Source organism: Pollicipes pollicipes, unplaced genomic scaffold, assembly GCF_011947565.3.
Source record: "Pollicipes pollicipes isolate AB1234 unplaced genomic scaffold, Ppol_2.1 Scaffold_4219;HRSCAF=4965_pilon_pilon_pilon, whole genome shotgun sequence".
NCBI lineage: Eukaryota > Metazoa > Arthropoda > Thecostraca > Pollicipedomorpha > Pollicipedidae > Pollicipes > Pollicipes pollicipes.
In genome coordinates, this window is record NW_023596448.1 from 12,412,804 (window position 1) to 12,484,892 (window position 72,089).

At 48.6% G+C, this 72,089-nt stretch overlaps 1 protein-coding gene across 1 annotated transcript; it reads right to left on the reverse strand.

The window, feature by feature from the left end:
• Positions 1-34,223: 34,223 nt before the first annotated feature.
• Ccn (cellular communication network factor protein Ccn) lies at positions 34,224-48,547 on the reverse strand. The gene is made up of 7 exons (XM_037218911.1): positions 48,177-48,547; positions 46,101-46,172; positions 44,101-44,287; positions 40,452-40,543; positions 37,762-37,885; positions 36,209-36,426; positions 34,224-34,956 (listed from the first exon to the last, which is right to left on the reverse strand). The coding sequence occupies exons 2-7, from the start codon at positions 46,170-46,172 to the stop codon at positions 34,519-34,521; spliced, it is 1,131 nt and encodes a 376-aa protein (XP_037074806.1). The 5' UTR covers positions 48,177-48,547; the 3' UTR covers positions 34,224-34,518.
• Positions 48,548-72,089: the final 23,542 nt, after the last annotated feature.

A 72,089-nucleotide genomic window follows, 5' to 3' on the forward strand; every position in this document is an offset into this window, starting at 1 on the left:
CTCAAAGGCTGGGAAACCCGCGGTCGTTGCTTTCTAGACGGCTAATGAATGCATCCACAGATAAATGGAACGGCAGTGAAAGGATGCGAGTGTTCTGTCACTGGCAAAGTTTACTCATTGGTATGAAGCGTTCAACAACACCGTCCCTCCGCCATTCTAGCTTGGGGACATTTCAAGGTAGCGTTTCGACTCAAACATTATTTTGCGCATACGTACCTGGGATGCTGGCGTTTTGCACTACAAACCCAGTGTTTCCAACAGCCCTCAAGTGCTCCGCTTGAGCTGGCGGGTTTCGCGAAACGCTCACGTCGGACGTCCTGCAGTAAGCAGCGATGCCTCTCTCAGGAGTCACTGTCGTTTGCAGGAGTGAAAAGCTTCTTTTTTGTCACCGACGAAATCGAGAAGCGTCTGGATTGTCACCTGGAACTAGATCTTTCAAAAAACAATGGCAATACAACTCCAATTGCGATTAACTACAAAACAAATACACATCCAATGAAATGTGGCATAGCCATCAAACATTTTCGTAGGGCAGTTTATTTACACCAAAGCAACATTTGCTGGCCGCAAAAACTGAATGATGGTTGAGACGTAACTAATAAGATCATCAGATGGAGGCATTTTGATCAGTTTAAATAAAAAAATCCAGGGTAGAGATGCTGAACTAAGAGTTCAACGGACTACCCTTTCCACATTTGTCACCAGTTGATTCACACCATGCGAGGGGAGACGCCCTGCGAGGACAGTAGATAACTGCAATGTAAGCTGGCCGCGTTCGCACCAAGTTTTCAATTCCTCTGCAGCGTTGCTAATCCACCGAGGCTCGGATCTGCCGTGACAATCATCTGTGAATTCATCTCGCTTTTCGAAGCGCCTCAGCGATGCCCTGAGCGCCAATGCGCGACGACGCTGGGTTCGTCCGGCTCCATCCCAGCCCGATTCTCCGGCCGGGTAGACCATAATTGACCTGTCAAGGAGCGCCGAGCAAACAGGGGCGGCGCTACCCCTCCACCGCGCCGGCACTGCGTCCGTGCCTAACCGGACCAGAGACACAGCGACAGAGATCTGCCGTCCAGACAGCAGCGTGGGCACGACCACCGCTCTCGACGCTTACTTATTTTAACGTGCAGACAGGATTTCTCCGTGCCATTTAACTACTCCCGGTGTTTGTGGTTTGTTTCGGACACAGCGCCAGAAAATTATCGGCAGAGATCCTGAGCTAAGATTCATCGGCAGTCGTTGAACTGAACTGTTCGAAGTTGCTGTTCAGTTCGTTCATTTCTGGGGTTTCAAGAACTTGAACGGCATGGAAGTTTGCCTGGGTGGCGATTCAAGCGTTTTGAAGATTTCCAAGCCGCCGATTTGACCCGACTCTGCGGCATGAAAGACCAGTATGAACTTCCCTCAAAGGAGCGCCATATTTGTTTTTCGCTTTCCTCCTCCGAAGCGTTCAGCTCACAAACACAGGGTCGGGTAACATGAGGGTTATTATTTCCAGGGTTTCGCTATAATAGCCCTTTCTTTAATGCTGGACAAAATCCGTACTCTGCTGGCTTGTGGCACTTAGCACTAAACGATGACGGTTTTAGACCCGCAGGTTATTGCTGGTCGATTATTATTATTACGTGTGTTACTATTCAATCATTTTCTTCGGCATGTGCTGAACTCCTGGGAATGATGTGAAAAACAGGAACCAGGCAGGGAGTGAGGTGCAATCACATGGCGGTGGCGAGTAGTTCAAACAAAGCCGTCATACATGGCGGTGCCGCGTGACAAATCTACGCTGGGCACTCCCGACTTTGGCTCTCTTCACAGCCCCGCGACCGATGGAGGCGGCGCATCAGAATGATTTTATTGAAGGGCAGGTTGGAAACCAAGGGGTCATTCTTGTACAGGTCTTACGAGAGTGAAGTACCAAGATTTATTTGCCTATGAGGCAGACGTTTCGCTTTGAATGCCAGGATGGGAGTTAAAATCAAGATGCTCGCCGAATGACAGCCAGAAGCCGTGATGTGAATCTGCGATTTTCTGCAGGCAGAAAGCATCAGTAGGGTGCTTTCTTTACCGGCTGCTGCCGGCTACATTAGCCCTGGACGTGTATGTTCTGATTGCCACCAACTAAGCCTTAGTGCCGCTTCCCCCGCCAAAAAAATGTGCCACGTGTGAGATTTGAACCCGGGCCACTGCTCAAGTATCGCATCCTATTCGGTCATCCTGACAGGCTGTCACAATGCACGGTATTGGGGCGGCAGAATAGATCGAAAACGCCCGTTCTCTTTGAAGAACAGTACCCCGTTATTGCATGCACTTTGTGTTTGCTCGCGGATCACTACCATCGTTACCTGGCGCCGGCTCCATGTATTCCCTCCGCGTTCCGTCGGTGCCGATGTCGTGCAGGGCCATGCCAGTGGCACGGTAGGCGGCGACCGCAGGCCGGTCCCGCCCCACGCGCCGCCGCCCCACCGCTGTATCGATCACACCGTGTTTGTCGACGGCCGAAAGCATAGTGCAAGGCCTGTTACGCTTGCGTTACGACTTAATGGGTCCTGGTCAATGGTGCTGACCTTCGTACTGTTAGGAGAGGCAGAGATGGCAGCGTGTGATTGCCGCCCATTAGTACCGAATGCGTGTATTTTCTGTTGAAATTTCGCGGCGATTAAGTTGACCACACTTGGTTGCAGGCCAAACATGGCGAATCAGGTCTGTGTACCTACTTGTCGCACCTTTCCCTCGTTTCCGTCCACTGTCCTTGCTGTCCTGGTCCTGGTGCTGGAACCATCCGAAGCGCTTTACGACATGGATCAAACGCTGTACTCCCAAACAAGGCTTAACCACCATATATCTTACGATTCTACTAAGTCATTCACAACACAGCTTAACAGAAGACCAATTGCGGGCTCAAAAGCTACGGCTCTCTGTGCATGCGCCAACTACGTCGGGTAGTGGGCTGCCTACAAACCACCACATCGCGATGTGGAAAACACGGCTCGCCGCATAGCGATGTGATCGTTTGAAAGTCGATCATACTCGAAAAGATGCCTACGTCGCCTTTTGGCAACCAAGAAATGGCCAGATCACGATGTGGCTGCTTCATAACGGCCACAAGCCAAAATGTGACGTCACGCCGGGGATTGGCATTGAGGAGTTCGCCACACCTCGATGTGAGCGCTTGAAGCTGCCAGCGGCCGTTTTCAGGATCAGAGTCTAACAGATGCATACATGACGTGCGCAACCACCATCAATATAAAACAGGTGCGCGCACTAGCGGGTTATTACAGTGCGCATTTGTCGGAGGTTCTTGGCTGAGGCTCTTCACATGTCCAGCGCGGCTTAGTGCAGCGAAGTTCAAGTGACTTTTGGCATACTGTCTGTGCTGTCAAGACCTGAGTCTGAACAGCCTCAGAAAACTTTGCACAGGTTGCAAGGCTGCACCGCATCGGAAACTGCACGTAGTCCCCTTGTTCTCCTTGAGAGCACCGCGGTATTGGAATACAAGTGAAACTACAGTGCTTCCAGCTGTCGGCCTACCGCATGATGACGTCACCGCAGTGAGTGAACGACAGTGCGGAGCCCGAATCTTCTTTTCCGTGGTGTTAATCATGCAAATATTTTTGGTGCTTTTAATGTCATCGACATAAACATGAACCTGATACAACGTCCATTCCTATTATCGAGAGGGTAACTCGGTGGTCGTGTGGGAAAGTCGTGGGTATGGGTATGGGGTAAGTCGAAAACTGCTGCCCTGCGAGGGGCGCGTGCCTTACCTCTCAAGCGTTACCTGAAACGCAGTGGAGGGGCCTCGTTAGCCGATGCTGTTCTGACCAGTCCTCGACGAGCAGCTTTAATGTGCCTTTGTGGGTTTGCTCAGCAGCCAGCGGACACGCAGAGCCATCGTCGGTATGGCGGTCGTGACCGATGACGATTTTACAGGCTCGTCTTTGCAAGCGCCCGATTTCATTCGATTTTGCTGCTCCAGACCAGGGTGCAGCAGTTCAAGACCAAACCAAATGAAACTGGCGAGGATGGCGCGAAGACGGCCCAGACCTGTTCGAACATGACGCCAAGTAGCGAGGATAGAAAACGCTCATCATGCGCTACAGGTGATTGTTTAAGATGAGTGATCCATTCTTCCGTATGATTCAGCAGAGGCCACGCATCCTCTCCTGTGCCATGGCGTTCTCCAAACACGGAGCCCAAATGAAAGCCCATCACAGATATTACCGGCAAACCCACCTTCGCGACTTCCGCTCCCCTTGGACGATAGAGCTACTGGGGTGACGAGCAGCGCAGGCTATCGTATGGTCGGGAGCTCATCCCCAGGTCTTGGGCCGGGGACCCTGGGGACGGGGCCGGCCGCGGGCAGGCGGCGCTTGTGATTGACCCGGACCGAATGACGGGCACTGGGGAGAAGGACCGGCCTGGCGTGGCGTCACACGTTGGTGGTGCTTAATGGCGACGGTGGAGACGACGATGACGGAGCCCCTCGTGTTATGACTGCAACGGCGAAAATTACGTGCGTGGTCGTGACGAAAATGGTAAATAGCATGACTAAGAGTTTAGAACGCGACTGAGCGTTGCAATCCGCACGATTTCAATCTCTGTCTTATTTCAATTAATGACATGACATGCTTTATTTGTTTCTCCGTACTAAAATATTTCTTCCAATAGAAATGCACAATTTTTATCGTTTAAAACCCAAAACTTATGCATTGTGTCATTCAGTATGCTCCGAAGAACAGATAGGATCTCTAAACATAAGAATGTAAAGAGTGACGAATAGATGGGTGATTTTGTGCAAACTATATTTAATCTAAACGATAATGCCAAGTCAAAAGCCCGGAAACTAAAAGCGATGCATCAAAAAGCTCGTCAATGCTGAGTCAACAGTCATTTTTAATAAAATAAATGTATGCATACATGTATATAACATATGATATACATGACTACCCTTTTGAAAGAGCCCCAACATTCCATTCTCGTGGTATTCGCCGCGTCACTGAGAGGCTACAGTTTTCGTATAAAACTGCTGAGCGAAGCAGCTTATCTGGGAAAATGATCATTTTGTTGCTGTCAGCTTCATCGTAAATTGATTATTCAGCTTCTTGTACGGAAAAATACCCGCATACCACATTGGTCGGAGCAAAAGCGCATTCAATTTGTCCGCGGTCTATTTGAGCTCATTGGTACACAAACTTGGAATGGCTTTAAAGTACGGTATGATTTTTTGAACCGTGATTTTTTGGACTTATAATGCAAATGCATTATTTGGAATTCAACAACGCACTGTTTCAGTGCTGAACATCAAGTGTGCAGCAATAAACACAGCCTGTTTACTAGTCGAACGACCCGGTTGTTCTCTTCGTTTACACGTTCCGCTCCAAGGGAATATAAGTAAAAAACGCTGACTGGTTCCGATTGACACAGTAAAAAGCAAATTCATGCTGATGTCGATAGTGAGGGAAGACAAGAATGAGACATAAACTGTCATTTTGTATCTTTGTCTCAGATATGTGAATTGTGTGCGCACCACACTTATTTTGTTAGCTTTCTGCATAAACTCGTTATGAAAATCCACAGCAAACACTACTTAGAATTGGCCGCAATGATGATAGGTGATTTTGGTGAGCTTCCGGAAACATCGTATAGCCTGTTTGTAACATATTGCTTAGTGTACGTGCTTGGTTTGAGTTTGGTATCTCTTGTTTGATATCTTTTGTCTTATTACAATTGGGCTCTAAATGAATAATATCCCGTTTTCACTGACCAAAACGGCGTCTTCTCAACATAAGTTGTAAATTTCTCAAAACATGCTACCTGTAGCGCCATACACTACGGGCAGCTCCAGCCATTCATTAATTGGTGGCGATGTTAGAGCGCGATTTGAAGTCAGCAAGTTCTCACCAGCACTAGGTCATAAAGAGTTAGCTTTATCCTAACACGGCCGCGAATGTCAAGGATTCTCACAAAACAATAAACTTGGAGCAACCGTCGTGATGGGATGTTAATGAAAAATGTATATAATTGATCTATATCAGGTCTGAAAAGGAGAAAAGCCAAAATTGCGTTGCATAATGTCATGTTTCTCACACGCGGTCTACAATAACAACCAGTGGGCAAAGCCACAACTCTTGAGGTTGATTCGCCGCTATCTTAACACCTGCTGTCTTGGCGAGACCCCCATCACCATCGCCGTGCGCCTGTCAAGCTGTTGCCGTGAAAAAATCTTTTTGGGCGATGTTTTTCTCATATTGACACCACAGAGTCGTCAGAAGCCGCTATAGCTCCTGTGGGAGCGCACCGCTGCGGTCTGCGTTGGGCCATATAGCCACGCGGCCGTGGTTTAATGAAGCAGTTTAGTTTACAGCTTTGTTGTTGTGAGCTATACGCAATGTCTAGGGAACGGCGCGTGGATTTGTGCCGTCGCAACAATCCCTTTCATGCTCCAAGATGGCAAGATTTGCTGCGGTTAGTATATCAAAGGACGGATGTTTTGCGGTAATCATGCAAGGAAATTGTTCTATTATGGGTGGGTACCTGCGATGCGGTAGAAGTGAACACAAATTCAGCAGGGCCTTTGATGATATATATTCCTTGCTGCTTTGGCCGACATCTTTGTTTGCCGGTGTCGCTGTTCTCATCTTGTTGCCTTTTGATCATCTGTTTATGGTGAATAAAGCAATAACGCGGCGTTACATATTTAGTGAATACATACGGCGCCTCTTCATGTGTGAAGCAAACAGGAGTCTCCCTACCCGTCCAGTAGCTCATTTGATCAGGGGCATGCATTCAGATTCATTCACCCGTGACAGGGTGCGTTCGAGCTGCTTTATGCTTTCCTTATTTGTGTTCGATCGAGGGAGCCCTCGGCAACTGGCAGCGACCGTACTTTAGGTCCGGTGACGTCATGGATTTGGATGGACTGTGACAAGCGTTACGGCACGTCATGCTTTCGCCGCAAAATTCTGCCGATGGCCCGAGTTTTCACGATCGTGTGGTGGGGCGCGTCCTTACGCAACAAGCACTGCTTACAGGAAATGTTCCACATTTGAAGATATTGAGGTAGGCATCAGATGTGATGGGAAAAGCTTACTTGTAACTAATGGTAGGCTTTCAAGGTTAAAAAACGGCGCCAAGTAGCAAAATTTCCAAGTTTGTCAAAATACGCACCATTGCGTCATTGCATGATGGCGTCATGGAATGGTTCTGTGACGACGGCAACACCTGGCAGCATCTGGCAGCTTGACCTAAAGAATACCTCGAAACACACGAAAGCTGACGCCAGCTGACAATTCTCGTCGCGGGGCTGTGTCGAGTGGCGGATTGGTGGGTGATTTCTTTGTGGACTTTTTTATCTTGGTGCTGACCGTAAGAATAGCTTTGGTGGACTGTCTGACATTCGCAACGTAGATATCGCCAGCGTTTAGGGCAGATTGTTATTATCAAACCACGATATGCTGTGCTGTGCTGTTACTGCCGTGCCCGTGCTTATTGTCGACCCATCGTTGCCTACAGTGCTGTAGTCCTGACAATGATATGTGATGTACACGGTAGTTACATTTCTTATTGTTTGCACCTGGAAATGTGGTGCCGTGCAAAAATTGAAAAAAAAAACATTGCAACGTTGCTATGAATTGATTGCCAAAGCACTGCTATTGCTATGGTAAAGATGGTAAGGTTCGGCTACCAATAATGTGGTTTTGCTTAATTATTGCTGTTGATAGTCCCTTGGCATTCTTGAATCAGTTGTCACCAGTCATTCATAAATTATGAACTGCTGTTTCATAGGCTCGACAGAGTAGTCAACCAATGAGGTACATTGTGTAATGGCACGGGTCAACAGCTGTGGCACTACCTCAGTGCTGTACCGTGCCATAACATAACGAACAATGATATGGTCTTTTTGCTCTGCAATCCATGCTGCTTTCATAATAAATTCCATCATGAAAAGATGGGTCAAGTGTCCTCTCTTGTACTGCCACCCGATCTGACTTATGGCTGTCCAGAAACACATAATACAACAAACAAATCACTTTCAGCAAAGCAGACAGCCAATAAGTGGCACCACTTGCTCAGCATGTTTTGGGAATCCACAAAACGTAGGTGAGAAATATAAAACATCTTCCACTTCCACAGTCATGCAACATGCTGCAGGCATCAGGCTGCTTTACTAAAAGTAACAAGAAAATTTTACGTGCGCCGAAATAGCACTGCAAACATGCTGACCTTGCACAAGGCTGGAAACATGACAAGTGCATGTAGTTATGGTACGATGGGCAAAACGCAAGGAAATAATGAAGCTGCCAGTGCACACAAGGCCCATGATAAAAATAGTATGAAGTGCTATCCAAGACACCAACAGCAATACTTATCCACCTTTCTCAGCACCCAACATCTGACACCAGCTGCAGTGACTATGACATTGATGACTCATGAGCGATGCTCGTCTGCATACAAAATTTGTGAAGACAGTACAATGTGCATCAGTAATAGTACGGCTCTATATTTTCAGAATTCTTTAAGGAAAGGCAATTTTGCAAGGCCATATATTGTGAGCTTATACTGAGCGTGTGCATTAATGAGCTGTGCGCACCAGCCCCTGCTGCCAAAATGAATTGCTGATATAATGACGCACAATGGATTGCTTACAGGCTGTAATATCTCAAAAGGCTCAGAATGTTGGCAAGATCATAATGAAGTACCAGCTTGCCTTTGTACACCCCTGCAACATAAGTGCTAGTGGTTCTCTTAGCTTGCAGGGTTCGTTTATCATGTTGAAACACAAAAATAAAGGTAGAGACGGTATCAATATATCACATTTGATTGGGAGTCAGTAGAATTAAAGAATACCAAAACAATGTTCTCTTAGAAGTACAAACCTCGCGCGCATTCTCCCCATCACATCAAAATCAATACAAGCCACTGGCACACACCAGCAGTGCTCACACACATTCCATGCCCCCGATTTACACTCTTTTGTCAAATAAGTGTGATCTCACACTTGCACGGCTCGCGGAACAATCAAATTGCAGGTTTTCTCGTAGTTTCCGCAAGGATTTTCAGTCATAACACAGCATTTCGCCATTTCGCCACAGCATTGTCCCTTCAAAACAAAGCGCCAACGGGGGTTCATGGTAATGCGGCCCAAGAGGTTTCTTTAGAAAAAGGAAAAAAGCTAGCACAGGAAAAAACAGCTTTCCTGTAACGTTTTCTTTTTTATAACTTTGGGGTGAGTGCCCGTTTTTTGGGTGCCGTATTTTTATTGCACACAGTGGCGCTCTTTTTTATAACACTGATCTGTGGCCTAGAGATAAGGAAAATGACCCGTTCACGAGTGCCGCACAGCCTGAAAGTGCTCACGCTTACGTTCGCGACACGCATTCAGTAGTAAAATATTGCTAACAGCCAATCATCTTCCGGGCAGTTTATCATACGTGCCGCATCATCGTTTTTGCGAATGTACCAGCGGCCATGCTGTTTTGACCATAAGCAGAGGGGATCAACAAGGGACAACAAGGGGATCTTGTTTTGACTGGGAAAGCATGTAAACAACCACGCCATGTTTCGGTTGGCTGATCGGAAAGTTGGCCTGCAACATTCACCACAGCGACTACTACGAACGTGAATAGCCAGCTTTTTTGTAGAACATGTCATCACAACTGCATCAGCTTGATTCGGACACGTTGCGCAAACACAATTTGGTAATGCTCACTGGTAGTGAAGACGAGAAGTCGGTACAGGATGCTAGAGCACCAGCTGTACAGCGGTACACTTCGGAGAGACGTCACCCACTGGTACTATCGGGCGGTGCGCTAACTTTCGAGCAAAACTTTGCAAACATACACACTTCAGCAATATTAATAAAACGGCGGTAAGGAGAACGACACCACAGAAACCATGACCGAATGCGGCATTTTCTGCAGGAAACCCACCAGGGCCACAGTTTTCTAGTATTCCCCGTGTTAAGCCAGCAGGCTGGCCTAGCGTGCACCTGAGGAGCGCGGCGATATGTTGGCGGGTTTGCCGACACTTCTGCCGTTTTGCGGGCTTTCAAAACTAAAAATCCGTCCAAATGAATGGCTATCAATGTCTAGATCTTACATGCCCAAGAAAAGACACTTAAGCCGTTCCTTTAATTGACACTCGCAATATCAAAACCTTCCAAGTTTGCTTTCAGAAAAACATGAAACACATGTTCAGGCAACATAATCATTGTGTCGTACAGATTTTGGCTGAGCCCTGAGGAACTGGCATTCTTGCTGTCGGTGTGATAACGTCAAACAATTGATATTTGCCAAAACCGCAAGATCTTTGGCTGATCCATTTCTCTTTTTACTTTTAGCCTTTGGGTCACATGTTCGCCAGAAAGTGGGCAGCCAGTGAACTGTCTAATGTGACTGAGGATGTCACGCATGTGCTTCGGCAACTTGGGCTGTTATGGGTTGTTATGTTTGTTATGGCCAACAACGCTAAGTATGACGCCATCTAGGACCACATGTTTTTACATCCATCGCCGTTTTTTGCTCGCATGATTAATGGTGGTGCGTGTCACTTTCTATAACTTTTTCAATATGATCACCAAAACTCCTAAACGCTCTTCAAGTGAAGAATGTGAAATACCTGGCTGCGATTGCTGGCATACAGGTCGGTAGCGTCGCATGCAGAGGTAAACGCAGAAACATCTTGGCATTGCCCATAAGTCGTTTGTAGCTAAAATAGCTAACTAGTTATCTGGCTCGCTGTAAATTGTCGGATGTCCTAGGAGTTCGATGGCTGGACATTGGAAAACCTGATTAACTGCGTCGTTGTTCTCGAGCTGAAAGAATTACCATTTTGGGTGAATGCTTATAGCAGCGTAAGGCATTGCCTCCACTTGGGCTAATGACAAGACCCAGAACTTCTGCAGATTGGACCCGACCAATTTCACACCAGCCAATCAACAACTCCGGCCATACTTCGTGACCTCAATGACGTGATCAAGACCTCCACCGTCATAGCGTCTACACAGCCACAACATATGGGGTCTTTTGGCTTCATCACTGTGCTACGAAGCCAAAGCAGCCCCCAACTCACGCTAACCGAGCGCGCCCCGGCGGCCATAACACGGCGGACGCTGCGCCCACCCCATTCCCGGCGGCCCATGACCGCGGCCTCTTAAAGCGTTCGGACACTTCCAGTTAATAACCGGCGTCATCACCATCAAGCGTCCCCTGCCCCGCCTGGAAATGGCCCCGACCAAGTGGAACCGACCCTGAGCGGGCGTCGCCCGGGGCGTAGCCGGGGGCCGCCACCGACTCGCCCACACCACCAGCCGTCGAGAAGTCCGCTGATCCGTCTCCACAGCGCAGGATTTCGGGCTGCTCGTGTTCGATCCGAACAGCGCAAAGGCGTGTTATACGCCCTGGCAGGCGCCAACTCGCGCCGCGTGGCCGGGCGCTGGGGATGCTCCCCTCGGCTGGAGGTGGCACTCGGACGCCGTTACTCAAGACAGCGACACGTAATCATGGCGGGGTGTGCACCAGGTGACCCGCCCCGCTGGCTGGGCCCGGGCGTGCTCCGAGCTGGGGCGTGGCGGGCACCGGGGCTGAGGTGAGCAAGCAGGAGGGAGCGGGCTGGGGGAGGATGATGCATGGCTATGGAAGTGACGGCCGCATATGTAACGGCCTGGTATTGGGGCCAGAATGGACGGCCCGGCAGGCGCGTGAGCTCCAGCCCAAGAACAAACGAGGACACAGGGTTTTAATGATGTATTAAATGAATGTCTGCGGGTATGAAACACATGTCTGCGTTTTCACGTGAACCCAGTTGCTCCAATTAGTCGCGTCCAGCGTGCCGCATGTCTGCTGTTGTTCGGGAGGGAGAACTCATACACCCATGCTGCCATTTGGCCCCGCCAAGAGAGCCCGTGCGTTCGCCAATACGCCATGGCTAGAGAATACGGTATGGCAGGTGCGGGTGACCACATAAGATTTTACTGCAGTCGTCATGATTGTGTTGATTTCTCCTGGGAGAATGTCCGCTCTGGGTTCTTCATTACACCAGTTATTCATTTGCTATTCTCAACAGCGCTAGAATCACAACCTTCCGACAAAACGTGTTTCCAGGCTTTAGCGTGGTGCTCAGCTTTTTGGTTCGCGTGCGGTTGCCTGAGGCGAATCTCCGCTCAATCTCCCATGGCGACTTTATCGGAGCTGGTCCTTTCTTTCCGTCGACGCTGGCGAAATGAATCGCCGCGGGCCATAATCCGGATGGTTCTTCTGGCCGGCGCTATTACGACTCGCGCTCAGGAAATTCCAGAGGTGAATGGAAATGCTTTAGAAATGCGTTCCTCCGCTCGTGCGGCTGGAGACGGCGCTAAAAGGAGACATATGGAGCGGTTGTGTGCTGGTGAAGGTCACGATGCGATCACCAAGCTTTCAATGCTACTAGTTATGCTGGTGCTGCCCACTGGTGACTGATGAGTGAGAACAACACGTCAAATTGTGCGTGTTCGTTAACATCCCCACCTGCTATGCACTGGCCATATTCCACGGAGATGCCATGAACAGTGATAGTACACCTTGCAGTAATAATATATTTAAACTATTTTTGACAGTAGGTTTCGTCCTTTTCTGCTCTTTTCGGAAGCTCATGCAGGCAAGACCCATCTTGAAGTGCCCACTGATTTGCAAAATGGACGGTTTACAAATGAAAGCCTAATTTTGGGCTCCCCGATGTCCTCGATACATACAAGACACACACACACACACACACACACACACACACACACACACACACACACACACACATATATATATATATATATATATATATATATATATATATATATATATATATATATATATGTGTGTGTGTGTGTGTGCATGTGTGTGTGTATATGTATATATATATATATATATATATATATATATACACACATATACGTACACTTTTTGCACCAGCAAGGCTTCTCTTGTGGCGAATAGTTTGAAATATCGGCGTGCGCGCCGCTTGTGAATGTTCTGACATTCCACAAGGCGACCAATAAATGGGCTGGGAGTTGTGTTCAATTGCATGAGCAGTTCAAGAAATATGTATAAGAGCCATGAGCGTAACGTCGGTCACGTCTCTCCCTCGTCCGTCGCGTGTCTGCGCATTGGTCGAAGCTAGAACCACGAGTGGTGGCAAGTTTTACACCCTTGCGTTCCCTGAGACTTCACAACTGTTTTCCTCCTCCTCAGTAATAGCACCGTAAATGGCGTATATCGAACACATGCGTGCCTGGAGCCGGCCCGAAAACCACGAAGTAGACCAACACTCAACAAAAAGGTAAGCGTCCATGACCGACACAAAATGTTCTAAACATGCCAATCGTCCGAAAACGTGATCTTAACTAATTCATCAATGCAACATTGTCGTAGCTTGAAAGCCTTTCATCTTAGCTTCAGTTCAGGAAAGACTAAATACCGTTTACACTGATGCTCCCTGTTCTAGGAAAGACGCAGGGACGGCGTTCATAAATGGACCATTTAGGACGACCTACAAAATTAACTGTGGTTCAGATTTTGGGAGATAACATCAATAGATGCTCCGTAAACAAAAAGCTGCTTGCTGTGCTCATAACGTGGGTTTCGATCTCTGTTGAACCTGACCGACCCTGGCTTACATAGGGGCGGCGCCGTCAACATCATCCGTTGCAAGCGTCGAACAGAAGCCCCAAAGCGTTTCACTCAGACGAAGCGCACCGATCAGATCTGGAGGAGCTGCGTCGTCGGGCGATCGTCGCCGCGCGCTACTGCCGACGTCGCCAGTTCCCCAGCAGCGGCTGCGTGGGTGACGGCTGGGCCGCTGACGCACTCCTTCCTTGGCGCCAGCGGCTGACGCGGCAGCACTGGCCGCTCGCCTTCCAGCCGCGAAATGGCACCTCTGCTGCGCCCCAGGGCAGGCCTGGTATGGAGCCCAGAGGCGCGTCCAGGGAATGTTCAGGGGAAGGAGGGGGGAGGGGAGGGGGGAGGGGGAGAGGTGCTCAGTCGCCAGGTATCGGTGCCAGTGATGTCGTCGGCCGGCTTCGCAGCCGCCGGCTGGAAACTTTATAGTGTGCAGTCGTGTTGTGTATCCAGTCATAGCAGCTCATGTTGAACATGAATCGTCGAATTAAGCCAATGTCTGCACCCTGGGATGGACTGGGGCATTCAGCCATTATGCACCAGCCAGTTACTGGGTAGAACATTGGTTGGCTCCTCCTATTCTTTCCCTCTTTCCGTAGCAAGCTGCTTGAACTGGCCAGTTTATTTTCAATCAATAATCATGGATTTTCACAAATCTTCTTTTTTTGGTGACGTGGAGGCTGCTGAGGGCGTCGTAGATCAGGCCACGTTGACATATTTCGAGAGAAAACTTGCCATTGCTTTCTTTGCATTTAGAGACCTCCTTGAAAGCCAACAATTGAGCCTGTAATTATGCTTCCTTTTTTGCGGACCTTTGTTTCAGCATAGATGAGCGTCCCATGATTAAAAAAGGCTTTTGTGGGGTATATTTATGCTCGGTGTGGAGTAAACTCACCCATCCATTGATGAGGATCCCCATATGCATCCATGCTCATCCCCCTGTGATCATAAGAAAAATGGTATGACACCACCTCTGCTTTGTTCAACCACATGATTGGTAGCTTTTTGTTACGAAATTACTGTTTCAACCAATTTTAGAATGTCCAATGATTAATGCCCAATGATACTATTATACTAAGACGCATAGTGCACTGCATAGCACTTCGTGGATCGAATTTTCAGAATCTGGCCCAGTCCAGCCCGAAAAGTCCAAATCCAATCCGACAGTCGATCCGCTTTTTCCAGATTTCGCAATCCGGTCCGGTCCGCCTTACCAAACAAATTTAGTCAATTATTCCGCTCGAACCCGCTTCCACGTTAAGGACTGTTTAAAATTACAACAGTTAATTTGGTTCATGTGAGTATCTTAAATTTGGAAATTTGTTGATCTCAAGCGGAGAAAATATGCAATAAGCTGTCATAATCAGTGACTGCTAAGATAACTAACACAGCTCGTAGCCCATCAGGAATGTAATTTTGCATGACGAATCAAACAAACAGGGCCCATCATATCATTTATCATATCGTAATTATTTTGGCCAATAATTGATAAAAACCATCACATCGCAGGGGCCAAAATCGCTTCTGGCTTCAACAACCTGAAGGCATGAATGCCTCATCCAACATTTTCAAACTCCAGGTCAGCTGCAACATACCTACATAAGTCACTAGACAGTTTCAGCTGCGCCCAGTGCAGAAGCTCAGGGCGAAGCTCATCTAGTGCGTCTCCTAAATAGTTAGGACGACCATCTCACCCCATGTATAAATGTTTTGTGTAGATGTTTCCACGGCAACCCAGACATTCATAACGCCGTAATAATATCTTTCAAACTCTGCCATATGTTCGAGGTATGCATGCCATATCAAGAATGCATTACCACAGATGTTTGCATAATACATGCTGTTGCATAATTAAAGCGTGTTTTCCCATCTGAGGAACGAACACGCAAGGCGATTAGGGAAACTGCCAGCTCATCTCCCGGCAGTGCTCTGTTGCGTAATTAAACAAGGAGTAGGAGCAGCGTCGCAGCGTGCGCACAGGGTAATCATGAATACTGCAAGCGCTTCCACTTCCGCGTGCACTGACGTGCACGGACGCGGACAGCTGAGAGAATATGAGCGAGATTATTGACGCCATACCAGGACGAGACGGCACGGCGCGAGGCCAAAGGACATCTGTTCCGCCTTTTGTTCGTGTTAAGCAAAGCGCGTGTTGTTTGTATTGAGCTCGGACCTTAGACATAGCCGAAATCAGACCACACCTTGAGTGGAAATGCCGCGTGCCGCACACTTGCTGTAGTGGTGGTGTAGTGCCATTAGGTTTCAACGACTTGACTGAATGAGGAAACTAATCACAAAGGATGTTCACTTTAACGTGATACAAGTATCGTCAGCCAAAGAGAAGAATGTGCAATAAAGTGGTTGTCCCAGTATGTCTATGATGGATGAGTTGCATGCCAAAACAATTCCGTCGATTGTACGGGGCTTGGAAAAGTTTTGGAATGCTGTGCCCGGTCTTTTTGGGTCTTCTGGACGTGACCTAGATTGCAAAAGACCCAATAACCGGTGCGCCGTATGACGCATATCTAGACCTAGGGAGGAATGGTCTTGGTTAAAGGGATCCTCGCATTTGAAATCACGAGCTCCAATAGCTTACCGGGTAAGCTGTACACTTATGGCTGGTTTTGTGATTGAAAGCAGAATGCGTGGTTTGAAACGGACGGAGTTTGGAGGCAAACCTCCGTCCACCGGTGCAAGATAGAACGACGTCGACTTGGTTTCATAGTCTGAAACTTGTACCCTGCCAAATCGTCGACACAAAACCATATCCTAACAACATAACCATGCTCAAGCTCAACTAGTTGCGGTTTAAGTGTCTGAACCATCCTTATCGTACTCTATTAAACGTTCAAATCGAGAAGTTTGCTTTGCTGTGCTGGAAACTTCCAGACAATAACGGCTAAATGGGCACTAGCCGACAGAAAGCAGCTGTTATGCATGCTGCCTCGACTACATTAAACACTTAACAACCCGCCGGCCAGTTCAAAATTTCCCAGTGCTCCATAGACTCCCCTCCTCCCCCGCTGCGACACTGATCATCCCAAAATGCGTCTAGAGCGCTTGCCACATAATTGCTGCGTTAAATTGGTCTCATAACTCATTCGATGTTCTGATGCCCATGCTCATACTTGCATTTTGCAAAACGTATACCTGTCCCCATATTCGTACTGGTACTCCATCGAGATATTTGCCTCAAGCATCCCAGTATCCCAATGCGTGGGATATCATGGGTGATTATTACTATATTAACAAACTAAGGCGGGCCCGATCAGGACATGAAATATCCCAACGCATTTTCGAGCAACATGCAAATTTAGACAGAAGCCCACGGAATTCAAGACGTCGTCTAGCAGCGATATCAGTGGAAGCTTTCATGTGTCTTCCAAACTGGCGCGTGTACCCAAACCAACTCGATACATCTGCAGAGCGTGCAAAATATATGAGACGATTTTGGGCACGCATATGGCACGGATACCAGAGTTGCCAAATGCTGATATGATTGTGAGTACCAGCACATGAAATGCTGCCAATATGCTAGTTTTATGGCAACGACGCTACTGCGACGCTACTCCCACACCTTGTTTAATTACGCATGCCATCGGCTCCAACTTATGAAAAACAAGCCTGCACAGCAAACATGATAGCCCTGCTCTTATTATCCTGCAATGTGCTAGCCATTCGTATCTAATGTGCACACACCAAACATTAGTCCTTTTCCGCCCGCCAAACTCATAAAAGGAAGATGTGCAAATGCAGTAATAACTCCTATGCATATAGGATCTCAAAGACGAGGGGCCCCTCCTCTTGTGTCTAAGCATCCTCGACATAATGATAATCATGTCGGCTATCACCTCGCTCATCCATCGCCGACACCTTACTGGCATCGCTGGCTGTTAATTTTTTTCTCGTTTTTTCCGGTGTGAGGGAAATTTCTACTGCTATAAATATGGCGGCATGTTTTAAATGGGACTGTGCCTCGCCAGCTGCTAGGCGCGTTTGCGAAGAACATTATACATATAAGACAGCACTAACAGTCCCATTCCTCATAGAATACCCGGGAGAACAGAGAGGTAGATGGATTGGTATTTTGGTTACATGCCCTTGTCGAGGCAATATCAATAGACAATTTGTCTATCGTTTGAGAAAACACTCTCTTTCACTGTGTAAGTCATGGTGCGCAAGCCGTAAGATAAGACAGAAATGCGTGAATGGACTAGTGTGATGTAGCCGTATTTTGGCCAATGAGCTACATCATGAATCCATCCTATGTAATCAAATTCCTTGCTTTGGATCGTTTCCCCAACCTTTGCCCAGTTACACCGTTCTCTAAATCCCTCCCCCCCCCAAGCCCTTTCTTAGGTACATCCGCCACTCCCGCTCCTTCCAGGTTGAGCTTACAAGCACTGGCTAAGAACCGGTTAGGCCAGAATTTCTTACGGAATATCATACACAATACACCATACACCTTAAGCCTGATGCCAATTTAAATAATCCGGGCAGAGCCCAGCCCGTTCTCGCCACACGGGATCTTCAGCTCTGCTGCTTCTGATTCCATCGAGCATCTCCGGCCGCTGGCTTCTTAAGCAAACAACGGACAGCAGACTCTTTCTTAGGCTACTGCGGTTGCCATTGTCTGAGATATTTCGTCCAAGGTGCGGGCCGCAGCCAAGACACTAAAACGAGCGATGCAAATAAATTTATTTTTCTGTCTCGCCTACCGCACCCGCATTCTCTCTTTCGCACTGGTGTGGTTTCTGGTTAGAACGCATGAAAATAGGACGATAGGCATTTAAATAATGACCGCTCTTTGTTGTCTTTCAACATTGTGCAGTGTAGTGGGCATACCTACTTGTACGTCTGCTGGGTTTTGTCGAGTGTTTTACCGTTTGTCATCCTCTCGGACGTTTTCGGGTCTAAGATGCATACTTTCTTCCTTAATGAAACATCGTATGGTTCTCATCTGCGACTCATATTGTAAAGGCATTTTGGTTTATTTGAGCTTTTAAAGCCTCGGCGTAACGAATTTCACAGGGGTTAAGCTGAACACACATGTTGCTGACGCGAAAAATAAGGTCCCGTAAATGGCACCAGACGTTGTCATATTGGACGAAAATCGTCTTCTGTAGAACCTAAAGGAACACTGCAAAATAATGTAGAACAATTTTGAGTGAAAGGGAAAAGAGCAGAAGGACTATTTAGAAGACAAATTTATCCCCCGAAGCAAAATAAGCGCTGTTGCAGCTAGTTTTCGTTATTAGCTGGCTGCGCCATGTGACTCCTACAACCCTCAGGCTACTCCAGTGGTCTGGACCGGATTTTTACCCGAATGAAAGTATTATGGTGACGTATTCTCATGTTGTTTTGGTAGTCATGCAAATAGTACGTGACATTTTGGGAAGCTAAGCACTCACCAGATGCTGGTATTGCGCAAATGGATATTAAGTGTACGTACATACCTTGAACTTTACTTTGTTATGGTGGTACCCCGTGAGAAATATGCTTCAGCTGTTTAAAAGCTTCCTGATTTTTGTTTTTGGATCATGGCTAAATGGCGCTGTCATGCCGTTTAAATGACGAATTGATTAGACTCCCATGTCTAAGAGGCTGACAGGTCGGTGGTACGTGTCGTCCCCAATTTCTCCGTGTAGCAACATTTATTCGTCGTGCAATGAAACTTATGCAGAAAAAAAATGGAGCATGCTTTCCGGTTGGTACAAGTCACTACATTTTTTGTATCAGCTAGATTTGCTGCTTTTTCTATCAGCATGAACTACTGTTGAGAAGTTTCCGATACTTAAGTGCCATATTCGTTTTGAAAGCTGGAAGCAGACCGTACTCGTTGGTTTGTGTTGCGTGGTGTTAACTGTTCGTGTTGGATAATTTTGAAAAGTCAAAGCTGAGGACAGTAGGCGGAGTAAAAATATGAACTATATGATTTCAACAGGTCCTTGAAACATTTACACACCTTTTATGCACAAATTGCAGGCGCGGCGAGAGCAAGCTGGTATAGATGGCTGGTTAAGACCTGTCCGACATTGGTAGCGAACGCTCAAGGGAATGGAGGTAGAAGGGGGTCACTTGCATCGCAGTCATGCGGGGGTCACTTGCATCGCAGTCATGCGGGGGTCACTTGCATCGCAGTCATGCGGGGGGCACTTGCATCGCAGTCATGCGCGCAAAGGCCTGTAATTGCGATGTCCTATTTCACCAACTCACATAGGCAGGTAAACTACTCTTGGAGAATTAGAACACTGAGCTATGCGCTGACGTACCTAAATTTGCTGTTTACCTTTTGTAGACTGCTCCGACTTCAGTTACAAGGATTGTATGGCATCAGCTATCGTCATACGAGAGCTTTTCAACTCATCAACACGTTAGGAAGGCATCAGAAACGTCCTGAGTTCTGGAAATCTAAACAAGTTAGAGCCATGCGGGAAAGCGATGCTGAAAGCTCTTATCAAACTGTATCATTAAGGCGTGTCCGAATCATGATTGAAGTCAAAAGAGATAAAGGGGTCAAGTGGTCAAATGAAAGATGGAAAAAGCGCTTTGTAATTCTCTCCTATTATGCCAAGAACTAAGCGTGCTAAAACGATGCCGAAGACGGTGTTGAGTAACTCTTTAAAAATTATATCAGACAGACATTAGAAGTCATCGACACATGTGACCTGTGATGTCAGGTTAAGTCAAATGTGTGAAGGCGATTAGAGTCGTCCAACCATGTCAAGAGCTAAACAAACCATATGAACGGGTTGAACATTGCCAGAAATGCTTTCCAAAGCCGCCAAGTTTACGCCATTACGCATGACTTTCGCGATTGGCTTTGTATGACCTTGAAAATATTGACCTCGAGAAGGTTACTAGAGTGACAGAGATGGACTTCAAAGGGACATAGATTAGATGACTCTAGAAAGCCTTTGGAGTGCATTGACACGACTCAGAAAAAACTTCATTGGGTGCGAAACGTCCAGATCAGGAGCTTCAAATTTTCACATATGTCACATAATACTATCAGCTCTGGTATCCTAAATTTCGGTAATGTCTTCAAAGCTCTTTGTAAGTTACGCCAGAAAACCTTCGAGGGGAGGGGGCTTTGGCGCCACCTCTCGAATAATGAGTGTTAAACCCCAATTTAACGTCGTTGCTGACGAGTCCTGGTATATGCGGGTAAAATAAGAGCAAAGAATGTATTAGATGAATACAAAGGAGGCAGACTTTAGAAGTGCAAGGTGAAATTACAACTAAACAAGTTCAGGACGGTACCCAAATATGTAGAACAAGAGGGTAAACGGGCGTAGGGCGCAGTCTTTCAAGCGGATGAGCGAGGCTGAAGCCCGTATGCAGTGAGTGCACGGTGGGCGCCGATATGTTGTTTTTTGGGGGGGAGGGGGGCGAACATGGATTCCCCAGTTTAGCTGCGAAGGGCCACACATGAAAGCAGCCATTAGCAGCTCAACCAGTGCCCACAACAAACGTCATATCTGGCCATGCCACATGATTACACTGTGAAGCAGGTGTAACCAGCCGGGCCCAATATTCATCCCAATTTGGTCGCGGCAGTCTAAACCAGTCTGTGGGCAATGGCTTGCTCCAGTCTGGCAGCTTGGGGTAAGAGACGAGATAGGGCTGGGGTACCACCCAGTGACGAGCGCGTAAAGCTAGGCTGGCGCTTGGGCTACCACCCGGTGATGAACGCGTAAAGCTACACTGGCGTTTGAGCCACCAACCAGTGATGAGCGCGTAAAACTGGGCTGCTGCAGGTTTAGCATCATCAATCATGTCAGTAACTTAATAGGGAGTGAAGGCTGCTAAGCTCCTCGGAGCCTGTTCCAATTCATCAACTGGCTGTGCATAAAGCAGCTAAGCCGGAAGCATCGCATGCGGCTCAATCTGACTCAAGACCATCTATGAGATATGAGTCCACCTATATCACGATGTGAGCTACTTCGGCAAAAGCAGCGCGGCGCAGCGCACGTATACACGCGCGGTAACAGCAAAGGTCTCGCGACCGTCGTTATTGTTCCGGCTATCATCCTCGTCTGGTGTGTTAGTATGTTTGCGTTTGGCCCAATTAACTTTCCGGCGGTCGTCAGGTGATATGGAATCCTCAGCAGGACCGGCCGATATCTGACTCAGCACCGTACGTGTCACAAACCGAACTCTAACCTTGGTATTGCGTGGCAGGGGTTCGGCGTACGGTTGGAAGCAGTAGCCGTTGGAACGGTTAAATAGGAGGTTTTGTGATCACGGATGGCCTACTAATCCCAGCAATTTCAAGAGATAAAGTCAGGTTGTGACGTGTACAGTGAACATCATCCAGCCCTTTTAAAGACTCCATAACATCTGATGATGGCCGGAGAGTTAACTGGTCGAAACGTTGTGAAGAACGGTAGCTACTCTGACGTGTTGTGACAGGCAGATGATGCATCGCCCCGGAAACCTCGCTCTTTCAACATCAGCCACAGCAGACTGCCACCGTCACTATCGGACATGTGTGCCTTCGGGCGAAGAATACCAAGAAAGTCCGATGTGGGAAACCCGAGGAAATGAAAACGCTTCAACGCAATGCGGTAAAACGAGATTGATATCAACAGCAGTCGGAGTGACAGTATGCCGACCTTATCATATTACCTTTTTTATCCATGGTGTCCCCTCCCTCATATCCTGTCCTCATGTCGCTGAAACTACCATAATTTCCTCTCCTCATATCAGATCACCCATGTTTCCTCTCTTCATCTCTGGTCTGGCCCTCTCCTCACATCTCATCTGCTCTGCCCTCTCGTCCTAACTTCCTCTCCATCTGGCGTTTTTCCGTCCGCACGTGTGTCTATCCTCGACAAGCCGGCCCCGCCCTGGCAGCTCCTCATCTCCCATCCGCGCCATTCCCCCCCCCCCCCCCTACCCCGACGGGAGCCGCCTCCGATAGCCCTTCGGCGAGCCGCGCTCATCGATGACGCCGGTAAAAACAGGACCATCGCCGGCGGTAGAGGTGGCCACTCTAGGACGAGCTCGCGCGGCGCCCGGCCCGCGCCGCCGCCGAGCTGCATTCGGCTGCGGCGGGGTTGGGGTGAGCCTGGTGCGGTGGTCAGCGGGCGCCGCTGAGCCGTGATCGGCGGGGGCTGGGGAGAGTCTGGCGCGGTGGTCAGCGGGAGCCGCTGAGCCGTGATCGGCGGGGGCTGAGGAGAGTCTGGCGCGGTGGTCAGCGGGTGCCGCTGAGCCGTGATCGGCGGGGGCTGAGGAGAGTCTGGCGCGGTGGTCAGCGGGAGCCGCTGAGCCGTGATCGGCGGGGGCTGAGGAGAGTTTGGCGCGGTGGTCAGCGGGCGCCGCCGGGCTGTGTTCGGCTGGGACAAGGGGAGAGTCTCGAGCGGTAGGCAGCGGGCGCCGCCGGGCTGTGTTCGGCTGGGACAAGGGGAGAGTCTCGAGCGGTAGGCAGCGGGCGCCGCCGGGCTGTGTTCGGCTGGGGCAAGGGGAGAGTCTCGAGCTGTAGGCAGCGGGCGCCGCCGGGCTGTGTTAGGCTGCAAAGGGGCTGGGGTGAGTCTGGGTGGTGGGCAGCGGGCGTCGCGGGGCCGAAAAGCTGCCGAGTGGGATGTGAATGGAAAGACTTAAGCACGAAACTGCGGGTGTATTTGGTAAAGCTTGCCCGTATTTGTGGCAGAATCAGGTGTGAAATTCTGTCCAAAATTCTGTCCAATTCTGTCCGTAGATGGACACAGCGTACGTGTCTTCAGTGGACAGATCTGACAGCATGTAAGTACATTGCGCTCAGTGATGACATTTACACCTGGTGACTTAATTTATGTCATCTTAGAGATAACATGCACCTGAGGTTTTAACTTCCACCGAGATGAATTCATTCAAGGTTAGGAAAAACCACGTCAGCTACCTACTCCCCTTACCACGTTCAAGCCGGATTCTGACATCCGAAAATCTGCCATTTGTGGGCGGCAAAGCCGTTTATTATGCAAGCATTCAGTGCGTTCACTTAACTGTTCTAAAAGTAACTCGTTAATCATGGTTTACTTCACAACACAAATTCCATCCGTAATTGTGATGTATGCAGGTAGTAACAAAGCCGACGAAAATCGAAGCCAACACAGGCAGTGTCCTGAGTTGGCACTGGTTAGCGAGGCCAACATTTTTAGGTTGCTATGTTTTGCTAAGTCCCCTCCTGACTTTGACCCATCTGACTTGTTGACTTTGACTCATCCGACCCGCCTTGGTTACGTGCCAGTCATATCTGCCGGGCTTAAAGATGCTACTAGGAAGCAAACCACTAGTGAAGAGAAACAAATGTTTCCCGCAGCGCTTAATGGCTTTGAATGCGGTAAATCACGCCAGTGGCATAAGCAGGGGTCCCTTCGAGGACTGAAAATACGGGTCGGCCCGTGCCGCGCTAAAACAGACATAGCAGAAAGGATATCACTCTTCTGGTCCAGGGCTACCTCTGGGAGTAGGTAACGGACGATGGTACATAATTATGATCGAACGGCCGATTTGATAATTAACATAAACACTGAAAGAAGTGTTGAGACGAGAACAGTCGAGAAACCAGAAGGCCTTAAAATAAAAGAATCAAGGACCAGAAGAATCTGTTCACCTTGGGGACAGGGGAGTGTTGATACCTGCGCTTCCCTACAATTTGTATGCAACGTTAAAGCTCGCACACCCTTACCCGCATCCCCCGTACGCATCGTACGATGGCCCCATACCTCACACAACGTAAACAGCGATGCCATACCCTGGATAGCAAAGCTTTCCGGTCATTTTCACAGCTAGCTATCACTCTGCAACAACCAATAACTTTGGCTTCGAAAGAGCGTATCAGCTCGGAGCCAGGTGCGCGATCCCGGTGTTTTTGGCGGCCCAGCCGACCGCGGCCCGTTCCAGGTGAACTCCCGGCTGTTTTGTATGGTTATCTGGCGGCCCAGGCGCGACCACCAGCGGCGCACCACGCACACAGCCTTACCGGGTTTCTCCTACGCCGTCAACACAGCCTCACCGGGTTTCTCCTACACCGTCCGCATAGCATCACCGAGTTTCTCCTACGCCGGCAGCACAGAGCGCTGGGTTTGTCTTACGCTGTCAGCACAGCTTAACCGGGTTTCTCCTGCGCTGTCAGCATAGGGCACTGGGTTGGCCGGGCCCCCTGTTGGTGCTTGGCAGGGGCAATCGGCGCGCTTTAGGCGGCAGATGTGATTGTCTGCGAGAGTGTCTGGGTTAACTGACAGCTGCGTGCGCGTCTTGGGCGAATATGGCCGCTTCATTTTGGATCAAAAGCCCTAACAAGCACGCAAAGTTATCAAAGTCTGGAGAGTGGCGGTTTATGGACACTGCACAGGCCTTAAACCGCTTTGCCAAATTGTGTTCTTGCGGTGTCCACACAGGAACAAGATAGACAGTGCCAAAGGAAGGCACTGACGCTCTGCTAGCAGGAAGTGTCTGATGCAGTATGTCGGCGTGCAGTGCTTCCTCACCCACACAAGTGATGCCGTACAATAGCCTCGGTCATGGTTCGACTTGATCTAACAATCTGCTTGTTTGCAGGCTCTATTCTTAGGCAAACTATATGCCAGCACGACATGGCCATTGCAGCTGATTGTCTCCCTAACATGTGAGCCCGCAATAAAACAAACAGGCAGAGCGCCACTTGTATAATGTACTATATTACGCACGTTATTTAATTTGCTTCCTTCATTGCATCATATTCATGATGCCCATTAGCGAAGGTGACCTCCGTCCAATCAGCGGAGAACGAGCAGAACCGGGACACTTCATGGCACGTGGAAGGTCGGCGGGTTAGCGCCGCCGGGTGACCCGGTCATGTGACCTGACACGTGCTGCAGACCCCACAGATGGGCCGCTGCATCGCCGGCCCACTCAGACCTGCGCCAAAGCTTCTGATGTAGGGGCGGAGTGGACAATTTCGGTGTGGGTAGGGAAAGGGCCATACGGCCTCAGCATTGTAAGCTGGTTTTGTGTAACGTATGCTGTGACGCGTTGGTGAGAACATCTGTTGCGTGGGATATATCGTATCCCCCTAAAAATTTGTTAAAATGTATTTTTGAGAGGGAGGATCTCCCTAAAAAAACCAAGATCATGCTGCAAGGGAAACAATTCATCGAATGACGTCAATGCGGTATGGAATGTGTATTGCGAACATTCCGAAAATTGCGGATGGTCCGAAACCCACCCTTAGGCACCTTTCGATATTGATCCCACAGCCAATGATTTGAATGTGGTCGGTGACAACGGACGCACTGTGACATGCACCACAGCGGCTAATATAAATCTCTCACCTGGACAAGCTCATGAGTCTAAAAGCAGAGCCAAATGCAATGCAAATTAAATGTTGAATATGGTAGATGCCATATGTCCGGCCCGTTGCGGAGCTTGGCCCCTGTGAGCTGTCACGAGCCACATTGCACCCGCCCGTTGCGGAGCTTGGCCCCTGTGAGCTGTCACGAGCCATATTGCACCCGCCCGTTGCGGAGCTTGGTCCCCGCGAGCTGTCGCGAGCCACATGACAACAGCCGACAGCGCCGAGCGGACGTGAAAGGCAACGCCGGAAACGGACACCCTGGCTCAGTACAGATCCCCTCCGACAGCACCACGACGCCCCAAGGGCAATCTGCCGACGACACGAAATGGAGGAGGGCGCGTTGCGTAGGCAGCTGCGAGCAGAAATTGAACGTGACGCGCTTGAAAAAGTTCAGTGTGGTGTCTCCCAAGGGAGGGGGTCCCCAGAAGCAGAAGCAAACACATCGAGTTAGCGCATCCGGCATTACAAACGGTCATCGGTGGCCACAGTGTTCTAGTTGTGTTCGACTCGGCCGTCCGTTGCGGAACATATATGTGGAGGTTTCTCTTGGACATCAAGGCTTGTATTCTATGTGGGAAGCCGAAGAGCGAGGTGATACTGCCGAGAGGGGTGTGAGAACGGCCCGACGTGTGAAAGTCAAGCCATTTTATGTCCCCTCTTTGCCTGCATCCCCATAAGGTTACGCCTAGATTTAATTGCGTGTAAAATCGTCCTTCGCTTCCCCCCCCCCCCCCCCCCCCTCCTCCCCGTGTTCCCATCCCAATCTGTGTGTGGCGGCTAAGCAATGTCCGTGTGTTAAGCAATGTCCGATTGCATTAACGCTTGTTTGCTAAATTATGCTGGACAAGAGAGCCTCAGAATCCACCTTAAACTCCCTTAAGCCACCTAAGTAACACGAAACACATAACATTCAAAGTTTAATTGCGCCATTCTTCAGCATTTCTCAGGCTCTGTCAAAACGGGAAGGTCAGATCTAAGATGATAAGCTCATTGTCGGGTCATTTCGGTTTTATTTTGGTTCAGGTGCCCAAATTCTACATTTCTTGTGTTGTGCTTTCAAATTACTGCCTTCAAGGCCTCAAACTGCGTAAATTATAAGTTCCAAAGGTTCTTGTTGCGATAGGCAGTGCAAGACTGGCCAAGTAAACTCGATGTTATCTCCCTGCCACAGAGACGTAGTTGTTTGGTCAATACAAGTTGTATATGCAGTCATTGAGAATGTCTCGGCTAAGCAACGCAATCTAGCATTGTTTGCTTCGCAGTGCTTGAACCACGGCGCGTTCTTGAGATACCGCAGTAGGGCCCATCGACACGGCACATGATCCGCGTGGCCTCCTTTGACCTGTCACGGGTCACGCCCGCTGATGGCTGCTATCGATGCATACTTCAGTGTGTCAAGTTCTGGACCACCCCACTGTTCGCACCGTGTTAATACACATCCGCTGTTGCAACCACATAGGCATGAGTAACTTTACCACGTTTGAGCCACCACTGATCTGGTTTAAGGGTTAAGGGGGGGGGGAGCGGGAAATTCTACACCGAGGGTCATGCTTACTGGCGTTCAATGACAGCAGTTTGTGCGATGATATGTCAGCTATCAAGGCCATTTTCACTTGGTTCTACTGTGTTTAGTGCTTGAGATAGCATGTGCGAGCGATGCCTTCACCCTTTTAACCAATACTGCATTCCCCTTAATCATGCGACGCACCTATGTGCTGTTGCTCATCCACCAACATGTACAAATGGTCGTAAGACTCCTAGCACGGCAGGGAAAACCCAGCCGGCTCTATTCCCGTGCTCCCCGCAGGACAGACGTATTTTAACTGCTTCCCTCGTTTGGCAGTGCCTCTGTGGGCCTGACAGCGCGGACAATTCAATATCTTCTTTCGACAGCGGGCAGTCTGGAACCAATCATTTCCGATTGCGCCACCATGACCCAAACCCAATCGGCGGGCGACACAATGCCCGCTCGCCAATCCTCTGCCCATTAACCGCGCGAATTCGGGGCGAGCGCCATCGACTTTCCGTCGCGGCTGTGGCTTCGGGTGACGCGTCAAAGCTGCCGACGGCTTTATCTGTTCGCGCCGCCGCGTCCGTGAAAGATTTAACGACGCATTTCCTGTTTACGGGCGACGAGAGGTCAGAGGTCAGGTCCGAAATCACCGGCGACGAGGATGTTGAGGTGCCAGCAGACGTCAGTGTCAAAGCGCAACAGCCGTACACAGCCGAGGGACAGTCGCAGAAGCCATCTCAGGGGGGCAGAGCTCGCAGCAACGCAGCCCGGGGAAGACGAGATGCACGACTGGCTGTTGGTCAAGGTGCGACGTAAGACTGGCTGCTCGTCAAGAACCTTCGTGTTGGGTAATGCACATGCATCAGCTGAACGACTTCATCAGGAGTAATAATGTGCGGTCCCATAACATCGTATGGAATCTGAAGATCGATTTACATTCCTGTGAGTGCCTCTGGAACCGCACGCAATCATATACGATGTTCGCTTTATCGTGCACAACGGCTGACTCTCGAGAACATCGAGGCCGTATCATCGCACACTAAACGGGCAATTGCCGAGCGTATGAGTTTCATATTATCCAATATGCTGGACGAGGCAATAGCTGCGAGGCCAAGCGGGATATGGCGAAAAGATACCATCATAAAACGTGTTCATCATGCTCGGCGCAGTGAATGATAGCAGCATAAACACCCTCTCAGCTCCGCGCTGATGGGGTGCTCAGAATCTCACAAGCAAAGTATGCTCTTTGATCATGTCCCTGCACGATCTAAAGAACATAAAACGTGGAACAGAGCGGACTTCTTTGATTGGGAGCACGCCAAAGCGCCGCATTTAAATTGCTTTCCCGTTAGTCGAGTACGTAAGCTATCAAATCCCAAGCGTGGGGAAATAAAGCGCGCCAGCCCTGAAACAGATCACGTTTGAATCAAACCGCATACCACCGCAGGAAAACTAGTCGACTTGCCTGCCACCAGAAGCCACACAAGGCGCCCTGTCGAGAGCGGGTTTTCTCTTCAGCGCACCCATCTTTCTGCCTGTCGCCTGCGGCCGCGCCACACTCCCACGCGATATGGCGCTGCGCCGTTCCCATTGTTTGTAAGCGGCGATGGGTGGGTCCGGGGTGCGTGACCCGGCCCGTGGCAGGCTGTCGGCACGTGCTGACAGGAGGCGGGAGGGCCGTGCTGTGCCGTGCCCACCCGTCTTTCCGTCTCACAATGAATTACGAGTGCGGATCAAAGGCGAGGCAATGATGAGCGGCAGGCTGCGGGAGCGTGTGAAGTGCTCACGCTGGTCGCATATTTACCGTTAGTATCGTGCTCAGAGGCACTATTTCGGGCAAAAAGTAGAGAATCGCGCAAGTGCTTTTGTATTTCGTAAATTCTTTCGTGTAAATAGACGTTTCATCGCCTCGGATCCGATCCATAGATGAATCTGAATTCAACGACTTTCTTCGATTAACTATGAATGTGCACCCTTTTGTCAGGGTGAATTTTCGCGCAGAAAGTCGGGCACCTGCGAAACATAGGCTACTGAAATAGCTGTGCAGGGTGATCCCCTTGTCGTAACATGGACATCTCCGTTCACCTTTTATTAGGGAAAATCGTATCTCGTAGCCAAATGGTTACGTGCTTATCGAATCGCTCAGTTGTCTCTTCAGGCGCGAGACTGCCGATTGAAATTCCATGATTATCGGTCTCGCAGGGCGTCCGTCTTTAAATACCCTCGAACGGTTTAAAATGAAGCGATTTTACGAAATGCAATTTAAGAAATGATTGTAGGAACTGTCCAGTTAACTTGCATGGACTGATACGGGACGAAGCTGAATGTCTGACGTCTGTCCTGAAGTTTCGTGCATTGGAAGATAGGGAAAGTGGACTGACTGAGAGATTGAGAGATAGTTGTGGTTTAGGGAGCTTGGCCAGGCCCCCCCCCCCCTCCCCTCCCTCCCACCTCCCAACTTTTGGCGACCTCCCGACGGACTGCCTGGAACAAGGGCTGATCATATTCAGCGATCCGTCAACACAGTTTATGTTAGACCGCGCTTTGACCATCAGCATGCAGGGAAGTAGTTCTGAAAAATCGGTTCCAGGTCCAAAATCACCCTGGGCCCGCCAACCTGGGCTATCCCAAGTGTTGTTTTCTCTGCAGATTTGAACTGCATATTTTGCCATTAACAGGCAATCGGGCTATAACGTTATTTTTCGAGATTCTGTCCTCAACCGGTTATCTTTTCCGTAAGCACGGTATCTACTGTGTATGATTGGGAGAGCTTCCTGTCAAAATCGGCTTGTAAAGGGCGAAACCTCAAGCTCCTCGTACTGGATGCGATCCTACAACAGCTGACCGTGCAGAGTTTGCACGAACTAGAGGCATGTTGGTGTGGTGGCCAGAAAGGCCCGGGCTAAAAAAGGCTAGCTAAACATCCAGTGGTAGATTCGGGGCGAAGTGCAAACAGTACACGACCCCACCCCCCGAGCTGGCCAAAGTCGGACGACCAATGACACTTTTCTGGACTTGGAAGGTAATCTGAGCAGCTCTAACCATGAAAATTTGTTTTAGAACACTCCTTGAGGTTAAGAGAAGCGAGGCTTGATATCGATGCGTTTTGCTTAATCGGACACCTATTTGGACTTTGCCCCCAAGCCAGCGCTGCTGATCCTGGAGACGGCATTCTAGATCCGCCCGTATCAACATCCAGCATGCTTTTGTCAGTATTTCGTCCGTCTCTTAGGTCTTTGAGTGGGTTTCAAACCGCACTGCCTACCCAATGACAGCCGAAGCCCTCATGGCGCCTGAGAACTGAGAGAACTCCATTAGGGCCAGAAGCAAATGCGATGTAGCTGAACATCTCGCGGTTCTTTAACACGCGTCCGCATGGCCGGCTGGGCACCATTTGCTCGGGTGTGGGGTCAAGTTGATGACTATGAGATCTCAAACACTAACGGAGCTATAGACACAAAATTCACAGAGTATGTTGGCCTGTACGTGAACTCACTTGTGTTCAAGTTTGAGATTCCTAGGTTATGACGTTCGGGTTAAACAATGTCAAACAAGGTCAATTTCCGGGTTGGCCCCCAAAGTGCCCTAGAACCTAGCTAACTGTTTCTAAGCATAAGGCCACGCGCTCATTTGAGATCAGTGACCTTTTATGACCTTTTGAAGGTCATGGTGACCAAAATCATACAAGACTGCTCTGAGTTTTGCATATAAATGAGCGGTAAAGATTACGCTAGGCAGTATGCTCATAAAACAAAATGTTGACCCAGTTCATCTTGGTCAATTACTTTTTCTGACCTCTAAGAAGCCAATGAAAGATGCATTATTCGGTTCCTGCTACCACAAGATTCGAAATGGGCACCAGAAACTACCTCATACAGCAAGCCCCAGAGTAATAAAACAGGTTGGTTTTGACCTTGGTCTGACCTTCATATCTAAACTTAGGTAATCGTTATTGGCTCATTCAATATTGTTGTTGCCTACGAAAGTATCTCAGAGATGTATGGCTTCGTTAAACACGCCATTGTTGCATCAGATTGAACGATTCCCTAGAAATTGGCTTCGCTGAAACCATGGCCTGAACTTGACCTGCCTTAGGTCAGCGACCTTACAAGGTACATCTAAATTTTTGATGCCAAAAGATCCACCATTTAATTGTCTACAGCTATGCCAATATTTGGCGGGGCTGCACCGCGCCGTTCGGAAACCATTCTGGAAAAACCTTTGGTGGGCCGAGTTGACCCCCCACACCCAAGCACGTGTAAGGCTGTACCTCACCTCTTGAACTTCTCTGAGATGAGCGCAGTTTTTCTTTTTAGCTTAGACTGTTCCTGATGTCTGTTTCAGCAGTTCTCATCACATTGCTTCCTCGGGAGCATCAGATTAGGTTATTAACATCAATCTCAACAGTCGTGTCAGTTGGATAAGGCAGTAGTTATTATCTCATTGACCTGAGAAAACCAGAAGACTGGAGATGTAGATGCGTGGACTTTTCGGCAACATACCTCAATCGAAACAACAGCAAAAGGGAATTCACTTCTGCTATGGTTTCGATGAAAGCATACTGCCGAAGTATCAATGCGTCTATATCTCCATTCCCCTGGTTTGCTTCTGACGAACGAGGGTATTACTACTGTCTTATCCATGTGGATAATGTTCCTCGCAAATGTACTTAACAGCCTACATAGTTCTGTCAGTTTGCATTAACAGATGAGGCCGCATTTGTAACACACATGAAATGACAGAAGCGATTGAGAGGATCCAAATGTTCATTCCAAAATTAGCGTAGTCTTCGGTATGAACGAAACATTTGGCGTGTGGGTGGCTCAAAAGTCAGGCATGGTACCATCTTTTAATTCAAGTTTTATTTTGATGCATCTTTTTAATTACATCCACTTAATTTTATCAACCCGCGACACATCTTCTGCAGCGCAGGACACGTGAAATGACACCATACGTAATTATTTTTGCCATGTAACTGACCCCAAAATATAGGTGAATTGACCCGGTCGCCTTTGATACACCACTCGTATGGACAGGGGCACTTTATATACTTTCGGAGGCCTAAGCCTCTCTCCCAACGCCAACTTTAGCTCCCCCCCCCAGCCAATGCGCCTTTAAGTCCTTTAAAAACACATCAGCTCTGGTATCATTATCATTATTTGCTTTAGACTTTATTGTTTCTTATTATCATATTATTTTGTTGCTTGTTTTTTCATCGAGGACGTAATTTGAGCTGCCACAATTCGGAAAAATACCAGGTTTGGGGTTTGTAGACCAGCTTTTTCGGCTGGGTCCACTCACCAACTTTAGAAAGTGACACCCCTGCGCGTGTGCATTACCAGTGTGTTGGAATAGCACGTTTCATTACCTTTAAGAGAGTGGTGCACTACCATTTGCGTTAAATATCGACTGGCCTTTTGACCCTAGCGAAGAATGACAATCTTCGCCGACGACATGAAACGAGATTGTTAGCTGTTATATCCTGCATGACTGGCCGAGATATTGCGAAGTACGCGAATCTTTTGAGAGGGTATTGGCGACAGGAACTGGCGACCCCACTCATGGAGTTTTCGTTGTCCGACCTCTCTCAGTTCACACCGCAGGGTGTTTTGTTCCATACCAATTCCGCAAAATATTGTGTTGGTACCTTCCCTGCCCACGTCTGGTTCAGCCATGGACTAAGCAGCGCTAGATTCGCGTAATATTTGCAGATGATATATTTATCTGCGCCACGCGCCCAGTTTCATGCTGTTGCAGGCTCCAGTTACCGAGATTTGATGCAATTTTTTAAAAGATGTCCCGGGCCGTAAGCTGAATCGATCAAAGGATCGTGCAAGATAGCGTATGACAATCTGCGTGTATCCACCCAGACTCGCTTCTCCAGTTGTTGACGTTTTCCCCCGTCGAAGTGTGCTGTAGTCATGTAACCGCAACGCCTAAGCGTTGAAATTTGGACTTGATTTTGACCCACGTCCTGCAGGTTTTCTCACTCCACTGGCAAGACTGTGTTGAGACGGACTTCATTATCATGGAGGACCGGATTTAAGCTTCAAGTAAATGTGACTTGACGATTCCATTACTGAAGCAATTTGCGACAAAGAGTCTGGAACAAAAGGGCATTGTTCGGGCCCACACGCTCCTTGAATGCCAGAGGTTTCCCAAACTGGCAAACCGGATGGTTCAGAAAATAAATCCAGAACCTCTAAATTTATATCCACTGAAGCAACCTGAGTCCCGCTGTGTCTGCGCACAGTCTGCTGACATTTCCGGGCTCATTTTCTGAGCTCTCCATCAGCCACTTCGTGCTAACGGTTTCGGTACCGCAGTGGGGTCGCTCAAGGATTGACAACCTCCGATATGTGCCATATATCGCCGTGCAGTGCCTGGCTTGTCGCATCGTGACAGTAACTTTGACTGGCAGCACCGTAACTCTAATTGGCGGCACATTTACTCTGCTCAGCCGTGAAATACCTGCTGGTTTACGCAGCGACTCTGTTGCTTCACAGGCCTAATTCATGTACTCATTCAGGACTCTTGCAGTCCCCGCACGGACGCAGTTTTTCATTACGAGACCTAATGGTAAAGTCAGAGAAGGTGGATCAACGTCAGGCTGTCCGCATGCCAAAAAAGGCGTATAATATCACCGAAACGTTTTCAGTACTGTATGCACTTCAATGCCGCTATAACGGCCGTTGGCGTAGTCAAGGATTATCAAACTTGTTCGATACAAAACGATTATAATGCTAGTTTATTAAAATGGCGGGCATTTTCTCCAGAGTCCATTACGAGCTTGCAATACTTGAAGAACAGTGACGGGTTTTCACGCATCTCATGAATTCACTGTATACGTTTTCATGCAGAAACACCCACCGCGCCGCATGCTGTCGCATGCAATGGCAGGGACCGCGGACTAACAGACAGCAGTTCTCTCACAGTCGACTTTTAATGGTGACAACAGCTTCAGGTGAGATATAGCATGATTATAAACAGTGAGACTCTTTCCAAGGTCAAGTGCGGGCAAGATAACCGGTGGCGTTTCCGCACTACAAAGGCTCATCTCCATGAATGCCCCCAGCCGCCAAATGAGACGCCTTCACGCCCTCCCGCTGACTAAACCAGCCATCCTGCTCTTCGCCGCCGTTGCTCTCGCTCCCATTCCCGTTATCTCCTATTTGCTCTTTCTCGCATGGATCGCAAACGCATTCCTTCACCCACATTACCGGCTGGACGGCGACCTCGTGATGAGCACTGCGGGTCGCCGGCGCCGTCGCCCCACCCCCAAGGCGCCACAGGTGATCGCTGACCCCAGCTGGCCGGTCAAGGTCGCAGCGGAACGGCAGTGGCGTCGTGGAGGTCGCCATCGGGCGGCAGCACCGGCGCCGGCAGGCGGTGCAGAAGCGCGGTCGGTAGCGGTGCACGGAGGTACAGTTGGACCAGCGGAGGTGGACCGGCATGGGGGCTCGCTGGGTCGGGTGGCACACCTGTGAGATTGGCAGGGATGCTGGTCATCGGCAGCCGTCACTCACGTTAGCGTTCAGGAGGTATACAGTTTGGTCACACTTGGCGGAAGGACAGAGTACGGATAAGAGTATCATATGCGTAATGTAGATGAGAAAGTAATTGTCGCCGTATTCCTCGTCAAATGATGAGGAGAAACGACAGAGAGAGAGAAAGAGAGAGAGAGAGAGAGAGAGAGAGAAGAGCAGAGAGAGAGAGAGAGAGGAGCGAGAGGAGAGAGGAGAGGAGAGAGAGAGAGAGAGAGAGAGCGGAAGAGAGAGAGTAGAGAGAGAGAGAGGAGAGAGAGAGAGAGAGAGAGAGGATGAAGAGAAGAGAGAGAGAGAGAGAGAGAGAGAGAGAGAGAGAGAGAGCACGTCTACTCGAGCGTGTGCTGTCGCTAGGCAGCCGACACTCTCACGTTTAAGGCATCTTTCTCCTGTTTCTCCTAATTATTCCACCAGGAAGAATGCTAACAGACCCGTCTTATCGATATGTCCTATGTTCCTCACAATTACACGTAAAGCCTTACGTAACTTTGGCCCCGTGTCTCCGAGATTAACAGCAATGCACCTTCGTACTTCGATGTTTCATTACAGCAACTTCCCTGTCTGGATACGCTCAAGGTTACTTAGAACACCCATTTCTCACATTGGCATATCCGACAGTGATCCGAGTACAGCGAGCAAATTTACGACGTTTGTTTGATATGCATGACTTTAAGCGTCATGTCATGCTAATTTTCACAAAGTGACATACAGCTTGTTCCATGTATGGATTTTGAACTGAAATAGTAATCTTAGAAATCATTTAGCGCACTTAACAGGCCTGTTCAGATGTGCAGATTATCCCTGGTAGAATATTTCTAGGTTACCCAAGCATCCATAACGCTATAATAACGTCCCTCAAGTCTAGCCATTCCATTAGCCATGTGGTGGCCAGAACCAAGAAAGCATGATTGCCACGTCGTTCATATCTGGCGTTCTTGCGCACGATTTCCAGATGTAAAGTCCCTCAGTTGGTTCGCAATCAATGATATGCAAGGTGCGATGACATAATCGAACAATGACGCATTGAAGACTATATTTACTAAACAGAAACATGGTTTTGTCTAAGGCAGCTTTTCCGCTGAAAAGAGCACCAGTAGCTGTAAATGAGCTTTTTTGAACACACCTCATGCTTGTTTCAATATCTTTAACTGTTCAGCATGCCCCTTAAGAAGCGGTTGGCTCGGCTCACCCTGTCGTCTTGCTGCATCATGCGGTACAGGGGCTGGCTCCACGAGGTGTCGTCTGGCAGTGGACACTCTCTGATCTGGCACAGGCGGGTCTCCTTCACCAATGTGCAGTCCGTGTTCTTGTTGGAGATCCGCGTGGACACTCCCCCTCCGCACGTGGCCGAACACGGCGACCAATCAGAGGTGAGCGGTTCGCACGGAGGCGCGGTCACCGGCGCCTCTGTAACGGGTCGCGGATGTGACGTTGCTGCACGTCATATCACGGTACGGTGAAGGTGAGCCATGGGGAGTGTGGCGAGAAGAAGAACTAGCTTAACCAACGAGATTCATAAACACTGATCACCCAGCGTGAGCTCCAAATTTAAACCTCTAACGATGGCATTTAAAGATGGCTTCTAACGATGACCTATAAAGTTGACCTCTAACAATGACCTTTACCGATAGCCTCTAACGATGGCTAACGACCTCTACCCAATCAGTCTTTCAATGTGAAGTGAAGCGTGTGAAGTCTGCCGACAACTGGTGTTGACAGCTCTTTATGTTTGGGGAGGGAGAGCGGTGAGGGAGGGGGCCGAAATAAATTGTAGGGATGCAGATTGCGGAATCAGAAATCGGCTGTACATTGACAATAGGCTATAAAGGAGCAATTAGGAAGCATTTAGAAAGTCAAGGTGCATTTAGGGGGATATTCGGCTGATAACAATGAGTTGCGAACTCCTCACAGCCCTGACGTTCTACTGATCATGCCACGCAGTGGCGTTTACAATTTCCGATGTCAGACTTAAGAAGGGACAGACATTAACACGCTGAGAGGCAAGCGTTGCAACTGGGAAGCTGTTGTAGTGCGCTGTCAAAACGAACGAAGCACGCAATAAGTTACGTGAGGCTGATTAAAGTAATGCTGAAGGTATTGGGTAAGCATCGCAGGACATAATGTAGTAAAAGACAGTAGCGACTACTGCATGTGCAATACCTAATACCCCAACCAACTGCCGTACATATGACCTTGGCGAGGCTGATTCAAAGGTATCTTGGGAGTTATTAAGTAAAAACGAACAAGGTAATGGGATCAGCTGGATGATGATAAAGACCACATCAACAATGTCCATTTCCCAGAGGAACACGTAGCATACCGTGCATACATTTCAAAACCGCCCCTCCCTGACGCGGGAGCAGGAGCCAAGTACCCGCTGCTCGGCCCACCGTCAGCACACACTGGCCTACCGTCAGCACACATTGGCCTATCGTCAGCACACATCGCCTACCGTCAGCACACATCGGCCTATCGTCAGCACGCATCGGCCTACCGTCAGCACACATCGCCTACCGTCAGCACACATCGGCCTACCGCCAGTACACATCGTCTACCGTCAGCACACATCGGCCTACCGTCAGCACACATCGTCTACCATCAGCACACATCGCCTACCGCCAGCACACATCGGCCTACCGCCAGCACACATCGGCCTATCGTCAGCACACGTCGGCCCACCGTCAGCACACTTCGGCCCACCGTCAGCACACATTGGGCTACCGTCAGCACACATCGGCCTACCGTCAGCACACATCCACTGGCGGCAGCACTCGCCCTTGACTTCGGCCAGCGTTGGGTTCTTGCAGCGCCGGGACGGCCGGATCATCTCGTGCGGGCAGAGCGAGGTGCACGCGTAACTGCCGTCCTGCAACGCCGCAGGACGCGCGCGTGAGAGGCTGCGCTGCGGCCACCCCGACCCTGGCCCCGCACCCTGCAACGCCGCAGGACGCGCGCGCGAGAGGCTGCGCTGCGGCCACCCCGACCCTGGCCCCGCACCCTGCAACGCCGCAGGACGCGCGTGTGAGAGGCTGCGCTGCGGCCACCCCGACCCTGGCCCTGCACCCTGCAACGCCGCAGGACGCGCGCGTGAGAGGCTGCGCTGCGGCCACCCCGACCCTGGCCCTGCACCCTGCAACGCCGCAGGACGCGCGCGTGAGAGGCTGCGCTGCGGCCACCCCGACCCTGGCCCCGCACCCTGCAACGCCGCAGGACGCGCGCGTGGGAGGCTGCGCTGCGATCGCCCTGACTCTTCCGCCCAGTATCTGGACTCGGACTCCACAGCCGCGCTTGCCAGTGGACGTCAGTTTCCTGTCGGCATTTGTTCGTGAAAGAGGAATTCGATTTTGAATTAGGATAATGTTAGAGAAAAACGAAAATGGACTATGGGCTGACACAAGGCTGTACCAGGTGCGCGCTAGGGTGTCTGCGGCTGACGGGCGCCCTGATGCTGCAAAGGACTGAACTTTGGCGAGAGCTGGGCATAACGACGTTCGTGATGCACATGTGCAGTCAAGGATGCACATATGACGTCACGTGAAAAACTCTGTAATATCCTCGGCTGTATGCTCTGAGACTATGGCAGAGTACCCTACCAAGTTGAGGAGGTGGAAAAATTATGCGGTCTGGCTGAACACTCCATTGGTTTCCTTTTGAACGTAGTAGCATTCTGCTTAAGGATTTCCATTGCAAAAATGACAACCGCCTGTTCGATCTCTGGGTCTAGACTTGGCACCCCGACACCCGAAGTAGGTGAGGCCGAGCGACCACTCGAACTCACACGCCACCAAAGCTTTTCAATAACCGTAACTCCACTTTCAATTATTGGAGAAATCCACTTCTGTGACCGTTGATCTTGGGGCTCCCAACGTAGAAACACAGGGCTCAGGATGATTGGCAGAATAGTTTCGTATCAAGGAGTAATCACCAGTACCCAACGCCTGCATAATCTGAAGACATAATCTGAAGACGGCGCAAGATGCAGCCGGTTTTATTCAGAGCTTTGCCTTAGTCGAGCAAAAACGATCGCGCTGCACAGTGCCACGGTGTGACCGAGCAGATCGCGTAGCACAGTGTAACGGTGTAACCAAACAGATAGCGCAGCACAGTACCGCTGTGTAACCAAACAGATAGCGCAGCACAGTGCAACGATGTGACCAAACAGAAAGCGCAGCACAGTGTAACGGTGTAACCAAACAGATAGCGCAGCACAGTGCCACGGTGTAACCAAACAGATCACGCAGCACAGTGCGACGGTGTAACCAAACAGATAGCGCAGCACAGTGTGACAGTGTAACCAAACAGGTAGCGCGGCACAGTACCACGGTGTAACCAAACAGATAGCGCAGCACAGTGCCACGGCACAACCAACGTCCTTATAGATGCTACTTCGCTGGAAAATAGTTGAAAAGAATCAAGCAAAAGACAAATGACGATGTCGAAGAAACGTTGAGAATAAAAAAACCCAAAAGTCAAGAAGGCAAACCATCAAATCAACTGCATCGCCTGTTTTCTTTGCACCCGTGAACACGTCTGTGGTCGGTAGCTCTCGACAGGTCCCTCTCACGCGCTGACGCCTCGCGTGACAGATAAATCACATCAGTGTGAAGCCCAGCGCGGCCGAAGCCGCAGTCAGATCGCGTGACGGTTTGTCGGCCGAGTCTGGCCTCGTGACTGCGCCGCCCTTGCATGTCTGTCATCTTCCTCACGTTACAGTGCGCCGAACAGCGCTGACAGTTTGGGCAACTTGGTGGAAGACGCCCTTAACAGCAGTTATCTTGGTTCCCTTCGCAGAATTTTGCAGAAACCTTACCAAGATTAGTATGGCACGGAAGACGATTAGATTTTAACACCCAGGGTGAGTTCAAGATGTATCAGCGATATTTTCCGAAATAATTGCAGGTTGTGATGATCAGGCGTGCAGGCGAGGTACATACAACCATCCGAAATAATTGCAGGTTGTGATGATCAGGCGTGCAGGCGAGGTACATACAACCATCCAGCATTCTGTCAAAACCACAGTGAGTCAAAATGATCAGCTATATCACAAAGCAGCGCCACACAACATTGGTCGTGAGGAAGTGAATGGATTAGCCGCTAGAGATCGTGCACCGACGACCAAACCCAACTCATCCACCTGCAACTCGTCAGGCTTACGTTGGTGCGTGACTGCTCCTTTGAGCTTGCGCCTAATGCGACGTCCGGACAGGGGCGTCACGGGAGTTTGACTCGGGTGCCAAGTCAGTGACTTGGTGGCTAAACGTCGAACTGATGGGATTACGGCTGTGGTCGGGGCCCGAGGGAGGCCCCAGGGGAGGGAGCGCTCCGCCCCACTTAAGCCACCACGGCTGTGGTCGGGGCCCGAGAGAGGCCCCAGGGGAGGGCCGCTTCGCCCCGACGAGCCCACCAGTGACGCCTCTGGTCGCAACACTCACCTGGCAGGTGCACTGGGTACGACAGTCGAGCAGGAACGTCTGGCCATCGTGGAACGAGGTGCCGTTCACCAGACAGCTGCTGAAGTTACGGCCTGTCGAGCGGCAGCGAACGGCGCGCTAGGGACGCGCGATGGCCGGTGACCTCTGGGAGACCACTCGAGCCAGCGGCTAAGTCGCGCTCGTGTGTCACTGTGGCGGCTTGAACGGCCTCGCCGGGCTCCTGGCTACGTACGTGTAGGTTTTGGTAGTACGTGCGGTGAGCCAAGCAAACGGCTGTTTGTTTAGGCTAACCTCATCAGTCGCCGGAATTCCAGCTCGTGAGTACGTCGCGGACAGGTCTTTAGCTGCAGTGCGGAACGGATGGTTGTGCTTTTCTTTTGAGAATAGGAAAAATCTCCCGGCTGTTAGTGAAGTCACAAATATGCAGCAAACAACAAACAGACCTTCCCAAAGCAAATTTGCGTGAACAACCGTGAAGTAAAAATGGCCTGTCTATTATGAATTATTATGTAGCGTAACTGGAATACGAGGCTATTTTCGTGTTAATCAAAACGCAGCGATGTCCATATTCACGTTCATTTTTTGTTAACATCCTTTTATAAAGCGCATGGTCCGATATAAAGTGTTTCTGCTCCTCCCGACAAAAGCACTTACCCAGAACAATTATGGGAAAGTCGATGGAAAATCTAGCATTTTGTCGGTTGCGTGACTAGGATTCATTCAGCAATTAAGTGGGTACGACTTGCGTAGCATAAGGTATGGTGACCAAAGCCGTGTCGGAAATAGGTTACATTATATTTTTTTAAGGCTCTGCAGTCCAAGCACATACACATACCACAAGTTTGGAGAACAGCGAGTGTATCCGAATTTTCGTATTTGTCCTATCAACACATTCTCTGTCGGGCTTAGCCCCAAATATGCTCAAAGCAGGTGTCACAGTGTACTTGAAAAAGAAAAGAACACCTGAATATGTGAATGTCAAGTGCATTGACATACACGTAAATGTAGTGAATATCAAATGCCAAAAAAATTGAGTGAATATTTAGAACATTTTCGGCTGTTATGCGGTTCCCCTTTAAATGTTCATGTACAAGCTGGTGCTAATTTTATGATACGTTAATAACATCGTGTCATAAGTTCATACTTCTCATGCTGAGTTATTAACATTCATTATAGCAGGAGGTATATCCAATAACTCATCCAGCATTATCCTCATCCCCCTATCCCTTATCCACAATTCCTTGGTATTTATTACTTGCATTTTGTATTGCATCCAGCAATCCATTTGTCTACTTAGCCTTCGCGCAACCCTTAACGCTGAGCCGTGTGTGGGGTGGTAGGATATGGTCGCCTTGATGTCTCTTTAGTGGTAGGGTCTGCACAGATTCGGCGCATTTTCGTGATGTGCGTGCATTGAGTTTTAAATGCATTTTGCCGTTTAATTTGCCAGCTCTGGATTATATCCGCAGCTTACGTTGCAAATGCGGCCAAGGTGTGTTTGATAACATCATTAAACCCAGCATATGACCGGTGATTAAAAAGTCTGCCCCTTGTCCAACATTCGCGATAATTCAAAATCCCTCGAGATATCGCTGCGAAATTTTAAGTAGCGGTCACTTAATGAGTGTTGCGCCTTGTGCCAAAACAACTATAAGGCAATTATAGATCGAGTGTGACAGACGTCAGAGCGACGTCATATTTGCCTTTTTACAAATGTGTGGCCGTGGACAAATGACGCAGAAGACGAAAACAAATTTTATATCTGTAAACGGAAATGTCAACCAATATGTTTACCATTCATAGGCCATCTCGTGGTGTGGTTTCAATATCACACGTTGAAATACTGACATGTCAAATACCATAAGTGATTAAAAACACAAAACTATTTCATGGTATAAGAATATTGAGGAAAAAGAACACACACAAAAGTAAAACATTGCTAGCATAAGGCTCAAAATTGTGAAAACATAACACAAGGTGCCCTAGATACGACTACGAAGGATGCGTTTACTGAGTTTCAAGCAAATATCTGGTACAATTACCAAACTTAAAATGTATCGCAGAGCATGTTGCCCGCGCCCAGGTGGGCTGGGGCCCACGACGGCCAGGCGGCGGCGCTCCAGTCTGTCGCAGCGGCGCGGTGACGGGGTGGCGGAAGCCGTTTATCACATTTACGCGCAAACCGACCACCATGTGACTGGCGGCCGGGTGGAAGGGTGTCAGGTTGCGCTGTCGGCAGGACTGAATCGTCGAAAACAACGCGAAACATCGATCCAATCGCTTATTCACCACCGAAGTCGTAGATTTGAGTAAACCTTTTACAGTTTATGAACAAGAATCAACTCTTGCTCACGTGTCTAATGCTTACATTTGTGGCTAAGTTCTTCCACTTCGCGTTTAGATGGTTCAAATATAATGTAAATCAATGGACAAAACTAGACAAAGCAGGGGCAGGGGTGAAATATGCCTCGTGCAGTCAATTGTGTACCGCTGGGGAACGGCATCAATGCCGAGTTAACCCGTATCTCCTGTTGTATTGAAGGTCTATAACCGCCAGCATAATAACTAAGAGCTCCTAGTGCCAAAACAAACAATAGTCCATGACCCTTCTTGCCTGGATAGAGTACCAAATGATGCCGGTGAACGATTCCTTCACGTCATTTTAACTTGAAAAATGTACTGTCTGTTCGTGTACTTGTGATCATTGATTAATTTGCATACATCTGAAGGCACCAGATTATGTCACCTGGCTAAAATGTGAAGTCTCTGCGTAGTCGTCGAACCGTTGCCTCGATCGAAGCAGAGTTGTCAGAAAGGCTTGGCAGCGTGAGATAACCTCAGCGCGATTTGTAAGGTCATCCGACAGATGGTTAGTTAGATCGACCTAATACCGGCAAATCTATTGCGGAGTCCATCAGGTCCTCTTGTGGAGGACGCGCCTTGTAATTCCACCTGACCATTGAGGTAAACTATAGATGGGGTGTTTATCATGTGAGAAATGTGACGTCACAAACGCTGCACACTGTAGTCCCTGGTTGTGCGCTGTCGTGCACGTTTCGTGACGCGGGATGCATCAGGTACGCACACACTTTCTAAGCCTCAGCTCCCTGAGCATCAGGTACGCACACACTCCCTCAGTCCGCAGCTCCCTGACAACAAAACAATACACATCTGAGAACATCAGGTACGCACACACTCTCTAAGTCCGCAGCTCCCTGACAGCAAAACAATACACATCTGAGAACATCAGGTACGCACACACTCTCTAAATCCGCCGCTCCCTGACAACAAAACAATACACATCTGAGAACATCAGCCGCCAGCTGCGGGAGACATGGTCGTGTGTTGTAAGATTTCAAAGTGTGGCCTAAGTGTGCTACTCACGTTTGTTCGCATTCTCCGCATGCTACAAGATGATGACAAAGTTCTTCCTGCTCACACTGCGGATCGTCAGTGACCAGGATTATCATGTGGCATTATCAGGTATGTAGTTTTACTGCGTACTTGACTTGACTTGGTGAAGCGTATCTTTTAGCCTTTCAGCGGAGGACAAGGAGCGTGATGGGCACGGGCACACGCACTTTTTCGGAAAATCATTGTTAAAGAACTCCAGCAGTCGAGGGCCTGCCTTGTACTTCTCGAAACTAACCTCGGCAGATGCCGGCGACATCACAGACCAGCTGTTTGGTGACGTCACAGAGCTGGACGGTGTCGCAGCGTTGCCCGTGTTGGCGGGAGCAGATGGGGCAGCATCGACACCCGTCCAGGATGAGGCTGACGCCCTCCTGACACCGTACCTCCTCCGGACAGGCCGGGCACGGGAACTGACACACCGTCTGCGGGTGAGATCAGGTCAGGTCAGGTCAGGTCAGGTCAGGTCGCAGACGCCCTCCTGACACTGAGATGTGATGTGACGACTACGGAGAGCTGGCATAATTGATCACACAGTGTTGTGGTGACGTTGAATTGAGCAGAGGCCTTGTGATGTGCATGATATAGCAGTTCGCTAGAAGTGGAACATCTTGCACACTTCCCCAAATGACCTGCAGTAACTCTGCTGAATTCTAAGTGTTTGCCCGAGGAACTACAAAGATACATTATTTACTCGACCACTTATTGGAAAGGTCTCGTCTGGTCGTGTCACTCCGACTAAGGTCACGACAACCGGATTGGAGATACAAACGGACAACGCTAGACCTGGACGCAGCCAAACTGACACCGCTATGCCGCTCATTTACAGGCTTCGTAGTTTTCGCACATAGACGACATATACAATGTCATCTAAACTCACACCCACAGGCACAATGCAATAACCGGGAAACTTAATAGCGTCAACACGGATACAGCGGATGGAAATGTGGTCACACCAGGGCCTTTCATACGTGCCGCCTATGAAAGGGCGCACAACTTGTTATCAAACGCTCAAATCGGTAAATGGGAACGCTTGTTCCGAACGAAACATGATCTTCCAAACGGAACCAAACGGAATGTGGACAGGTGATGAGAATCACTGTAGCTTAGGACAACAGACGTGAACATTCAGGAGTCATAATTAGCTCTGTGCCATGTTTGTCTCATGTGGAACGCTTGCTCGGTTCAACGTCACGCTTGGGACAAAAGTAACTCCCGATATCTAAAGTGCTGGGTATGTATGCTTCAACACGCCATAATATCGTTTTTGGGATCACAAGAACCGATCCAATGGATTAGATTGGAAAGCGCTTTTATTGACGTCTGGAATGTTTAATCGCTTCTGATGAGGATGCCTATGATGTCATAAGTTAGGTTAAGTTAGGTTAAGTTAGGTTAGGTTAGGTTAGGTTAGGCTAGGTTAGGTTAGGTTAGGTTAGGTTAGGTTAGGTTAGGTTTGGTTAGGTTAGGTTAGGTTAGGTTAGGTTAGGTTAGGTTAGGTTGGGCAAGGTTAGGTTAGGTTAGGTTAGGTTAGGTTAGGTTAGGTTAGGTTAGGTTAGGTTAGGTTAGGTTAGGTTAGGTTAGGTTAGGTTAGGTTAGGTTAGGTTAGGTTAGGTTAGGTTAGGTTAGGTTCGGTTAGGTCAAGTTAGGTTGCAGGTTCTGATGATCGTCACAATCACTGATAATTGCCAGAACTTCTTGTGATCGTCATAACCTCGCCTTGAAATGAATTCGTTCTTGTGTTAGGCCAACGTCCAGGACAACCGGGCACTCCTGATGATGACCCAAAACGAAACTCAGAAAGTTTGGACCTGACGCTTTTGTGAATTCCTGGACTTCACCATTGTGATTTGGAACTTTGCGGAGGGAAAGTTTGCACTTCCTTTGCATACGTATGACAGTTATTTGATTGTGTCGTCGCACATCCGTCTAATGTCAATCGTCAAAGCAGTTCTAAGCGGGATAACCTATGTAGAGATTTAACGCCATTTGTGATTATATGCTGCACGTGTGCACGCTTTCAGTACGCATTGAGTGGTCTACGAAACATAAAGTATTTCCTGTATTATTTTGCATCGCTCTCGGACGTTGCACGTCACACAACGCTGAAATAAACCTTAGCCCAGTGGACTAAATTGCAAAACTGACAAAACAACCCAAGGATGCGGCCGCCTCAATGTTGTGTGCTTAAAATACACTGCGTCGATCAGAGTGGCACGTTTGAAAGGGTTGACCTGCCTTTCCGTCGACGAATGTTGTTCCAAGGAAGAACAGCAGCAGGCTCCATTCCAGTGCAGCCGAAAGTCGCATCTGGAAGCAAGCATGCAATCAGCTCATTTGGACGGAGAGACCCACATCACCTGGCCGGAGGGACCCATAGCACCTGACCGGAGAGACCAACAGCACCTGGCCGGAGGTATCCACAGCACCTGGCCGGAGAGACCCACAGCACCTGGCCGGAGGGACCCACAGCACCTGGCCGGAGGTATCCACAGCACCGGGCCAGAGAGACCCACAGCACCTGGCCGGAGGTATCCACAGCACCTGGCCAGAGAGACCCACAGCACCTGGCCGGAGGTATCCACAGCACCTGGCCGGAGGTATCCACAGCACCTGGCCAGAGAGACCAACAGCACCTGGCCGGAGGTATCCACAGCACCTGGCCGGAGGGACCCACAGCACCTGGCCGGAGAGACCCACAGCACCTGGCCGGAGGTATCCACAGCACCTGGCCAGAGAGACCCACAGCACCTGGCCGGAGGTATCCACAGCACCTGGCCGGAGGTATCCACAGCACCTGGCCGGAGAGACCCACAGCACCTGGCCGAAGGGACCCACAGCAGATGGCCGTATTCGTGCGGGATGTCTGGCTGCAGTAGCAGTCAGGTAACCTCGCCAATACAAATTGCAACCTGTTTTCCACATCTCAGAACAGATTTCAGTGAGCAAATGTATGACAATCTCACAAACAATTAGATGCAACACCGTACGACTTACGCAAGCAAATTCCAGTAGCTAAGCAACGAATGGCCCCTGGTTCTCTCCATTTGTTTCAAGAACGTTCGTTCGTGATCTTTAAACTATGACAATCATCGATATACTAGACTATATGAGCTCGAGTAGCGACTTGTCCCCTCATGTTTTTTTACAAACTCCATTACCATACCAACGTATATAGCGTACAGGCTTCTCCAGATTTTCGCGGGACCTTTCAGTACAAATTGGTCCTTTCGGAAACAACTCCAGTGAAAGAGCCGAATCGGCCTCGTTCATCGATTTCATGCAAAACATAGCGCATAAAATGGACGAATTTCTCTAATTCTGATCGTTTTTTCTGTCATCTCGTACGCTATTTCTGACATATGAGACTTGCTTCTGACATTGATAACACCTTTATTGATGGTTCATATATATTTTTAGGACCAACAGGAAAGCCCTTACCGGGCGAATTTTTACTTCCTGTGTGCCCCTACGCTGCTAAAAAAGATATAGGCAGCATGCAAATTTCACCAACTTTTTCCCTAAATAAAAGGTGTCACCAAATCATTGAAGAGATACTGTGGTCGGTTGATCTATTTTGCACGTCTAGACTAGTTAACAGAATGCCCCGCTCCCCGAGGGTCACCAAGTCAGCTCGCACCAGTCCTCCACCGGTTCCATTGACCCATCTAACAGACGCCAAAAGACCACTAATTCTATTCACGTTTATTAATTTAGTTTATTCAAGCCTTCACGGGAAGGGGTGGCTGACGTTTGATCTGCATCGCGTCCAGAGGAACGCCAGCGATGCGAAGGCTCGTAATCCGCACTCTGGTCAGGTGGCAGCCATCATAGTGCGCTACTCCACGCGTATGATGCAATTCACTCTTTTATACAAGTGTGTTCAAATTCACTTGCTTGCCACAACACAGTTTTGTCTTTCTCACTTTTCCGCTGCTGTGTGCGCTATCTTTCACTTCACTTTTGGAGCAAACAAATGGTGCATTTATGAAACTGATCATCTTTCTTCGGACCGATCTGGAGCAGATGAGAGCTTACCCTCCCGCAGCGATCAGTGTGAGCCCTCAAATGATTAAATCGGCGAAATTTATGCTGGATTCCAGCCGGAAGTCAAACTGACTCCTCCGTGCAGTTAAGCGAAATCCGTATAAGAATATGATTAATTGCTGTCTTTTCTTGGCACTGGATATGTCCGCACGTCTGTTAAATATTTCTTCTTTTTATCTCTCTGTTTTATTCACGACTAAACCAGTTCAGCATTCAATACAGCACGAACACGTGAACTTTCAACACAGCACGAACACATGAACTCACTTTCACTCCCTTCGTGGACCGTCGCAGCCGATGACAACACACATCCCGTGGTCTTCCGCTGCAGACAACACCGGCTGTCAGTATCCTGACCTGACCTGACCTGATCAGACTGACTCGCCGACCACCCCGACACCTTTCCTGCAGCGACCCCGCCGAGGACCGAGGTTAAGGCTCTCGTCCACGCCGTCAGCGTCCCCGCAAGAGGTCCTTCGAGGCCTGAGCGGTATACCGCGCCCCCGAGCGGTCGCTAGCGCCTCCAGCGGTCCTTCGCGGCCTCGAGCGGCTCCACCAGCGGTCCTTCGCGGCCCCGGGCGGCTCCACGAGCGGTCCCCACCACTCCGACGGACCACACGTCGCACCGTCGCCGAAGCGCCGCCGCCGCCGACTGGCCGGCCGTCGCCGGCGACGACGGGCTCGTCGGTTCCGACGCCGGCGCCGACGGGGTCGCCGACCGGCCCCCGGTGCCGGCAAGGTGTCGACGGAGCCAGCAGCGTCACGGCGGCGAAAGTAGCGGCGGGGTATAGACCTGCATATGGGTGTGACGGCGTCGAGAAAAACATGGTTGAGAAATGAAGCAGAAGAGGAGAGAAGGTCATAATCTGCACTGCACATGGCCTGCGCTCACATATTTATCGTGCCCTGACTTCACCAACATGCACTGCATCAGTGCCGGGAGTACACGTAGCTCGTTTAATGTTTGCACTGATTTATCCAATTTGTATTCTCGGAAGCTCCTCTGCCAGAATTATGGTCTGTCCAGCACTTCTGCTCATTAAGTACACATCCTGGACTTTGGACAGCCATGATGCAAATCTGGTGGGCAATATCAATGACACTTACCAACGAAGAAAATAGACCTTTGCTTGATGATTTCTCAGATGGCCAGCGTCGATGGTTAGCGTTGTGCTTTCACGTTTACGGCTAGATGAATAACCCCATCTGAAAGCACGACTTTCACAAAATTACCATTATCAGACATCGCCCCAGACTGAGAGTGGGTTCTCTGTCACTTACCCAGGTTCCTCTGACGACGTTAATAGGAAACTTGCAGAGTGATGTCTGTTTGAAAAAAAAATTCATTTTGAACTAGGAACGTATTTGGCAGTGTTAAGTCAAACATTTGTGGTTATTTGGGCAACATTTTTTGTTGTTTCGATGGCCCGGATGTTCTGAGATGTTGAGGCAAATGATATTGAATCTAGTGTTGTCTCAGACCAACACTATTGGACCAACACTAGGTTCTGAGCATTGGCCCACTTCATTCCATACTAAGCATTCTCCATTTCAGGGGGAACACTATCACGCTACCATCGGCTGTGACTACATATCTACTCGATCTCACGACCCCAGCCTACTATCGGCTATGACTTCATGTCTACTGGATCTCACGACCCCATCCTACCATCGGCTCAGGAAAGTCCGCATCTCACAGCTATACAGTCGGAAAATTATCAGTGAATCGCGCAGATGCAATTTGGTCTTGCACGCTACGGGGTTCTGCTCGTTTGGCGAGAAAATGGAAAAATGCTACTTACAGACACTGAAATAGGGCACAGTGTGAAGTCCCTCAGAACAAAATGCATGCATCGCGTTTTGAAAGCCTGCACATGCAACACATAAACCACATGAATTACTAGGAAGTGTAGCACGTGGAGCCCAAGTGCTACCAACTAAGTTCGGTACACTGACCATGTGATACGTAATGTCCAAAGGCGTAAACAAGAAGCACCACTTAGGCCGCCCCGCAGCAAAGACTGTGTACTCTGGATTTGGAAAGATTGCACATATAGCACGTGAACTCCACGGATTACTAGGGAATGTAGCACGTGGAGCCCAGGTGCTCCCAACCAGATTCGGCGTAGCTTCAGTGTGATCGTCATGCCCGAAACCGCAAACGAGAACCTGACGATTAGACTGTCTCGCAGCGCAAGGATCCTGGTACCTAGACTCACCCGCAGTACGTATCAAATGGCAGTATGAAATGGGGTGTGTCAAATGACAGTAGCAAATGGGGGTCAAATGGCGTGTTGCATATCATTTGTGCAAAATGACAGTCGCCTATCGTTTTGGCCCAGTGTGTTAGCGCTGGCACACCAGGCACGTTGTCAACGGCGATCTTACGCATCCTGAAATGCAGCTTGGCACGGCGTTAAATCGTTTACACTTGCCGGAGACCGCCGTTACGTGAGCTGTAACGACAAAACATCGCGGGAGCGTTTCTCTCATCCGAAACCACCGAAGTATATAACAAAAACGAAGTTGCCACCCCAGTGTCGGGCGTTTGGCGATTCCAGTAAAAAACTCCATTTGAAAATCAGCCACAAAATGCTTTTTGGTGTTGCGTTTTTGTTTAACCCTTGCTCTGTATCGTTGTTTTCATAACGCGGACAGATGGGGAGAGGGCTGGGCTCGATGTGCCCACGTGGCGTTTCTAAACTAATAAAGATAGATCTCAGCAGAAAACACCAGTGAATTGGTATCAACGGAATCACATGATTGAAATTCATTTTACGTTGTTGTTATGTCAGTAATTCACCCCATTATGCCAGGTCGAGGATAATAATTTTTTTTCAGAAAATCGTACTTTCCAGCTAAGTAACATCATACATACGCGGCGTTTCTTCGTGGTGACACTCAGTCGACACAGACGTGTTCATAGTAAAATTATGAGTACAATGGTGCCTAGCAAAACGTGTTTTAAGCATCCATTGATGACATATGGCTCCGCTAATGTAACAATAGCGGCTCGTCGCGCGGGCTCCGCGGCGTCGGCGGTTACCGCCCGCCGCCCGCGCCGGCTGTAGATGATCATGCAGTGGCCCTCAAAAACTTGTTTGGGATTAAAAACGAGTTTGGGTGTTAATAGATTGCAAACTCAAAAAGCAATTAAGATACATTGTTTATATGTCTAGTTATCCTGTTCGGTGTTGTTCATGGCCCTGTATGGTGTCTCGTCATCATATCCTCTCCGGTGTGAGAACATTATATTTACGTCATAATCCTCAGCCGCATGGGTCTGGAACACATGGAAACTGCTCCATGGCGGGTGGAGACATTGCTTACAATCTTTGACACAGGTGTTTTGTTTGCCTGGTTGGAGTCTCGATGTAGGAAACCCGGTCGGAGTCTCAATGCGCTCTTTTAAAGAGAATATTCCACCTCATATGGGGTTTCAAACTGAAGTTTCCATCTTGAAAACCTTTAGGTGCTGTTAACAATCCTGCCCTTTTCAAGCCCCTGTAATTTCTGAGCAACGCTTCCACGGAAATGGGGAAAGGTATATCGGGGAGAGCATTTCAGTCACCTAGGTATTCATGACGTCATAATAACGTTATTCAAATCCTATCATTGCGTAAGCCATGCGGCGATCAAGACCAGCATAATATAATTGTGGAGGCAGCAATATCGGGCGTTCGTGAGCCCGATTTCCAGCTAAAACAGCAGTCCATTTTTGTCAAGCAATGTAGTAAAGGGTACGATGACGTAATCAAACCATGACGCATTGAGGAGCATATCGCCGAACAGCGAATTGTACTATCTAAAGGAGTCTTTTCCACTTAAAAAGGAAACAACTAGGCATAAGTGAGCTTGTTTCATTATATTTGATGTTTGCTTCACTCGCTTCAAATGTGAACCATTCTCCTTAGTAGAGCGAGGCTTGACGTGCAATTTTAAGTGCTACAGGGCATGGCAGGTGGCGGTGGAATAATCGGCACCACTGCAACAAGGGCGGACAAACAAACTACTCTGGAAGTGGATCTACTCCCAGATCCACTCATGATCCACTTCACTCATTGCAAAATTGTACTGAAGAAGGGCGCTTGAATCCAACTGTGAGTTGAGCATCCACTATGCTGTGTTAAACGCTGGAACTAAATTAAATCAGTCAATTATCTGAATATTTGACATATTTGATGTCTAGCGGCCGGCTGGTGTATGTCATAGTCACTGGAGATGCCGGTCGCTGCGGGCGGGCGGTGCAGTGTCATTCGATGGCAACAAGAATTGTTGGTACTTACAGTAGGAGATGGAGCAATAAACCCTTACTTACCAGCACTCACGAGTGCCTTAAACCTACTTTCCAGCAGGCAGATGTGGCGTTTGACCCCCAGTCGTCGATGAACGACAATTGTCTGGCATATCTCCCTGGAATATCGTGTAATCAAACCCAAATTTTCAGAAGCCCCTGGGATACTCATTGCACGCGTTTTGACATATGGACGTGTCTCGAACACTTTTCCTTCAGAACATGGATGTTTTCTTAGGAGCACTGCACGGCGATCTGAACACCGGCACACACGTCGAGCGGGAAGCGACGAATCCGCCGATGGCGGGTGGCGGGAGTACATCGCTTCATGTACGGAACTGTGTATCCTCAACATTTGCTGAATCACGCAAAGCTGTAGACCAATGCGCTCAAAATTAGACAGGAAACACGACCGCATAAGTTTCATGTTGCTACCATCTCACTTGTATATATCGGCATGTAAAGCTAACATAGTTTGATTTCAGGAGTAATTTGCTATTGATCTGGCCTAACGGGATCAAATATTGACAGATCAGGACATAATGTGTAACCAATCATGGGATCTCACTGAAACTAATCCACCGTTATGTTTTGAAAGACCCTGTCATTCTTAGTTTGGAAAAATAAGAAATTCGCGGCTCCCCCTCGCCCACTCCCTCAACCCGCTCGCGTTATGAAAAGCGGTGAATCTGGTCAAAGCGTTATGTCCTTTGGGAATGACAACTGGCTCACCAATCAAAGCAATCTCACAGGGCTACTGTAGGGTACCGATTTCGCACGGCGGTAGTCCATGGAGCGACTAGGTCTGAAACCACTAAACACAACCCGCGCATGTTCCGTCACAGTTGTTCCGATCGGCCCATCTCATCGTGGGTTTCACCTCACCGAACGAGAGGCATAAACAGCAATTTGCGCTCCAACAGCTCGCTGCCTCCGAAGCAATCAGCCATTCTGGCGTTTGCGCCGTCCCTCGCCGCTCGGCTAACTGGGTCCCTTTGCATGCAACCGCCGTGATTACCATACGGATGGCCACTGCTTCCACGCCCGCCAGCGTCGTCCCCGCCGCGCGGCAGTCACCGCGTGCGCCGTTCTTCGTCACCGCCGCCGCGACACCCGGGCGTCGCCTCGTTAGACGCGCCCCGACAGCGGGTGATGTTCGCAGTCGGCAGATGGCGGCTCGCCACTTGATGAGAGCCAATCAGCGGGCGAATTGCCGACCGGCCACGGAAAATGAGGTGACTGGAAACTGGAAGAGGTTTATCGCGCGCGCGTCCCGTCGGGACTGCCGAGGGCATCGTTCAGTGTTGCCTAATATGGTGGCTTTTACAGCGATGCAGGAAATGAGGCAGCGAAAGAAGCAGGGGGCTCCTGATGAACCACGTATCCTGCGACAGAGTTACTACGCTGCGAGAGCAAACGGCCAGAATGAGGTGAAACGACTGAAGCTTAAATTGAGAACAGCGTTATACAGCATGCTAGCGAAATCATCTGTCGGCGTCGGGTAATTCGGTGAGCGACATTTTCACCATCCGGGTGGCGGCTTGCGTTTTAGCCCCTTTTAGCTTTTGCCAACTGGTTTACTGACCAGAGAGAGGAAATTTACTGGCGTTTATCTACAGGAACAAGACAAGTGGATGGAATAAATAACATGTCAGTTGGTTTTCGGCAGAGGGCCAATGAAGGTGAACCGCGGCTGATGTAGGTTCGCTCTAACCAAGCTTCCCCGCGAAATATCTGTATTTGCTCTCGGTGCAGGCAGGCCTTCGGTTATCGGCTTACTCAAATAGTGAACAGAATAAGCCACGTATGCACAAGGTCTCACAGCGGAGTTCAAGTGGCTTAAACAATCAACAATCCACGCCGACCACTTAAGCGCGCACCATCTTTCGCCGAGCGGCGTCGCAGCAGCACCGAACCGGGCCGAATACACACCCCGCCCTCCTGCCGTTCTCGCGGCGTCTTTACACGCACTCTGCGCGGCCCCGTCCTGCAGCCAAAGTCCATAAAGCAGCACGTCTCGGATGAGAGAGGAGCCCGCGTGTGGTGCAGCCTCTCATTGCTCCTCCCATCCGTCCCTGACGAGGACATCTGTCAGCGATGCACCCATTCGGAGTGCATCGCACATCTACGACGGCACTGACAGTGATCCCTCATCGCACAGCAGAGCTCGCATGTGATGAGAGACGGGGGAGGGAGCGAAAGTGGTGGCGGCGGCGCTGCGGTGCTGTTGGCGCGAGCGCCAGTGGTGGTGGCGGCGCTGCGGTGCTGTTGGCGCGAGCGCCAGGGGTGGCGCCGACATCGATGTCGCTGCCACGGTGACACCGCATCAGCGTCGGGTGCATGGCTGGCGACGCGGTGAGGTCACTGTAATGCGTCGGTGATAAGGTATCCACATTGTTAAGCGCTAACAGGACTTGTAGGCGATTGGCAATGGTAAGTGATAAAATCGCTGTGTCGCTTGCAATTGCCAAGTCTGCATTGCACTCCGGCCATTAAGTGATCTGTCCTTATTTGGTTTGTGCTTAAGACCTTCGCCGGTCCTTACCCATTCCACCCTTCATCCATTTATAATGGATTTTACCCATTCGTTTCCCACTCGTTTGCATATTTCCAGCGCTGAAGTTCCATACTTTGTAAAAGTTCCAGAAAAGCTTACACCCAAACCGCCACTCTTGCATTGAGAAGCGTGATAGTGGTGTGGGGTGAGCTAATGATCGTTTATGACAACGAATATTATGACAAAAAGAAGCTTCAGCGGTATGTAGCACCTCTTGGAGTATCTATCCAACATTTCCTAAATGTCTCATCCATCCTGTACACATTCACGTAATTTTCGAACTGTTCGCATACAGCCTAACCCGATGCCCATTCCCTATATATACTCATGGGCGGACCCAAGCCGCTAAATCCTCTGGTTTGTGCCGCCACGACCGCAGGAAACTAGAAAGCTGAAGGCAGGTGACACGGAGGGGAGGCCACTGCCATTATAAACCTGACGTTTACGTTGTCGCCCAGGGCAGTCATTGCGACTGGACGATTAACGAGTTCCAAGCCGCAAGGTGTTCATGGCGTTGGCCCCGCCTCAGCGTCACGTGCCCAATCTTGTACGAAGCTGTGCAGGAGCTGCGGTGGCGGCGAGACATGTTCTGTGGCGACAGCGTGTTTGAGAGTTAAAACCCAACATTCTGATACAAACCATTCCGAAAGCAGAATTAGCCGTTTTCCCGAAGCGCTGCGGTGCAAATTTTGTTATCGCTTTGCAGCGTTTATTTTTCTAACCACACACCACTTATCAGCGGTTTTCGGTTAGAAACGCTGTGAAGAGCTTCAAAAACAGGCTTTTAAAGACGCATAATTTGATGACATTGAGGTTAGCTGGGTATAAGCAAGTCAGTGCTTTTATGGAAGGGCATGATGTCAGATCTCTTCCTGCCAAAGCCTTTTAAAACTTAAAACTTAAAACTTAAAATTGAAAACATTAATTAACGTCTGTGGCGCAAACACGCCAAAACAAACTGCTACATCCTTGCAGCTTTGCTGTTCACAGACATCCAATACTAACAGCGCTTACGGAGTTTGTTTACAGTACTTACAGAGCTTACATGGTTTAACTACTCAACATGATCCAAGATGAATTACCCTTGAATGCGATGTTCCTCAAAGCCCGCCCTGCTCCACGCAGTACCTATGGAAACCAGCATCCAGCATCTGGGCAGCCAGCATCCAACGCCTTCGGCCGATTAAGGCTGCTGATCGCCAGTCTCAGTATTTTCCTAGAATTTTGGTGAGCTCGAGGCATGGGCTGAGGAAAGGTCGATAAAGGAAAGGTCGATAAAGCGTCTCCTTTAATATCACAAACTTTTTGTTGGTTGGATACATGTGTTTTACCTGTTGCATGTTAATTGAATCGCATGAAAACAGCCTTTACTTTTCAGAGTGTCAAGTATCAATCAAAGCTTCTAGAAACATTAAAAATACAAAAAACCGTGAAAACGTTTATTCGTTTAGTTTTTGTAAGGCTAAAATGCTTAGCGAGGCCACAGGGCTAGGAAAAAAATCAACCTCCATTAAGCCGAATGTTTTACAACGTTAGAGTCTAATGGAGCTAATCGGCAGATACTGTTGTCAACATTGTTTAAACCCCAATGGAAATGGCCCTAGCTAAACGACAAATCTTGCACTGCTATGAGGTGTTGCCTGATGGAGATGAATACCGTGATAGCTGAAGGTAGATTTTGTGGAACTAAAATGCTCAACCCCTATGGAAAAGGACCTTACATTATTCTATTCTCATCAACCGAACGTGAGACCTCGTAGCGATTGGGCAGCTCCTGTTCGTCGTCAATTAACCACCGCAGCACTGTAGTGCGTACTTCCTCTCGTGTTAGCCTTTTCCCCAACAACATTGCGCTGCACTGCTTTCCTGGACTGAAGAGCTCAGGAAAGCAGATAAGGGGGGGGATGGGGATCTGCAAAGGGAAAGAGTCTCAGATGCCGGCACGCCTGTCCGCCATATTGACCCATCAGTGTTATTACTTTCTTGCGCAAACACGTCATACGCAGCCCGTGCGGGAACGATGTAGGTCACGAGCGACTGGGCCCGGCCCATCCTTCTGTCCGCCAGTCAGGAGGAGCTTGGGATGGTCCAACACGAACCTTGAATCACGTGATGGCCTGGGGCCATGGCTTGGGGAGGGCGTCACGCGATGACCGACTTTCTGGATCACTCGCAACATCGAGGCCGCCGTTCCTCGGCCGACCACCTTAAAGGGAGTGTTCCATATTTATATAGGGTTGTGCACTTAAATAACCATATTGAAGATCTTTTGGCGCTGTTCACAATCCCCTCTTCTTAGGACCCCTCTAGTTTACGAGCTACACACCCTCGAAAATGAAGAAAGCTATATCGGAGAGAGTATTTCAAATCACCTTGGCATTCATGGCACAATGAAAACGTCATTCAAATCCTGCCATTTTATAAGTCATGCGGCGATCGAGGCCAATAAATATACAGTTGCTGAGGCGTTCATACCTGGCGTTCGTGGGCGCGATTTCCAGATACAACGACCGTCAACTGGGTCTCATCAATGTTGCGCAGGGTAGGCTGGCGTAATCAAACTATGGCGCATCGAAGAACATATTTCGCATGCAGAGAAATTGTGGTGTCTAAAGAAGCCTTATAAATGTGAGATTGTTTCATCATATTTTGATGCTTGCTTCAAAAAATTCAAACATGGAATATTACTTTAAAAGGGATGCCCCACCATAAGGACATGTTTCAAAAGCAGACTACTGAAATATCAGGGCTGGTATATCTGATAATAGTACTGGGTATTGCCACTGCAGCACCGTCAAGACATAATGGGAATATCAGTCTTTATTACTTTTGAGTGCAGGCTTCGCTGCCAACACTTTGTAACACGACTACGCTTTTTCCCCTGCAGTCGCGTCCACCGTCGTCATGACAACTAAAGTGCGCGCCTCTATCGGTGCGAATCAAATAACGTTGGTTAATGGCCAGGAGGACAAGGCCTGTTACCGAGAAGCTGAGTGGTTGAAATTTGAAGCAGTGTGTCACATCGATCACGAGATACTCCCGTTTCCAAAGCCAAAGTGCGCCTCGAAAAAAGCGACCGTGGTAAACGCGATAGGGGAGAAATCAAAGCCATAGTAAAACATTTCGTTGAATTCACTGAAAAATAGCTTCATGTTCGTAAATAATTTTCCCTAAACGATGTTTCAAGCTTTGGTAGCATTTATTGTACAACCGTTTTGACACATCAGTGTGTTGCAAATATTACAGAACATACACGTTTGAAAATAAGGCAAATGGAGTGCATTATTTTCATAGCGGTGAACAGGCAGTCAGATGAGAGTTCTCCCGCAGGGCTGACCACGTCAAGAAGAAAGCTTGAGCTATTTGAAAGGAATTTGAGAAAACCAGTATTGCTCATGAAATGGTACGCGTACGATGTCACAATAAGTGAAACGTACAAAAAAGGTAGGATACCCCTTTAACACAGCCACAACTGCTACGGAATGATGGTCATCGACTAGTAGTTTAGTGTATGGTAATAAATGGCGAGTAGAATGACGCTTACAAGTCGACTTTCAACTTCACACTAAAACTGAAACATATCCACAGCTGTGCATTAGGATTTAGGACTTCAGTCTTTACTACACAGTTCACAGTCTGTGATTAAGGCAGCGTGCATGAGCGTTGCGGCGAATAAAAACGCTTCGAGTTAATTGGACGTTATGTCCCGATTTTCTGCGAGGAACATTCAATAAGATAACCACTGTATAATACAATCAGGGCGAATCATTTGCTAGAAAACATTAATGATATTTCACGAGTAGGCTGGAGAAGGGTTTGAGTCAAAAGAACTCCGATTCTTGCCACCGGTTGAGCTGTGGGCAGCCTGGCGAGCCGCACCAGTAATGTTTTTGTTTGATTTCTCCAGGACGTTGGCAAGGGTCCGGCAATAAGCCGTGTGTTATGCTTGACAATATGCGACCTTTCCTCTGACTCGGAGGTTCTGAAATTTCATCCCGAACCTCAGCTGAATCCGTCTCACAGACAGGTGGTTTGGAGGATTAGAGAAGGCGCAACCCCGAGTCAGGGCAAGGATGTCAGTATATTGTCGCAGTTTGGTACAATATAGCACAACATTTATTTTCTTGCTCGATTAATGTGGTTCATAAATGCTTCAAGTTTCTTGCTTTGAAATGCTTTCGACTATGAAATAGGAAAGCGTGAAAGAAGGGAATCAAGACCGTATGCTGGTAACCCTTAGCAATTGCCAATCGCTGGAATCTAGATTTACTTTTACCATCGTAGGAGCATACATACATACATGCATATATATATATATATATATATATATATATATATATATATATATATATATATATGTATATATATATACATACATATATATATATATATATATATATATATCCCTCTCCCTCGAGGTTACTTTTCATTGGAAGCCGTTAACACATGAACCTGAGCTCAGCCATTCCACGTTCAGGAGTGAAATATGTACGGCGTCATTTCATTTTAAGGGCGTGAATCATGGCGCTGCCTAGGGTTTCGGGTATCGGGAATGTGAAAAATGGTGATCACGTCGACATAGTTTATCACAAAGCTGGCAAGGATCATGTGGCAGCGTAAAATGCCAGCTATATGCAACGATGAAAAGCGATAAATCAGTCAGGCTGCGTCGTAACCCTGATTAGAAAAGTGGCAGGATATAATGCGAATCAAATGCCATGAGTTTCAAGCGTACGAAAACACACGTAAAATCCTGCTGCTGAGCTGGCTCGCCACCCTGGGTCACGGCCTTGGGTCACGTCAGGCCCGCCCTGACGTCACGGGTCACGCTCCGAGCGAAGTCCAGATTGATCAGCACGCGCTGGCTGGACGACACGGGACGGGAGACGCGGCGGACAGCTCGGGACGGCAGGAGAGCTGGTAGCTCGGGACGGTGGGAGACTCGGCTGGTAGCTCGGGACGGCGGGAGACTCGGCTGGTAGCTCGGGACGGCGGGAGACTCGGCTGGTAGCTCGGGACGGCGGGAGACTCGGCTGGCAGCTCGGGACGGCGTGAGACTCGACGGGCAGCTCAGGACGGCGGGAGGCTCGGATGGTAGCTCGGAGCTGCGGGAGACTCGGCTGGTAGCTCGGGGCTGCGGGAGACTCGGCTGGAAGCTCGGGACGCCGGGAGACTCGGCTGGAAGCTCGGGACGCCGGGAGACCCGGCTGGTAGCTCGGCACGGCGGAAGACTTGGCGGGCAGCTCGAGGGGTAGCTGGGGACGGTGGGAGACTCGGACGTGCGGTCATGCTCCTATCTCTCTGTGTTAACTTTAAAACCCCGATATATATATATATATATATATATATATATATATATATATATATACCAGCCGCGGTCTCCCCCCACTCTCACCCTGTCTGCTCTTTCTGTCTTTTACACTTTTATCAAGAAAAATTGCACGCATTTGTAACCTGGCTGGATCTTAGGCACACGTTTTCCACGCCTTGACTATGAAGATCCGTGGCCGAAAGAAAGCAAACCGCGACACAGGAGCTCGTCCCGCTCCATCCCTGTCCTCCGTCCTCCGTCCCGCTCCATCTCCGTCTTCCATTCTCCGTCCCGCTCCATCCCTGTGCACCATCCTCCATCCCGCTCCATCCCTGTGCACCATCCTCCATCCCGCTCTATCCCTGTGCTCCATCATCCGGCCCGCTCCATCCCTGTCCTCCATCCTCCGTCTCACTTCATCGCTTTTCCAAGTCAGGCTACTTTTCCTCGTCGGTTTATTTGGCACAAAAGGCACACATCGGGTTTAAAGTGTTAACACCCTGGTGAAGAAAATCGGAAGTAGACTTAAGACAGCAACAAAAAACTCGATGCCTCCTGAACACAACATATCCTATTTATGCATGCTGCTAGAACTTCACATCCATTTCATACTCTAAAAACCGAGCCTGAAGAGTATACCTACGTATGGCTCTTTGTGTGCTTCTTGATGGTCCACGAACACAGCGGGTGGATTTATGACCTCGTTATATGGCATTGCTATTGCCTTTTAATCGGTTGTTCTCTAATGGAGAACCATTATAGGGCGAAATCAGTTCGGAGAGCGTTTCTAACTGCTTTGCCAGGAGCGTTATGGTCGAAGGAAATGCCTCTATGGCGCGTTCTTTCAGCGTCATAAATTTCCGCCCGTTTACTCAGGGCGCGTCGTGACCCGGAGCCATGAGCATTTCTCGAGCTGTGTGAGCCATCGCCCCGGGCAATCATGGTCTGCGTCCATCCTGGCGCCCATGGTTCATAAGGCGCCTTGTCGACAGCGAAGACGCTTACCAGTGCTGTAACTCCCGAGAGTGCTTCACCCGGAGCTGGCGAAATTGCCGCAGTTGGCCAGCCCCTCTACACTAGAGTGTTACGACGGCCGTGGCTACGTCGTGGTGTCACCGCGAACCTTCCAGTGACGTCACCAGTGACCGCTTGAGAAGGTCGCTGCTCCCAATAAGGCGCCGTGGTTTGTCACGAGCTTGGGCAGCTGCCGCGCGACGACCTGAGGCTGTTCAGGATGGGTGTGGGAGATTGGACTGGTGTTGGATCAACTCGGCGTATGAGAGATTCGACGACGTGGGATGTTACGTTGAAAAAACCTTGCGCATTGTTCGCATTGATGCGCTTGCGCATTTTTTTTGATGTTACAGCGAAGCCAGCAGCCGCCTGAGTCCTGTTATGCGCAGTCTACGTTGGTATCTGTAACATCCATGTCCCTCATTATAGCGCCTAGGTTTTACTGCAATCGTCATTCAACGTAGTTGTTGAGGCAGACTTTTACACTTGTAACAAACCAAATTCATCCGTTCTAACTATAGCTGTCTGTGGACCTAAGGCAAGTTTAATAACGCAAAGTGACAAGAATGTTTCGGAAGCACCATCTTACCATGTCAACTATCAGGCCGCTCAGTTTAAGTCTTCGCCCTGTCATGCATGACACCTGATCGGCCGCGTACCCAAACACCCCCACCTCAACTGTGCACAGCTTCCTAGAATCCATTATCACGAATAGCTTCGCCGTCGCCTGCATGGCACATCCTTAAACTTGGCAGGGTGCCAATGGAAAACCGCGCTTTGAAGGCCCTCCCTGGTGACCGTACCTAAAACCTGGTCGGTTCCAATCCCACAGGGTATTGAAGCCTGACCCTTTGCCGTAGTCCATCCCGTCAGCTCGATAAATGCGCGGCATAGTCCAGCCAGAGCGGTGAGTAGCGTCAGCAGACGAGCCCGGCAGTGCCGGTCCACCCTGCTGACTGCATTTCGGCAGCAAATTATCACACACAGATCCACTTTGAGCCGGAGTCGTCCGCGCCGCGGCATGAACTGGAGCAGTCTTAGTGCGCGTCAGTCAGATAGCTGGTGTTAGTTCCTGCACAAGTCGTTCCAAGTTTCTGGTAGTCGCGGCGGCAAGTGTTAGTGCGTTGCGCGAGAACGAGCATGTTCGTTCTAACTAGCCATACGAGGGAGTCTTGCAAGGTCTTTATAGATACATAGATGTATAGATAGATATATAGATAGATATACATGTTTATTGATATAGATATTTATGGTATTCGTATTACATTTAAATATATACATACACACACACACACATATATATATATATATATATATATATATATATATATATATATATATATATATATGTATATATTGATGATTGAATTTTGTGCTTTCCCTGCATAATCGATTGAGAGTGAACAGGATATCGTGCGCAGCTTTAACGTGTTTGCATATCTTCTCATGCCAGTGTTGCGGAAAGTCTCATCATGATGCGGCCGGGGGGATGAAAATGTCCAGAAATTTTGCATATTTAGCAGACACAGCAGAGGTGCTACGTTTAGTGGCATTCTTAGCGTTTTGCAGGCGAGAGCTGCTTTTGGACCAGTTCGGCAAACACATTTGGTGGGGCTCTCTACCACCTTCTAAACACCGCGTCGGTGGCCGGACAGCACCACTTATAAAATATTATAAAACGCTCCTCTGAAAGTTGTGCATTTTGGGGTTGATTCCAATGCCTTCATGCGTTTGTGGATTGGCAGTTGCTGTAATGTGTTGTTGTTTAGTATGGATAGCAATGGAATGTTTCGCGTCCAAAATTTTAAGGCTTTTTAGTGTCAGCTACGATATGCTGTCCATGATGCTAGCACTAGTTTAGTATATATAAGGTGGCATAACCCGAGACAGGCCTGGGAGCTAAAAAACGAAGGTGCCATTCATGGTTCGTCCTGCAGCTAACTTTTGTGCGCCAAATACAATGTTTAAACCAGTGACCATGGATGGTAAATCTTATTGGTTCCTCTATCACAGCTAAATTCAGTATCGGCCAAGGAGTCCGCTGCCGAGTCTGTAAAAATATTTTGGTGATTTCCACCAGGCTATCAGTCATTCTGGGATTATTAGCGTTGACACAACACATAGGCTGAAGTTTCCTGATTCCGACACCAGCACTTTAAATCCGTTTACTTTTCATTGTGTTATTTTTCCTTTACTGCATTTAGTATCACTAGCTATTTCTAGGACAAAAGGCAAAATAATTAGAAGCACCAACCAGAAAAATTAACCCTTAGCTGCAAATTCATATGTCAGCCGCTGACAAATATAAGACTTTGTGGGTCCTGGAACACTATATATGCTCTTGAAGCCTTCGTTTATTTTGTAGCGCTTCATTTAAACGTACTATGCACGTAAAGCCACATCCGTTATGCCCCATTTCTCCACTCAAGAGTCTATCATTTACAAAACGCGTTAGCACCCTGTATGCAAAGCAGATGTCAAGCCCTACCGGTAAGTTGAAGCTTTTGTACGACGAAAATAGCACACTAGATTCGAAAATCTCAGGGTAGGGTTCATGGATCGCCGAAAAGCTTTCTCTAATTTCTCCTGAATAGCTCACAATTTCGATTTGAGGTACCTGACTGCAGGAGAGATCTCATTTTTGATTCCCCTTTTCACCACTTTGACAGCAATGTTTCGTATTTGCCTTACTTTTTATTACGTGCGTGTTCTGTAATGTTAACGATACACTGAAGTGTCAAAATGATTGCGTAAGAAATGCTAGGAAGCACCCTGTTTGTACAAAATATATGCAAGCATGAAGCTGTTATCCGGCAAATTCAATGAAACGTTACACTTTGATTTCTCCCCTATAACGTTTACCACAGTGACTCTTTTCGAGGCGCACTTGAACTTTGGAAGTGGGAGTATCACATGATCCATGTGACGTACTGGTTCAAATTTCAACCACCCACCTCCTCGGTAACAGGCCCTTGCCCGCGGAGCCAATCACGACCGTTCTTTTATCCGCACCAGTAGAGGTGCTGACGGTGGTTGTCATGACCACGGTGAACGCGACGGCGGAGAAGCGTGGTGATGTTACGAACTCTTGACGGCATAATTTGGACAAGAGAATAATTAGAATTGATGTCCTGTTTTGACGGTACTGCAATGGCAATACCAAGTGATTATATTAGACGTAACTAGTCTTGCGGTTTTATCAGAGCATTTTTTTGAAAAAGTCTCAGTGGTGGTACCCTTCCTGTGAGGCATTACAAATGTCACGCTGGTATTCCAGAAAATATGCATTTTTCCGCAACATTTTGCTTTATCGGCGTCGTGAAGCATTTAAAAAGATCCTCACGTGGGCTCGATATGCTAGATGCGTCTAAACATCATATAATTTCCAGCATTTTGTGTGCGATGCCTCTAGCGTAGTTCTTGATACAAGAAAGATGGACCTCAGCTCCTGATTTTTCGTGTTAGGAGTTTAAAAGTCTTGTGTTGAGTTACCGGCCTTCAACATACCAAGAGGTACCTGTTAAACGATGTTGTAATACTAGTTATCACTATATTGATGGTCTCAATATCTCGAGCATAGCGTCAGAAGAATCGTTATTTAGCATTACAGCGTAGTTTAACCAGTACCTCCTGGTATACTGAAGGTCGTTTACTCAACGTCAGAACCTTAAACTCATTAAAGGGCAGTTGCCTATTCGGCTGATAGAGCTCCAACCTTCCGACGTTGAGAAGGAAATCGATCGAACCCAAGGAAATTTGTTTTCTGTTGTATTATGAGGATAGGCTTGGCAACTCTTCCTGTACACCAACCTATACACATGACCACCTACATGACATCATCATCCCTACTTCATTCACATACATCCTCTGCGCACACCAGTCATCAATGTGACTGAAGTTACCGCCTATCTCACCGAGGTTCACGGGGTCCATCAGGACAGCATACAGCACCTCGCTGCGCGGCTCGCTCGGCGGTCACTGCTCGCCACAACGCTGGTCCAGTAGCTGTCCATACTTGTCCGCCCACCCAAGACGTCGGGCCTCATACCCCGCAGTAACACGTCAAGCGGAGACGACAGTGCCGAGCGAGCTGGCGCCCCGGTGGCCAAGGCACGACACAACCTGCGCGGCCACCTTCCCAGCACCTCACCGGCATGCAAATGAGCGCGGCTCCTGGGAGGGTTCAGCGAGCTCATTTGGCGTGGATGTCACCTTTTAAAGAGCGTGTCGGCGGCGGACGCCTGACGCGCCGCTCGCCGGGCTGGCAGGTGTTATTAGAGACCTTAGCGACGGGCATCGATCAGTCGGCCGACACTGGACGAACAGGGGGGGGGGGGGGGGGGGAGGGGCGCCCGGGTCAGCTGGCGAGGCTCTTAACTGGTCACGACAGTGGGAGGGGGGTGCCGGTTGGGGATGTGCACCTCCTCCGACGGGGCTGGTTTGCGATGCGCGAAAGGGTGTTTGGATGCTCAGTTCGGAAGCAATGGTGTGGAGGTGCCAATCACTTGCTCGATTACAACTCTTATCTACGTAACAACTGTGAAGAATGTATAGTTTCTTGAATTGCGTAGCACAAAACCTAATGTTTGTTAAGATCTTGCATCGCTCACATACCAGTGATTGTGAGCCAATTGACGACCGTCGTGTGTGGAAATCGGACTCATGTCCGGAAATCGGCTCAAAAATCACATTTTTCTTGACTTTGAATGCCGTATGGTCAGTGGTACGGCAGGTTTTGACCGAAGTTATTACGGCGTCATGAATGCTTTGGGAACATTGAAACAGCATGCACGAAATAGTCTCTACATCGATAATGTTGTTATGCACATCTTTAATGTTCAGCAAGGCGCTTCATTCCACGGAGTCAAACTTTTCCGGAGGTGGGTGGGCATTCGTTGCTACGTATGATGCGATGCTTCATTCAAGATGAAATGCTTATATTTACGTTCAAAATCAATGTCCTGCAGCCGTCGCTGTGCAGCGCGCTAGCCTATTTATGTATGGACCTTTCTGACACATTAAAGCAGCGACATGAAACTGAAAAAGAATGCGGTTGATATAAACGCGTTATTTAGATGAGGGCATAATCGTTTCGACATTTTGCATGTTTCCTTTTTACAGTCAGTTCTGATCAGACCCGCAGCCTATATCTGAGGCCTTGTTAGTCAAAGCTAGTTCAACACATGCTGAGATGTCAGGGAGTCCGAGTGGGTTGGGTTGCATTGAGCCAGGTGGAGTCCACCCCCAAAAATAGGGAAGCTGTAGTGCGAAGGGTAACCATAAACGTTTGGAACACGTCCAGCACAAAAATGCCGATAAACACATCCGAATTGACGTCAGGGAGCCTGAACGTCGTAATAGGCACAGCTCATATCGGACCTTCGATTCTCTCTCAAGCGCACCAGCACCGGAGAAAAAGACGGTGCCTTAAAATCCAAGCCACTCCACGCACTTCTGCTCGAGTTAGAGAAGCTACATCTAAAACGTTGCAGACAGCAGACCACTTTCAACCAGGCAAGTGAAAAAATTCCGTGTCCCGCGACTGCCACTTTGCAAACCGAAACATTCGCGTCCTCCTGGAAGTTTGCTTCCTGAGTTTCGCAAAGTTGTGCGTCTGCGGAAGTTGGGATGTATCTGATTCCGGCGGGAGGAGACGTTGGGCTCCAGTTGGCCCTTATCTGCTGACGCCGCCCAAGAGCGAGATAAACAGCAACGGAGTTCAAATGTTGTCAGCAAGCTTGCCGTCAAATGTCGCCGGCTGTTCGTCGCCAACGAGTAGCTCACAGAACGAGATCAAATGAATTGGCCACCATCAGTGTTAATGGACTTTTTGCTTGTTATGCACTGAACACACTTAGTAAATATTAATGTCAGCTGAGAGCAGGTTGTCATCGATACTTCACTCATTAAACATGACAAGACGCTTGGAAGGAATCTGCCGTTTCGTGAGATAATTCGAAACTGGTACACAGATTCTGCGTACCAGTTTATTCATTATGCGCCGCTCAATACCACAGACTTATGCAGGCGAGATGATCCAAATTATCGTGGGGTTACCTTCTTTCTCGCCTAGTGCTAACCCCACATCGCACTCCTCAAGGAAGCTATGCGGCGAGAAACGAATGTATATTTTTTCTTGTAATACCAGATGATGGGCCAACCAGGCGTGCACTCTTGGCAGGTTTTACACAGGGTGTATAATTGTCAATAACATTGCAACTGACAGACCTTGTGATGTCCAATATCTATAGCCTTCGCATTGAAGGGGCACCACCCTCAGTTTCCCACTCATGCTGAACAGATCATCGGACTCTTTCATTATTTGGAAGGCAAGTCGAACAGATCCAAAAATGACAGATATTAACAAAGATGGCATTTTCAGCTGCATTGCAAGCGATCACTAATATGTGATGCGTGATTATGCGTGCACATACGGGTCACAAGTTTAAAAACTGAATTATGCCCATCAGTAGGACTGCTATTATTGCCTCGTCAGCTATCAAAATGCAGCAACCTTTTTTGTGATTTGTGCGATGACGTGCATACATGTTTACGTCATATGGGTGGAGAGAACTTATCACGAAACGATGGGTGACGACACCAAGGCACGGGGAGGGGGCGGGCGAAGAGGGACGGGAGGTGAGGGAGAGCGAGCGAGCGAGCGAGCGAGCGAGCGAGCGAGCGAGGAGCGAGCGAGAGCGCGCGAGCGACGCAGGCGAGCGAGCGAGCTGCGAGCGAGCGAGCGAGCGATCGAGCGAGGCGAGCGAGCGAGCGAGGAGCGAGGAGCGAGCGAGCGATCGAGCGATCGATCGACTAGCGAGCGAGCGAGCGAGAGCGATCGAGCGATGCGAGAGAGCTATCTATCTATCTATCTATCTATCTATCTATCTATCTATCTATCTATCTATCTATCTATCTATCTATCTATCTATCTATATCTATATATATATATATATATATATATATATATATATATGTAAATGTAAATTTAGGCAAGCATTGTTCAAGTACTTTTCAAGTGAGTATGAAAAATCTGGGATTCAACAAATACCTGCGTGGGTGATCAGGGCATTTGGAAACACCATGAAAATGTTGTGAATTCCCAGGCTATATGAAAAACACTTTTTACGTTGTCGCCGTAATGCCAATCATCAGTGGTGCATTCAAGAAGAGGCACAAGGGTTCCTCCTCCCTCTGATAAAGAAGTTCTACGTGCATTTATAGGCATGCAAATAAATGCTGACTTTAAATAAAAAAGATGGGTAAATACCCCTTGACACGCGATCGGATTGGGAGTTAAATTGCGCCAGATTGCACTTGAAGGGGTTTCTGGAATGGTTTCCGAAAGGCGCGGCATAGCCGAGACAAATTTTGCATAACTGAAGATTGAATAGCAGATGATTTGGTAGCAAAAATGTGGATGTACCTTGTAAGCTCACTGACCTACGGCAGATCAAAGTCAGGTCATGGACTCAGTGGAGTCAGTTTCCAAGGGAGGCATCTTTCAATCCGAAGTAACAACGGCACATGAGACGAAGCGATACACCTCTGAGATGCTTTATTAGGCACACAACAATTCGCTTGCCTAGGGCGAGGTATGAAGGCCAGCCTAACGTCAAAACCAGCTTGTTTTATTTTTCTAGAGTTTGCTGTATGGAGTAGTTTCTGGCGCTCATTTCGCATTGGTCATGGTCATGTAAAGGTTATGACCTAGGAACCTCAGACTTTGACCTAAGTCAGTTTGCGTACAGACCAGCACACCCCGAGAATTCGTGTATCTATCTCTCTTAGTTCCTGAGATCTCAACGGTGGGTGGGGGGGGGGGGGGGTAAATTGCCCCCCCCCCACACCCGAGCGAAGGCTATCCAACCGGCTAACCGTGCGCGTGTTAACAAATGGATCGCAAACAGGCCATGCTGCACATCATGCACATTATTTTGTCATAACTACACTTACCTTTAGAAGTCGCACTGTCTTGCTGTTAGCACGACATGGGTTAGTAAACATTCAGTATAAACATTGTCATGATCATGTATGTAAACATTTACAGGCAAAGTTTTTAACGCTAGTACCCGTCTTGAGATCATCCATTGCATTTTTGGATGTTTATTTGCAGTTATGTGGTATGGCTGCTAGGCTATTGAAATAAAGGAATATTTCAGAAATGCCGCAAAAATAAAGCAAACCAAAAAGCTCTTCAACATATCGTGAGCTAGATGCAGCTGTTGTAAAGCACACAATTGGGAGGCTAGCTTGTCAGGCCATGGACCCACCCACCCACCTACCCCAATCATTTACGAAACGAGCCTGGGTCGCATTGTTATCTACGGTTAAAACTTCCTTTGTTAATCCTCGCCCTGAACGGACGAGGCAGGGAGGCGAGTTGATGCACACCAAAATGTTTTTTTGAGGGTGCTTCTCTGACGTGTTATGTAATCGCAGCCAGATTTTCAGTAGCCTGTGGAGCATCCATTGCACGTGTTTTGACACAAAAACGCATTCCCAGCTTATCTTGCTTCGGAGCAGCAGTGGTTTTTGAGGAACATTGCAAGGCGGCAGGCGCGGGCGGCGGGCGGCAGCCAGCGATGCACAAGTGACGGACCGGCATTGCTACATTAACAGAGACATTTGTCACAAATGTATGTTAAAAACACATAAACAGATGGACCAATGTGGTCAGAATTCGACAATAAACACGCCTGTTTGGTTTTTGTGTGGCCACAAGGTATGGTTTTGTGAGCATGTTGAAAAGCTGAGAAAGTGTAATTTTCTAAGGCGGGGGGGGGGGGGGGGCGATACGCCCCTTCCCCGTTAGGTTGTCTGAGGATATTTTCCGGTCCGTTCTGAAATTGCACTCAATTCTTTAATGGCCATGGAGCATGCATTGCGCGTGTGTTTGACAGTGACGGCTGTTATGCTGTACGGCGATCGGGGCCCGGCGAGGGCGGCGGGTGGCAACCGATGAACCCGCCGGTCGCGCGTGGTGGGCCGACAGTTTAACATTAAGGGGAGTGTTTCACATTCATGGGAGATTTTGAGCTCAAATAGCCATCTTGAAGAGTTTTCGATGTCGCCCACATTTCTGTCGTTCTTACGATCCAAGCCCCTCTAATTTCTTAGCTATACACCGGCGAAAATGTGGAAAAAGTGTATCGGAGAAAGCATTTCAGTCACCTTGGCACTCATGACATCATAATAACTTCGTTCAAATTGAGCCATTTCATAGTCCATGCGGCAATCAAGGTAGAAAAAGATTGTCAAGGCGTCCGTGTCTGGTGTTCGTGAGCGCAGTTTCCAGACATAACGGCGGTCAATTGGCTCCCAACCAATGTTGCGCAAGGTGCGATGGCGTCATCAAGCCAGGGCGCACTGAGGAGCATGTTTACTGAACAGGGAGTTGTGCTGGCTAGAGCAGTCTTCTCCACTTCAAAAGATATACCAATAGTTATAAGTGATCTTGTTTCATCATGCCTCATACTTGCTTCGATATCATCACATGTGAAGCATTCCCTTTAGCGGAAGCGTTTCATATTTCTATGCTATTTTCGACTGTAATACGCTTCCAGAAGACCTTTTGGCTCAGTTGATAGCTCTGCCCTTCATAAGACCAAACCCCCTCTCATTGTCAAGCTACACGCCAGTGAAAATGGGAAGAGTAGGTGGGGGAGATTATTTCAAGATCACCTTGTCATTCATGACGTCATATAACGTCATTCAAATATGGTCAGTTCATAAGCCATGCAGTTATCATGGACGATAAAAATATAATGGCCGAGTTGTTCATATCTGGCGTTCGTGAGCATGGTTTCTAGATATAACGGCCCTCAACTGGCTATCAATCAATGTTGTGGAAGGCCCGATGACGTAGTCTAAGGATGGCATATCGAGGAGTATATTTGCGAAATAGAGAAACTGTCTTCTTCTTAAAAATAAGCTAATAGTTATAAGATAGCTTATTTCATCATATCTGATGATTACCTTAATATATTCAAAAGTGAAACATATCCTTTAACAGAGACATACATCATAAATGCGTTTTCAAAGCACTTTTAAATAAACATTCATGTGGTCGCAATTTAGCAAGGAACTTGCCTGTACTAGTGTCATGTTATTACGAGGCAGGGCGTCGTAAATATGAATTTGTAAAACCAACAAGTGCGCTTTTCGTCAAACACAACCTAGCACTTGCATAAGCAGGCCAATTGTTAACTGAGCGAGATGTTGTGTCTTACAAATCGCAACATCTTATTCAGACCAACCCACTGTTTTTCCGCAAGTGTGTATCGTTCCCAGTTTGAAAACGGCAGGTGGGGAAGGGGCGTTCAGCTCCCTCCCCACCCATCAGTCCACGTTATAAAAAGGGTTTTAATGATTCAAATGTCGTGCTTTTAGAAAATAAGAAATATCGTGCTTGCAACGAAGCCGGGGTTCTAACGTCCGCACGTAACGTCAGCATATTGAAGCAAAATTTTGTACATGGCAAAGGTCCCATTTAAAAAAAAACGGCCATACGCCTCTGTCTAGCTCTATTTAATTCGATGTGATCGTTCATACACCCGCCTTTTGACGAAGTTAGTTGATACTTTTTAAGGGGCTATTATTGAGGTTAAATATTCCTGTAAGGACGGAGACGCTGCTTGAGCTTTCACTTTACATGTCTCACTGGCAATTGGCAGTTCATTGGCAAGTGGAAATTTTTCTCTGTTTACCCTAGTTATTCCGCAAGCTTCCCAGGGAGCTTGCAAACATCATAGAATGACTGAATATTTCCTGACCAGCCAGTGATATTGCATGCTCACGGCAAGAGAAAGGGAGAGAGAGATAGAGAGAGAGAGAGAGAGGAGAGAGAGAGGAGAGAGAGAGAGAGAGAGGAGAGAGAGAGAGAGAGAGAGAGAGGAGAGAGAGAGGGGAGGGAGGAGAGAGAGAAAGGGGAAATATAATCTATATGTGTATATATTATGTATATATATATATATATATATATATATATATATATATGTGTGT

Bases quoted from the DNA above. Each gene is read 5' to 3' on its own strand.
- Ccn (XM_037218911.1), bottom strand. From the start codon at position 46,172: ATGCGACTTTCGGCTGCACTGGAATGGAGCCTGCTGCTGTTCTTCCTT. The intron at 40,544-44,100 runs GTTAGTTTCGAG...GCCGCTCGACAG, and splicing joins TGTCGCCGGCATCTGCCGAG to GCCGTAACTTCAGCAGCTGT. The intron at 37,886-40,451 runs GTGAGTGTTGCG...GCGGCGTTGCAG, and splicing joins GTACCCAGTGCACCTGCCAG to GACGGCAGTTACGCGTGCAC.